A 57972-nucleotide genomic window follows, 5' to 3' on the forward strand; every position below is an offset into this window, starting at 1 on the left:
CATTTTTTCCAATTGATCCCGTAGTTGAAATGATCTAGGATAACCAATTTTGTTTCGGTCATAGTTTCTTCGTTACAAATCCGTTTTCGTTGATTCAAATTGCCATCTTCTTGGATCGAGTTCTTCTTTAAGACTATGAACTGTAAATACCTTGGTTTGTATTCAAAATCATACGGCATAATTGAAACATTAGTGAAACATATGAAGTTAAACATTTTTGTTACAACAAAATCATTTAATGACCATTTTTCTAAAAATACATATACTTTGGAAAACCAAGTTTTACCTTGTTAAATTAACATATAATTAAGTTATATTACAGGTCTTGAAGTATTTTAAAAGTTAAGTTAGAAGGATCTATTTAGTTTGCAAACAAGTTTGAAAACCTTCAAACTATGTTCTTGTTGTTAAACTTTTGTACCACAAAATAAGATAGCTATATATATATGAATCGAATAAGGTTATGAACATAGATTCTACCTCAAGTTCCTTGGATGAAGTTGCTGTAAAAGAGAAGTAAGAAGCTAGAATCAAAAGGGTGATAGAAGTGGATGAAAGATTGAAAGTAAGTTGGTGTTCTTGGAGGGTTTTCTTGAAGTGTTTTTGTATGGTTTTCTTATGGTGTTTTAGTATGGTTTTTGAAGCTAGATCTTCTTGGAAACTTTGCTGAATTGATTAAGGGTTTTAAGGCTTCAAAGTATGTGTGTGTTTTGGCTAGAAAGTTGAAGTAAAATGAATGAAGATGATGATACATATAAAGGCCATAAAAACGTGGCCATGAGGAGACAAGACAAGGTTTTCTCTTGTATTTTTGTATAATAATTCATGCATGCATCCAAATTCCAATTACCTTGCTCTAAGGGCAGTAACAAGGGTGGGTTAGGTGGTGATTTGATGTGTATTTACTATTAGTAAATACGTATAGAAGCTAGGTATGATACGAGTGCTTATACTCTAGATATACGTATAGAAATTTTGTGAAAAATGGAATGAGGATTCAAATATAGCTATCTTTTGTGAATACACTTATATGGTTTTATGTATTTAAGTTCTTAAAAGTGATTAAATACATTACTTATACGATATATGTATAACATTATAAGTCTTAAGTATTTATGTCAAATAACGTTACGTATAGTTATCGTTTTGAAAACTTAAGTTAGTAGTTTCAAAATATACTTATAACTTGTTGTTATTAATACAAAATGAGATATTAAAACATTTATTAATCATGTTAAATATGTATATATACATTTATATACACAAACGTATAATTATCATATATTGTATAGTTCGTGATATCATCGGTCAAACTAGACGGTCAAACGTTTTGTAAAACTCTTTTCGGAAATATAAGTCTCGACAATTTGGATTGCTTATCATGTTGGCAAGGTTTAATTTATGTAAATATTAATCTTATAAGTATAGTATGATCGAAAAAGTGCGGGTCGTTACAACTCTAAAGAAGCATTCCCCGAGGGAAGTGTATAAATGATCGTTCACGTCAATGCGGTTCAAGTCAAACGATAATGCCTTTAGGCACGAAAAGAGTAACGAATCATGATAACAAATAGTACGCAGCCGTAGTGATAAGCATTGAAGACGATACTCACATAGAGTAGTGATGGTAGTAAAAAGAAGGGGTAGATAGTAAGGAACACCGGTGCGACACTGATAGGAAGTTGAAACGGTGGCGAATAACAATCTGGGAGACAGAGTTCCCGAACAAGTGTGACTAATGATTTCGTTGTCATCCTTACGCGCATGAATCTCGAATTTACGTGTGTTACCAGGAAGTGGTAGAATACGGATTCGTATGATGAAAGTTTGGTACCATTATGGAGTTCACCTAAGAAAGATTCAAGTATATATGCACAAGTAGTCAAGTAAGTGCTATCTATACCAAATGCAAGTCAGGATGAAATGATTAACTATTCGGTTGTAGTCTAGATTCACTAATGTGTCCTAACGACTCTGTCAAACACACTAATGCACATCCTAGTTCCCTACAACCAATGCTCTGATACCATCTGTAGCGACCCGACAAAATCGTCATTGACGGCGCCGCTAACTTAGGTCCCGTTACGTGGTCGTAGTCCCTATATGAGACTCGTTGACCAAAATTATGTCGCATTCATTTGAAATGTATAAGACTTGCAAATTTTAGTTTACAAAACCGTTCGACGACAAGTTTAAGTTTACAAAAGTATAAAGTATAAATGAAATAACTTGCGACATAATTAGTTGAAAATCACGGTTTCTATAAATAGCGTAAGTATGTAGACAAAAGTTTAAATCCGAAGGTGCTATCACTAGCGTATGTATGTATGTATGCCTGACTCCAAGCAAGTATGAGTGTACGCGGAAGCATGTAACAAATAGCCACATATGAACCTGAGAAACATATAGAAAACTGTCAACGAAAAACGTTGGTGAAATCATAGATGTTTTAGTAAACGTTGTATTTGACCCCAAGATTTAATATAAGATGATTATCAAAATCATTTTCATTCCAAAGTTGTTATTTGTATCGCGGGCACCCAATTATCAAACTTAACTGTTTTGCACCCTTTGCGTAGTGTTAGAACATACAGTAGACCCGAAAATATATTTCATCTGCTAACGGTAGCGAACCGTCCGAATGAGGCTCGTCAAGCCCATGTGATCACATAATATAAGTTCACGTTTACACCCTGCAAGTGTAACTAATGATAATTGAATTGAGGCTTTTTGTTCAAACCCGTACGTGGAATGTTCGTTTCCGTACTTGTGTTCAAAGTGTAAAAGTATGTAGTATAAAACCGTATATGTTTCTCATCCCATGATTTAAAGTATAAAAGTTGTTGAAAGATGGGACTATGATCTCACCTCGAGTGCACGAGTATAAAAGTACTTCACAAAGTAAACGTGTGCATGAAAGTTGCTTAGCCTTGACCTAAACAAGTAAGTTGTATCAATTAACCAGTTACGACACAAGGTCGGGCGAAATGTGTTCAATTAGTCCTATGGCTCGTTACGACTCGATTAAATGTAGCATGTGAATCACGTTCTCAAGTTTCATGCAAGAATCAAGTATAAAAGAAGATTAGAACGATTGCATAAACGTTTGGTTAAGTTTAACTAAAAGTCAAACTCGGTCAAGTCAAAGTCAACGAAAAAGTCAACACGTTCGGGTCGGGTCCCGAACTATTTTTCTATGCTTAGAAGTCATATTTAAGCATGTTGGCCAAGTTACATGTTAATCGGAGGTGCGTAGCATAGTTGGAATTAAACGAAAAAGTGCAAAGTTGAACAGTCCCCAAACACGGCCATTGTCGCGCCGCGACATAGGAGGGCCGCGCCGCGACATTAGGCGTGGCCTGGTACCTGGGCTGTTTCAAAAGTTCAAGTCTTGATCCAAAATTCTTTTTAGCACAAAATACAAACCGTAAACACTTAGAATGCGTATCTTATATCGTTGGAAAGCTCTTTTGACAAAGAATACAACTAACTACTTTTCACCAAGCAAAAACATCAATTACAAAAACCGAAATCTCGTCAAGTGATCATTATAGGGTTATTTTCAAAGTTTCAACTTCATCAAATGCATCTTAAGTTTCGGGAATCCAATTCACACATATGATATGCCGTTTTGAAGGTAATGAAACATACATTACAACTAAACACTTACTAATAACATTTCATGGCATTCGAAACATCAAAAGCTCGTTTTAAGTCTATCAAACCCTAACCAAAATCCACAAAAATCAATATTCATGTTTTTGAAGTTTTCTTAATCAACCTACGCATCAAAACGAAGCTAGTGATACTAGTGACACAATTAAAACATGAACTTTAACAATTTAACAACATTAACTCATCCAAAATCAAAGATTAAGCAAACCCATTTTCAAATGTTCAAACTAGTGACTCAAAATAACAAATCGAGCAAACAAATCATATATTCATGTTATACACGAGCCATAGACACTAACTAACACCATTTCAAGTATATAAAATGAATTTAGAGAAATCTAGAGTTTTAGAAATGTTACCCAAATGAGATGAAATCGGTACCAAAATGTAGAGGATGAAAAGAGGATCACGAAAATGTAATATATTTTTTTATGTTTGCTTCTTGATTCGGGTTTAGATGACGATTCCTTGATGAAGATGAAAATGGGGTTTTGTTGTTAGAGAGAAAAGAGAGATGGGAGGTGAAGAGTGAATGAGTGGTGATGGTGGGGTTTGACTAGTTGACCTAGTCAACTAGTTAGGCCCCCTTGCAACTTTGGTCCCTCAAGTTTCAAAGCGGGTGCGGGAATTAACCAAACCAATATTTTAAAAACGCTCATGTAAACGAGTGATGTTATAATTAAATAACGAGAATATTATGAACGTTTGTCAACGGAATCTACGAATATAAATAACGAAAGATATTATTAAAAAAAAGATAGTGTTAAAAATAAATTTAACGGAAAAACGCGGGATGTAACATCAAGCCCTATGGATCCATATACTGTTATTCACGCCCACCAGTCCATATCCTATGTACTGGCAGCTACTAGTTACCAAAGCTAAGGGATTTTCGGTTCAAACTCAGTGTAGAATTAAGTATGTACTTGTATCCATTGCGTTTAAAATAAATTGCATGTATTCTCAGCTCAAAAATATATATTGCAAAAGCAATTAAAAAGGGAGAAATGAAACTCACCTTAGCAGCATATAAAGTTGTTCACCAAAATGTGACCGAAACTCGGATTACCAATTAATCGTAGATCTCAACCTAGAGAACATATGTTGGTCAATAAATGTCTATTAAGCTAGGTCAGGTCGTAGTGTATCATAATCCTAATGCTCGAGATCGACATATAATAGTTATCCAAAGTCTTTCAAAAGGTCAATTTTGACAATAGTTTAACAAAACGAGATGTGCCTTATATAAGGATTCATTTACTCGGTTGGTAATTTTTAAAAGTTCACTTTATCAGTCTCGTAAACAAGTTGTTTAAATCTTAATTGCAGATTCAAAAGCAATTTCAATTAACGTCAATCATAATTCAGTTGATCATATCTTTTAATCTGTTCATCGAAACTATTCGATATCTAAATGAAAAGTTATTGATTTTTCGCCAGCTTTCCAAAAACATGTATATCATATACCTTTTACCAGTAATATATGTATTTAATTAGTGATTCATTATAAACTGTTTAATGACGAAATTTAGCATACAAGTATTTATAAATATATATACTCGAGTACTAGACATGGATACATAATTAATATATAAAAGATAAAATATGAGTGCTTACGTATCAGTATTGAGATTCAATATTGTAGGAAAGTACGTAGACGTAACGGAGATGATAAACACTAGGTTTGATTCACAAATATAACCCCGAACATTACCCATAACCTCCTTGGCAATAACCCATAATTTCCTTAGCTCTATCCCGCTTGAAAACCATTTTGAAAGTGACACGCTCATAACCTCGTCGTAGTATTTTATGTATAATACTAATTAATAATAATAAGATTAATAATAATATTAACCTTAATAATAATAATAATAATAATAATAATAATAATAATAATAATAATAATAATATTAATAATAATAATAATAATAATAATAATAATAATAATAATAATAATAATAATAATAATAATAATAATAATAATAATAATAATAATAATAATAATAATAATAATAATAAATAAAATAAATACGGAGTAATATATGATTAGAGAAAGAAGTGTGTGAAAACTGAGCCTAAAGTCGAGCAATTTATAGAACCTTTTCTGAAAAAGTACCCCATGCGATCGCATGGAATTTGTGCTTCAAGGCCATGCGATCGCATGGCACCCTGGGACAGCTCACAAATTTTTAACTTCTTGTTTGTCGACATAATTTTATATTATATATATAATATATTTAATTTATATAATTAATTATATATTATATTAAATTCACATGCATAGTTGACTTGTAATTTTTGTTCTGATAAGTTGTACGTCATCACTCGACTTATGTCCCGGTTCCGGTTTTTCAAATGTCCTTTCGTACGCTGAGAAAACTTGCATTTTACGTTTCGTGTCACGTACCTTTGTCAAAATATAGCCTTAAATTATCCCTAAACTATACCACTCAAAGTATATCTTAAACTTTTGAGTATTTTGGTCATTTACTTCTATAAATCATCGTCTCGCTATTTGTTAATATATATATAATAACAATTCGTTTTTATGACCAAGTTAATATTATATTTTATCGTATTGTTAAATATATATTTTCAATATTAATAAACATGTTTTAAAATACATATCACAAGTTATTCATATATCTAATTCCAACCGTTAATATTCCTTATTATTGTATGTGTCCAAATTACGTTATTTAAACAAACACTTTACCATTTATTCCAAATACCGTTAAGAATGAATGATTTCCCAAATCAACGTGGACCTCACAACAGAGACCCGTAATAATATCATAATCCTTAAGGGACTCATTAAATATCTTTTAATTCAATCGTTTGGCACAATTTTTTAATTCCGTAGTTGAATATATCAATCAGATAATCAAACCAATAAGTTTAATGCACAGTATCATTTACTTAACATTTTGTTATGTTTTCAAGTTATAGTATATGTACCTATTTACATATAATTGTTCGTGAATCGTTGAGAACAATCGAAGGGTAATTGAATAATTCAAAATTTTGAGATTCAACTTCATATACTTTGCTTATCGTGTCGAAAACGTTAAAGATTAAGTTTAAATTTGGTCAGAAATTTCCGGGTCATCACAGTACCTCCCCGTTAAAGAAATTTCGTCCCGAAATTTGAGTGAGGACGTCATGGCTAACAATAAAAATGTTTTCATGATGAATATGAGTTGATAAATAGAATTTTTATTACCGTTGAATAATATGGATAAAACAATCCAATTACTCGAAGCATATGAGAGAAGTTATCGTAAAATAGTGAATTGAAGGAATAGAGATTCGCCTTAACTGTTGACGTAGTAACGATTGATTTTCGAAATTTAAGGAATAGAAAATCTTCATTATCTAAATAAGATTTGATTCTTCGGAATTTGCGGAAATTAGGATTTTCTTTGATTAAATGTGTAATCTGCCTCGATTGCTATGTCTGATATTTTGCTATAAATTAAACACTTCTGTTTCATTATTTTCACCACTCCTACATCTTCTTCTTCATTTCATTCTTCCAAAAGATTGTGAAATGCTTCATTCAGTTCTGATTCTTGATATACTCCTAACTTTCATATCTGTCATTCTTCTTTTTCATCTACCACCAGAGGAAGTTATTTTCTTCTACCATTACCTTAGGGTTATAGTGTTTTTCATTCTCCCATGTCTTTATATTGATATACGCATTGATATACACGGTTTGTAATTTCGGGGTTGTTATAGGGCTTTATATTTTCCATTATATTTCAGAGCTTCATGCTTTCGTTTTCTCTTCCCGACTTTAAGTCAAGCGAATAATGGTCCAGATTTCGTAGGTATGGATTTTGAAATGAACATAGTTAATGTTCTAAGAAGGGAATTGTAATGGCACGATCTTGATTTATCAAATTACCAGAATATCCGGAAAAGACCGAATCATCAAGAAATATATTTTCTTGATATATTTAGAGATTATATAGAATGAAAGAGTTATGTACCATGGTTCATGATGAGGGTGGGATCTGTAAACCTTTATCATGTTCCATTAGAAACTCAGCATGACTTACTGTAATATAATCACGTTGATCAAGTGTCATTATATTATACTAATTCATGCTTCAGTTCCCAACACTACTTCAAAACATTCATATTTTAAACTTGAAGGTTTCAGAATTTAGAAACTAAAATAGTTTATTTTATGATGTAATACAAATAGCGCGAAGAAATGAATGATTTCATATAAGAATAGTTATGAAGATATCTCCAGAAATATCGAGGATATTTATAATGAAAGATACGATGATATCTTAGAATTTCTAATATCAGAGGATGATGCGGAAAATCTATCTGTGAAGGTTTAGAATGAGGAGTAAGGTGTTTGCTAACGATTTTAGCAGACACTGAATCATTTGGATCCTTTGAAGGTAGATTTCGTCCTTGTGATTTATCCACAGCCTCCTTCATAGTTTGCTCAATCCGTTTTCCAGTTTCAAACCTTCTCTTTTTCTCAGCTTTACCACCATACTATTCTTTATCATCAAACTTTTGACTGTTAAGGTCATTTACAGTTTTTGCTGCTTCATCAGCATTGTTCCAATTTCAGAGAACTAGTTCATAGTTTGGGATATTTTTCAGAAACTTCACATTCGGAGTAAATAAGTCTAGGAGATAGACATTATATATTTATATATAACTGTTGGCGTAGAATTGCTGCGAAATTCGAAATACTGATTGCTAATTCCCGGTAGTTGGTATGGCAATTATCGTTAGAAGATGTAGATGAGTACATGATAGGGTTTCAATGAGTATAAGGATTTTTCGGAAGGTCAAGGATCAATGAAGTTGTTGGTAAATTTACTGCTAATGTGGTGGAACATAAAAGGTTCCCCAGTAACAAGAACGTATATATCAAGATTACAATAAGGCTTAATCTGAAATGTTGAAGTTGACTGGTTGGAAGTGTGGTAAAACTAGATACTTTGAAAAGGAATTGCAAGGTTATTTTTGGTAAAAACAATACCAAATGATCTTTCACAGTTTTGAAGTCAAAGTATAGCTTTGAAAGATGTAGAGATCTAAGAATGATTTCACCGGTTCAGAGTTATGACTTGTATTCTGATCCGTCAATATCAGAATATGTAATTGAATTTGTATGAAAACGATTATATATCGTTGTGAGCATTGTTAATAATTTTTGAATCAAAGTTGAAGAATGTACAGTGTAACATATTAATTGTGAACTTATATATTTCCCGAGTATTACCTACCTGTTAAAGATTTCACAAGTAATATTTTGTACAAAAGAATTTTTCATTACAGTCTTTATGAAAATATTTGTATGTATATTTTCTTCGGATGTAATTCGGATCATAGTAAGCTCATTTGATTTTTGGCTTGAATTAGAATGAATAATCTCTAAAACATTAGAGATTACATAATCTTCGCGGAGTATTTCACTAATGAAATCAATACTTCATTATTTATTATTTTTCCTTGGTGAAGGATGTTGATTGCTCGGGAAATTTTTGTGAACCTTACAAGGTACAGATGATATTTTCTGGAAAGTTTCGAGTACATCGAAAATGAAAATATAAAATCAATTATGTAATTGAATAGTACACTTGGTTTGTTCGGAATGAAATTTATTAATTTGAAACAGAGATTGTAGTTAACGATGGCTAAGTTGTTAACGAAAGATATAGCTTATATCATATTAGTAATATGAATTAACTGAGTAATATTTACCCTTTTTCAATTCATACATAATAGCTTAGTACGAAAAGATTTATGATGGTTTTAAAATTTATATATATATAAGATATACATATAAATTCTTTAGAGGAATTGAGTTATTACTTCATAACTCATTGATACAATATACTCGTTGTTGTCTCGTAATGATGTCCACGGTGCTTTTTTGAACTGGCAGAGCTTGTGATGTTAGAGGCGATGTTGACAGTACTGACTGTGCTGGTGAGGCTAAGGGTACTATTGATGTTGTTGGTAAAACAAGTCTAGCTTGTACCTTACGCACAATTCTTGTCAGGGTTTCTATTCTTCCTTCTATCATTTCTATTCATCTGATTTACGGTTAGAACTGGGATAAATAATCTCTAAGATTTTAGAGATTACCTAATCACCGTAGAATATTTCTTTCGATGAAGTTATGAATCAATACTTCATCATTTATTGTTGTTGGTACTCCTTGGTACCTATGGTGAGTATGATGTTGATATTCGAGGTACAGATTGTGATGTTGAGGCGTGTGATGGGGATGTTATTGTTGGTGGTGGTAATGATACTGTTGGTGTTGATGATGGTGGTACCGGTTATGCTGCTGGTGCTGTTGCTGGTGTTCGTAACCCTTGTACCATATTCTCCAAAGCCACTACCCGAGCACGAAGCTCGTTGACTTCTTCTACTACCCCCGGATGATTGGCGGTTCGGACAAGCGGATGAATAAGATTTACAATATTGGATATTACGTAGTCGTTGCGAGCTGTTCTGGAAATAAGGGTGAAAATGGTGTTACGAACGGGTTCGCCGGTAAGTGCTTCAGGTTCTTCACCAAGAGGTGAATGTGGTGGATGGAAGGGATCGCCTTCTTCCTGTCTCCACTGATTAAGTAGATTACAAACCCATCCCCAATTCATCCAGAATAGATGATGGCTAATTGGTTGATTCATTCCGGTTACGCTGCTTTCGGAGCTCGAGTGGAAATCCATATCGGAATAGCTGTCGGAATCTGAGGAATTCGAACTAGATGCGGAATTTATCTTACACGGTTTGGATAAAGGATTTTTGATATGAAATGATTTTTAGATATTGGATGATATTCTAATTACATAGAATACCTATATATAATACAAGGGATCCGTAAATTACGGAGGAACTTTCGAAAGCTGTCAGGCAAAGTTTACTGTAAAAGATATGCCAAGATATGAATTTTGTCTATACTCTATCTATGCAATCAATGCAATAAGACGCGGTTAGACTTAAGATGAGAGACAGGTAATTTCCGATAAGAAATGATAAGCAAAACTTTTGACATGCAGACACAGTCGAAGTCCAGACTTACGAATGCATCCTAACAACTATCAGTTAGACACACTAATGCAAGACCTGGTTCACTAGGACCAACGCTCTGATACCAACTGTGACTATTGCTCCAAATCCATATGGACGAACACGTCATTCATCGATTTCATTGCGAGGTATTTGACCTCTATATGATACATTTTGTAAACATTGCATTCTTTTGAAAAGGCACACCATAAATGAATATTTAAATCAAAGGTTTTCGACATCTGATGATTTCTACATATAGACAATCACCGTAAATAATAGTTTACAATAGTACTTCCATTGACAATGCAGTCAAAATAAGATACATGATGATGATTTGGTGAATGCAACGTTTCCTTGAAAAATATGCCATGTACGACACCATGCACATAGCTTGTCTAACATATAAGCAAACAGCGGAAGACTTCTAGGAAACCTGAGAATAAACATGCTAACAAGTATCAACACAAAGGTTGGTGAGTTCATAGTTTTAGTGTTTCGCATAATCTGTATATAAAAGTGGATCACAAGATTTCAGTTGTTTCATCCAGAATGTTTATCAAAAGTTTGTCAATAGATTCTACGTAACAGAGCACCATGGTGACTAAGCTTTAACGTTATAATGATAAATACCCCATTCGTTTTAATACACGCAAACCAACGTGTCCTAAACTCAAATAACACACGTCGGTTAAAAGGCTAGCGCTCTAGCTCGGACGGGGATGTCAAGCCCTATGGATCCATATACTGTTATTCGCGCCCACCAGTCCATATCCTATGTACTGGCAGCTACTAGTTACCAAAGATAAGGGATTTTCGGTTCAAACTCAGTGTAGAATTAAGTATGTACTTGTATCCATTGCGTTTAAAATAAATTGCATGTATTCTCAGCCCAAAAATATATATTGCAAAAGCAATTAAAAAGGGAGCAATGAAACTCACCTTAGCAGCATATAAAGTTGTTCACCAAAATGTGACCGAAACTCGAATTACCAATTAATCGTAGATCTCAACCTAGAGAACATATTTTGGTCAATAAATGTCTATTAAGTTAGGTCAGGTCATAGTATATCACAATCCTAATGCTCAAGATCGACATATAATAGTTATTCAAAGTCGTTTCAAAAAGTCAATTTTGACAATAGTTCAACAAAACGAGACGTGCCTTATATAAGGATTCATTTACTCGGTTGGTAATATTTAAAAGTTCACTTTATCAGTCTCGTAAACAAGTTGTTTAAATCTTAATTTCAGATTTAAAAGCAATTTCAATTAACGTCAATCATAATTCAGTTGATCATATCTTTTAATCTGTTCATCGAAACTATTCGATATCTAAATGAAAAGTTATTGATTTTTCGCCAGCTTTCCAAAAACATGTATATCATATACTTTTTACCAGTAATATATGTATTTAATTAGTGATTCATTATAAACCGTTTAACGACGAAATTTAGCATACAAGTATATATATAAATATATATACTTGAGCACTAGACATGGATACATAATTAATATATAAAAGATAAGATATGAGTGCTTACATATCAGTGTTGAGATTCAATATTGTAGGAAAGTACGTAGATGTAACGGAGATGATAAACACTAGGTTTGATTCACAAATATACCCCCGAACATTACCCATAACCTCCTTGGCAATAACCCATAATTTCCTTAGCTCTATCCAGCTTGAAAACCATTTTGAAAGTGACACGCTCATAATCTTGTCGTAGTATTTTATGTATAATACTAATTAATAATAATAAGATTAATAATAATATTAATCTTAATAATAATAATAATAATAATAATAATAATAATAATAATAAATAAAATAAATACGGAGTAATATATGATTAGAGAAAGAAGTGTGTGAAAACTGAGCCTAAAGTCGAGCAATTTATAGAACCTTTTCTGAAAAAGTACCCCATGCGATCGCATGGGATTTGTGCTTCAAGGCCATGAGACCGCATGGCACCCTGGGACAGCTCACAAATTTTTAACTTCTTGTTTGTCGACATAATTTTATATTATATATAATATATTTAATTTATATAATTAATTATATATTATATTAAATTCACATGCATAGTTGACTTGTAATTTTTGTTCTGATAAGTCGTACGTCATCACTCGACTTATGTCCTGGTTCCGGTTTTTCAAATGTCCTTTCGTACGCTGAGAAAACTTGTATTTTACGTTTCGTGTCACGTACCTTTGTCAAAATATAGCCTTAAATTCTCCCTAAACTATACCACTCAAAGAATATCTTAAACTTTCGAGTATTTTGGTCATTTACTTCTATAAATCATCGTATCGCTATTTGTTAATATATATATAATAACAATTCGTTTTTATGACCAAGTTAATATTTTATTTTATCGTATTGTTAAATATATATTTTCAATATTAATAAACACGTTTTAAAATACATATCGCAAGTTATTCATATATCTAATTCCAACAGTTAATATTCCTTATTATTGTATGTGTCCAAATTACGTTATTTAAACAAACACTTTACCATTTATTCCGAATACCGTTAAGAATGAATGATTTCCCAAATCAACGTGGACCTCACAGACCCGTAATAATATCATAATCCTTAAGGGACTCATTAAATATCTTTTAATTCAATCGTTTGGCACAATCTTTTAATTCCGTAGTTGAATATATCAATCAGATAATCAAACCAATAAGTTTAATGCACAGTATCATTTACTTAACATTTTGTTATGTTTTCAAGTTATAGTATATGTACCTATTTACATATAATTGTTCGCGAATCGTTGAGAACAATCTAAGGGTAATTGAATAATTCAAAATTTTGAGATTCAACTTCATAGACTTTGCTTATCGTGTCGAAAACGTTAAAGATTAAGTTTAAATTTGGTCAGAAATTTCCGGGTCATCACAATAATCAAGTTTATGAAGTTTTCTAAAACAACCTACACATCAAATTGAAGCTAGTGATACTAGTAACACAATTAAAACATGCACTTATAACATTTAACAACATTCAAGCAACCAAATCACCAAATCAAACATACCAAAATTCAAGTTCATGCTAGTTGCTTAAAATAAAGAGATCGGACATATAAACCACATATTCATGTTAGACTTGAGCCATAGACACTAATTAACACTTTTACAAGTAAAAATCATCAAGAACACAAAACCTAGTGATTTTAGAAAGTTACCCAAATGAGAAGTAATCGGTATGGACTCGAAGAGGAAGATGCAAGGATTCCAAATATGTAATTTGTTTTGATGTTTGATTGTTAGATTGAAAATGGATGATGAATCTTTGAATTGGTGTTTGAGAGAATATATTGAAAGTATTAAAGAAAATGGAAACTGAAATGGATAATGAAAGGAGGTGGTGGGTGTTGACTAGTCCATCTAGTCACACCTTTGATCAATTGGCGAAACTAGTCCCTCGAGTTCGGTTGCGGGTGTGTGAATTACCTAAACGAGATAATTTAGAAACGCGAATTAACGGAAGGTGTTATGATTATATAACGGACTTTAGAATAATTAAACGGTAAGTAAACGGAAAAAGGCGGGATGTTACATAATCAGCTTATCAATCACACGAGCTAGAAGATTCATTAATAATTTCGTAATAATTTTATAGAAACAACCAACTAATGAAATAGGGCGAAAATCTGTAACAACAACCGGGTTACTAACCTTCGGGATCAACGAAAAAAATGTTGAATTTGCACCACGTGGCAAAGAAGATGTCTCGAAAAAACTGCGTACATCACGACATATATCAGATTCTAGGATATCCCAAAATTGCTTGATGAAACAAAAAGAATACCCATCCGGACCCGGAGCCTTGGAACTACCACAATCCCAAACCGCACTCTTGATCTCCTCATTATCGAATGGTTGTTCCAGGTCATTAGCTTCAGTAGAGGTAAGAACATATTGAGGGTTAATATGACCAAAAGTAGCCCCTGACTTAACATCTTCGAATTTCGGTTTGAAAAATTCAAAAAACTTGTTTTTAATAACCACAGGATTAGTTACCCAATTACCGTCAAACATCAAACCTTGAATGTGCTTTTGTCCACGTTTATGTTTAAGCGAACAATGAAAGAATTTCGAGTTTTCATCACCCTCGACATCCCATTTAATGTTGGATTTTTGAAGTGCATAGAGTGCTTTAAACTTTAATAACTCATCTCTTTCATGAAACAGACCATTAGGAGTATCAATATCAGTAGTCGTGGCAGACCCTGAATCGATGATAATATCCAACTCATCAATTTTTTTGGCCACCTCCTGTAAACGAATTGCTTCCACCATGCGTGTACTGTGAATCCAACATTTGAGTTTACCTTTTAATAAACGTAATTTTGCAACTACATCCGACGTCGAGCTGACACACACCTCATGCCACAAACTACGTACCACGACGTCAAAATCACCTCTCGAAAACCAAGAATCAAAAATTTTAAAATACGTCGGACCGAAATCCACATTATCTTGGTAAAGTAAAACCGGAGAGTGATCCGAGTAACCTCTTGGAAGAACTACGCCTTTTAGATCCTCTACATCATTCAAAAAATTGTTAGTAATAAAAAACGATCGAGTTTATTAAACTTACTACCGGCCTTATTTCTCCAAGTGTACTGCAAACTACCGAGAGGTAATTCGTACAATGACATAGAATCAATAAAGTCATTAAACACTTGCGCATCCTGCATACAAAACTCAGTCCCGTTTCGTTCATCAACATATCGAACCGAATTTCAATCTCCAAATAAGATGTAGTTACCCGTATTCGAATTCATGAAACTAGAAATTTTATTCCAAAGATTAATCTTCTATTGAAGCGGTGGAGGTGCATAAACATTAACCATAAAAACTTCCAAATCAAAATGTAACCAACGACCTTTCACGATAACAAAATGATCATCACACCAAATATGAGACTTTACAAAGCTATTGGGATCCCATAAAGGAACGATCCCACCCGAAACACCACGTGATAACGTAACCGCATAATCAAACGTATGATTTCCCCAAATAGATTTCAACCGAGATAATTTCAATCTAGTCATCTTCGTTTCCTGTAACCCGAGGAATTGAATATTAGACGAAGAACAAAGTTCTCTGATCCACTGTCGCTTCAAAAAGACCTTAGACCCGTAACTATTGATGGATAATATATTCATTGAAAACCATTCAAGTCACCGACACTATCAGGTGTAACAACACATCCTTGTAGATCATAGCCAAGAATATTACCTACACCAACTATATCATTGAAAGTCGACTGTATTGTACCATCGGGATTCAATTTGATTTCCACAATATCAACTAAAGAAGGGGTTCTACAATTAACAGACACACCTGAAAATGAATTCTGTTTCACACCTTGACAATCATCAGTGAATCCGGGGGGAAAAGGTATACTAGTACCGTTTGAGGAACCCATTTTCTTAGAAGTAGATGACTGTCTAGAATGTGATTTCAAACCCTTTTCCTCAACAGTGGCCTGATCCTTAATATTTGAAGATTCATCATTTAGTTCGACACCATCAAATTCCTTTAAAGGATCCGAGTACGATTGACCACCTACAAAAGAATTATTATCTGAATTCTCACTGCTTATATCTTCGCCACATGAATTTCCAGAATGACAGTAAGTTGAATCGTTATCGTCCACAAAAAACGACCAAGTTCCCAACTCTTGTATACGAACGTCCACCTCTACACCATTAACAACAATCACCTCGTTAACAGATACAGTACTTTTCGAATGAGTAGCTATACAAACGCGACCCGTAGACATAGGTAGTTTATTGTGTTGCTCGAAAATTAAGAAACGGCCCGCTAACGTTGCAACTTTTTTGAATGCATTTGAACCCCATGCACACATAGGTAAACCAGTAATCTCGACCCAAACAATCCGTTCATCCACAATGAAATCATCAGAAACTTCTTTAGTACATGTAAAAAGGTTCAAAAGATTAGCATTAGCTTTGAAGGCCATACAACTTTTAGCAGACCGAAATTTCATCCACAACCAATATCCACCCACATATTGGACATCAACCTCAAGAAAACCTTCAGCTATAAATAAACGGCCAACAGAAGCTAAAGTATCAATCTCTTTTACTTTGGCCATTATAACACAATCACTGGTATTGATTGGAACTAAATCAACATTATCTAAGGTGAGTTTAGGCAACAAAAATTTTGGTGATTTAATACCAGAAAGCTTATCTGCATATGATGCCTCCTCCGTTACAAGATTATCGGTGACATTAAATTTAGGTTTAACAACGTAAATCTTAGACGTCGGTATCGCACTTCCTGACATTAAACTTTTGGTGTTTTCATATAATTGATTAGCGGAAGAGCCTGAAATGCCACCTCCAAACACTAAAGAGTTTGATATATTTAACTATGGTGTTGAAAACGTATGTAAAATTAAAGAAGGAGACCACCTGTTTGAGATATATGTTGTCGCATCTGGTGATTTAGATGGAGAAAAAGACGGAGACGAAGACGAAGAAGATCAATATGAAGAAGAAAAGCAAGATTTATTCTGGAATATGCCACCTCTATTGAGTCAGCAAGAGCAAGAGCCTGAATTTACGACTCAAACACCTACCACGTATAGGGTATCAGATTTAATTAAAGTTCGTCAAACTTTTTTGAACAAGGCCGAGTTCATAAACACTCTATTTACAAAATGTCTTGAAGAAAACTTCTAAATTAAGCCTGTAAAGACGGACTAATCTCGATACACCGCTAATTGTGTGTTGCCAAACTGTGAATGAAAAATTAGTGCTTACAAAATACGGAACACTGAAAACTTTATGGTAAAGAAATTGCATGACGTACATACATGCTCACGCACACTAATTATGAAAAACAATAAACATGCTACCAAAAAGGTGTTGGGTAGTATGCTTGTGGATTCTTTCAAGTCTGCAAACCGGGAATACAAAGCAAATGATATACGTGCGGATATAGGACACCGGTTCGGTGTCAGCATATCTTACAATCAAACATGGAGGGCAAAATGTCATACATTACAGATGCTTCGTGGCAGTGCTGAAGACTCGTTCCGAATGATTCCCCTTTACCTATATAACATTAGGATCCACAACCCGGGAAGCGTAAGTAATTTGGTCACCGACAAAGAAGATAGATTTTTGATGTGTTACTATTCCCTTGGCGTAGTTGTAAGTATCGATAATCTCTCTCAATTTTTAACTTATAATTGACCTTGTTATAATTGAACACTTTTGACCTGCTAAAATCTATGTAGGTTCGATCATTTGTTCAACATTGTCGACCGGTAATCATCGTCGATGGAGCACATTTGAAGGCAGGGTACTCGGGTACAAATTTAGTTGCCATTGCGATGGATGGCAATAATGGAATTCTGCCATTGGCTTATGGAATTGGTGGCGGCGAGACAAACGAGGTTTGGTCATGGTTCTTAGGCAACCTAAGAGATCATTTAATGAGTTGTGGTATGAGTGATCGTATTTCAGAGCTTACTTTTGTTTCTGATCGTGCTGCTTCAATAGCACATGGTGTTTCAACTGTGTTTCCTGAAGCGTTTCACTGTTTTTGCGCACGTCATTTGTTTGGAAGCATCAAAACTAAATCTAACAAATTCAAATATTTTGAATGGCATTATTGGAAAATGGTGAAAGCTTACCGTGGGTCGGATTTTGAGGATCATCTTAGTGTATTTCGAAGAAGATTGAGAGCGTCTTACAATTATTTAGAACAAGTTGGTTTCCACAAATGGTCCAGAAGTATAGCTGAACATGTTAGGTATTCATACCTTACTAGCAACAGTGTAGAGTCTGTTAACGCACTATCCAAACATGCTCGAAAACTACCTGTTTGCATGTTGTTTGAGTTTTTTCGCGCTTCAGTACAAGATTGGTATTTCAAACATCGCAACCAGTCGGTTAGTCTTACTTCAACGGTTACCCCATATGCTGAACGTAAACTAGGCAAGAGGACAAGAAAATCTAGAAGATGGCAAGCAATTCCATCGACAAACAATCTAATAGAAGTGCGAGATGGCAGAAAAAATGGAATGGTTAATCTCGACGATAAAGTATGTTCATGTGGGCAGTGGCAGTTATCGGGGATACCTTGCGGACATGTTATTGCAGCAGCACGACTTTTCGGAGTGGAGGATGTTACTAAATTTGTATCACACTGGTTCACAACTCAAACTTATATAAATACGTATTTGGAACACATCATTCCTTTACCCCATCGGTCAGAATGGTCGTATCCATCGCCCGGCGTTTTACAAATTGTAAACCCTCCCATTAAGGAGAAAAGAGCCCCTGGACGCCCTAAAAGTACAAAACGTATTCCGTCGAAGGGTGAAGATACTGAAAAAACCGTAAGAACTTGCACTCGTTGCAAAGAACCAGGTCATGGTAGGGATACGTGCACAGCTTCTTATGACCGAACAGGTGAATCAACTTCTAAAAGGGTAGTAAAAACATCGGCCTCAAAATCGAAGAAGGGTAAGGAGAAGGCCACAGATGCTGAAGCTTTTAAGGCATATTAGTCTCAGTTTTATGCAACGTGCAACTTAGGGAGCGATAATTAGTAACCCACTATCGCAAGTTTATGTCAATTTTATTTTTTATGTATTGTTGGATTTCGTTTGTTGTAATGTATTGTTGTATTCTAGGTACCTATTGTGTTATTTTATGTAATTTGTTTAACAGGACAGGACACGCACGGACGCAAATCATTATTTGCGTACGCAAGGCTATGCTTGCGTACGCAAGATTTTGCTTGCGTACGCAAGATGTTGCTTGCGTACGCAAGATAGACAAAGATCTACACACGCAAGGACGCAATATTTTGCTTGCGTACAAAAGACGGCCAAAAATATACACACGCAAGGACGCAAAGCTATGCTTGCGTACGCAAGCATAACCTTGCGTCCTTGCGTGTAAAGTCAAATAAAACTGTTGCAAATACAATTTGCCTATTTACACAAAATTTACATACAGGCCAGCAACCTACTAGCTACAATGTATCAATCAACCTGAATCTCTGATGGTGGAGTTGGTGGCGGCGGTTCTTGTGTATCAAAACGTGCACGGAAGAATGTCCTTGCCATTCTGTTTCTATACTGCTCTGCAACCTTTTTAGGATCTCCAAGGTTGTTAACCTCCTCCCTTCCATAAATAATCCTCTCCATGTGTATGCACACCCAAACCCCACAATCACCCTGACCACCAGTCTGCATTGGCACAATGGGACCAGGCTCAATCATCAACTCCACACTCTCTTTATTTTCATAGTATCTGACAATTTAGGAGTCTTGCATCTTGTTAAAATAGTCAATCGCCTTCAAGTACACTGGCAAGTTGTCACCCAAAATCTTGAAAACTGCGTCAAGTTTTTGTGAACTGACACATCCGGGTAAACTGTCGTACACAAAAACCTTCATTTCTTCTAACTTCAACTGAAGCAGCAGGAAATGTTCTTCGTCATAAAAATGTACTGGGATCAAGACCTGTAACAGACAGACAGACAGGATAAAACAAAACAACAGACGCAAGGACGCAAGATAATCCTTGCGAAGGACCCAAAATATACGCAAGGTCGCAAGGTTAACCTTGCGACCAGGAGACGCAAGGACGCAAGGGGAAATATGTGTCCGGTAACAATGACGCAAGGACGCAAGATAAACCTTGCGAAAACCCAAAACACACGCAAGGTCGCAAGGTTATCCTTGCGACTAGTAGACGCAAGGACGCAAGGATAAATTTGCGTCCAGTAACAAAGACGCAAGGACGCAAAACTGTCCTTGCGTCTATCCCAGAAACACAAATGCTGTATATATACTAGTGTTTACCTGATCACAGTCAGCCCAAGATGGATATAGGTCAACACTGCCGTCTCCAAGTCCAATTAAGTACATGTAATATGGAGGATTATGGCCAATAATTCCCTCTCCATCTGTTGTAGATTCCTCCTGTGTGCCCACCTCCTTCTGAGTATTGTCAAATAAGTGTTGAGTATTGTCAAAATAAGTTTTGAACCTCTCAAACATGTTCAGGAATTCCAGTGGCATAATAGTCCATCGAGAACTTGCTTTAAGCACCTCAGCTGGAAACTCAGGAGTGGCATAAACTTGACTGGCTCGGGGAAGAAATCTCTGATGATATCTCAAAAGAAATGTAGCCCAGCCGTCAATGTGCTATAAATATAACAAGTTAATATACAGTGTGACCTTAGTATAAAATAAATTGTATAAAAATATATAAAATTAACAAAAGAATAACAAACTTACAAACTTACCAAGTTATCCAAATAACCAGAATGTCTTAATCCCAGTAATCGAAGCCAAAAGTCTTGATTTATAAAAATGAATTGTTCATTTTGAAAGATGAACATGCAACGCGTCTCTTGCTTGCTCTCAATCATTGTCTTTGGATCTTTTGCTGAGCCTGCATGCTTTCTACCATCTCTCCAGGCATTAGGTGGCGGTGGTTGGAGAGTTCCTTGATCATTTATAAACCTGTCAATCATCCCCCAAATTTCTTCCTCAGTAGCCCAGTCTTGTTCCTTTCTTTTTCTCTTATTCACTTTAACAGACTGCTTATCAACACTTACCTACAATAATTCAACAAATAAGGTTAATTTAAATTAATACAAACAGACGCAAGGACGCAAACAATCTCTTGCGTGTGTGGAACCATCGAGACGCAAGGACGCAAGAACAGACTTGCGCCTATAAGAAAGCAGACGCAAGGACGCAAATGTTTGCTTGCGCTAGAAAAACTCACCTCGGCTGCTGCATCTGTGTCCATGGGTACCACATCCTGATTAATTTGTTGTTGTCCTTGATCTTCTTCAGTCCCTAACCGTACAACATTCATGCTTTCCACTTTCTCAACCACATCTTTTGACAACTGAGTAAAAAACAAATGATAATTTAGTAAACAGATATTCGCAAGGACGCAAACTCAACCTTGCGACACGCCGACGCAAGGACGCAAGAATACCCTTGCGTGCCTACTCGCCAGGACACAAGAACACCCTTGCGACACGCAAGGACGCAAGGTATGTCTTGCGTCCGAAACAGTCACAGAAAACACCATTATTTAGCCATTGTTTACTGCAATAATTTAACATACAACTTTTTTAATTTGCTGAAATGTACCTTCTCAATGGGTTTTCTGTACCCAGGTGTTGTGAATGGGGACCTTAATACACCAGTTGGCTTTCTTTCTCTGATTCCACGTCGAATGTGCATTGGAGAAGGCCTTTCAATCTCATTATTAGACAAAGATCGATTGAAACACGTATCATCATCCTAAACACAATAAAGAAGATAGATAGATAATAAATCAATGGGATAAATCAATATTCAATTAATACCAAAAATAATAAATAAATCAATTCAATTCACTCTACCTGATATTGTTGTTGTTGTTGTTGTTGCGATAAAAGTTTTTCGTGTTGCATAACAAGTTGTTTGCAATCAATTAACTCTTTCTCTTGTTTGTCCATCCGCTTTGTCAACAACTCTAACATACGATGTAAATTGTGTACATCGTGAGGGCCCTCTGTATGAACATCTTCTGTTGAATGCACACGGGGTGTCTGCTGGGACCCATCAACAACTGGATCAACTGGATCAACTTCATCTTCTTGCACCTCATCCTCGATCTCATCTTCTGGTACCTTTCCTCCTCGAAAGTACACGTCACTCTGAATCCACCATTGACAACTCTTTTCTGTTTCAGTTGGCTGCAGACCACGTAAAGGTCTCTTTTTCTTGGGACACTCATCCTACAATTAATTATTTAATTATCAAATAAGAATATTAGCAGAAACGAATAGGCAAAGACGCAAAGAAAAGCTTGCGTCATTGTACGCAAGGTCGCAAACAGCTCTTGCGACCACACGCAAGGACGCAAGCTCCACCTCTTGCGTCCACACGCAAAGACGCAAGAGACACTTTGCGTCCACTTAAAAAAACACACGCAAGGACTCAAGGCATGCCTTGCGCCCATTCCAGAACCTGTCTGTAACCAGATAACAGATAAACTATGCAACAATTTAGGATAGGCTAACATTTTTAAAATGTAACTAACCTGAATATCTAGGAGTTTAATGTATTCAGACATTTCAAATGACTCGGCAAATGAACGCTTCCAAAAAAGAGCCCTCGGTACTCCATTCTTGTCAGTCTTTTTTGCAAACGGTTTAATGGTACGACGGTAAGACTCGAGAATCCAAATCTGCAAATAAAAAAACAATTTATGTTGCATCTTAAATATTAACATTAAGCAATAAATATTCAACCATTTACCTTGAATGCCCACATAAATCTCGCCAAAGTGTACGCCTTTCCACTCTCTAATTGGCTTTCACGAATAACAAACCCTTCACTAACCGCTTCGTAAGTTGGCTCCCAAATACGAGACCCCCAAGGGTACTGATTAGCACGCGCTAACTCTTCGACTAGCCATAAAAACTTTTTATTCACAACATGGATCCCTTGTTTACCCATAAAACCTCTCTCTACAATCAAGATAATTGCTAATCGCACCACATCATCGTCACTAATACGGCTGTGATCAGATTTTAAAAGCATCTTTTCAACATCACTAATCAAAACATTTTGAGAATCTTTAAAACCCTTAAATAAACGTCGTCTAATAGGTGCGGTCTGGACGTCATAATTATTCGGGATGTAATGTGCCATGTCCGTCCGGCTACTAAACAAAAAACCCGTAACAAGACAAAATTCACGGCGACCAAATCTAATCGAAAAATTGTTCTGGAAATGAAATCATATATCCTCATGCTCATCGGGGTACTTAACATTATCTAGTCTATCCGGCCGCACACTCTTCCGTTGGAGCATGCAATGTACAAGCCCGGGATCATTACCAAAGTATTCTAGATCTAACCATGGACCGAAACACGTTTCTTTAAACTTTTTAATTTGATTCTCAGTCATGACCTTCTTCACATCCCCTATAACGCTCAACTTATTCTTCATCGTTAACTTTCCTTCCACAAATCCATGCATAAGTAACAATAAAATCAGCAGAAAGTAACAGGACGCAAGAACGCAAGATAAAACTTGCGTCCGTTTAATTGACCATCGCAAGGACGCAAAGACAAGCTTCTGGGAACACGCAAGGACGCAAAGATAACCTTGTGTCCACTAGCTTTGCGTACGCAAGCACGCAAACTAGGTCTTGCGTCTGGTCAATTTTCATAATTTTACGAGCAGTTAATGTATGTTTCACTCGAACATATAACCCAAAATACAGTTGCATGTCATAAAACAACGGTTGTACTTCGTTAAACACAAATACACCTCGAACAGACATTTCATCGAGCAGTTGGTGTGCACATTTATACAATTCGCATCGAAGCCAAAATAAACAGATAACACACACATAAACAACAAAGGTATCACTAACCTGGGTGCTCGCCATCGTTGCAAGGTTGATTCCTTGATTATTTGCTTGATTACTTCGTGAAAACCCGATTTATTTTGCGTGAAAACCCTAATACTTCGTGAAAACCCTTGTAGGCTAGTATAAGAAGTCACGGTGGTAGCAAGAGGGGTTAGGTGGTGGTGGAGATGATGAAGGAGGAGAATCCGGTAGTAGTAATGGAAGAGGGTTTGCGTTTGTGCTTGCGTTGTTGCGAATCGCCTGTGTGACTTTATTTGCGTGTTTGCGAAGTCGGATGAAAGTGTGGAGTGACAGGTTGAAAAATGTCATTTAACCGTAATTTTTTTAGAAAAGACGCAAATGCGCAAGGTCGCAAGGTACCTTGCGCCTTGCGAGGGCATTTTGTCAAAAAAAAAAAAAAAAAAATTTGGGATCTGTTGCAAGGGGACCAAAATATTTGAGCATTTTGGTGATAATCCCATTTACATATGTGACCCCATTGTATTTGAAGCCCATCAACATGTATCTCTTTCTGAAACCCAACAATGTGTTGTTGTATCTGAAGCTCAGCAGCCAACAATTATTTTTTGTTATGATATATATATATATATATATATATATATATATATATATATATATATATATATATATATATATACATATATATACATATATGTGGGAAGGATCAATGGGGAAGTAACCAATCGGGGGGAAGCGGGGTGAAACAAAATTTTTTTGTTTTTTTTTTTTTTTTGGAATTTTTTTTTCCGGCATCAAGATCACACGAAAATATGAACATTTAGAAGAGACACTTCGTGATGAATGTTATTATTTATGCGGGAAAACGATCGACAAAAATAACATTCAAGATAATATTGTTCGTGAAGAATATGAACGTTTTTTTTCTTCATGTTTTGTGAAGTAAAATTTAGCCCGATTTAGAGTTTAGGGTTTAGGGTTTGATGTTTTGGGTTTATTCCATAAACTCAAAACACCAAACCCTAAACCCTAAACCCTAAACTCTAAACCGTTCGTGTTAAAAACTCAATCTAAATCCTAAATCTAAATCTTAAATCTAAACCCTAAACCCTAAATTTCTAAACCCTAATATCTAAACCCCAATAGATAAAACTTCAACATACGCTCGAAAAACACGATAATTGTTATATATTACTTCTTCGAGCGTTTTTCCGCCAAAATAAAAACATTTATCACAAAGTGTCTCTACTAAATGTTCATATTTTCATCCCATCTATAATGTTCGTGAACAAAGTTTTTTCAAAAAACGAAAAAAGAAAAAAAAAAGTTTTTACTTCCCCAGCTTCCCCCCGATTGGTTACTTCCCCCTTGATCCTGCCCCTATATATATATATATATATATATATATATATATATATATATATATATATATATATATATATATATATATATATATATATATATATATATATATAGGGGCAGGATCAATGGGGAAGTAACCAATCGGGGGGAAGCAATTTTTTTTTTCGTTTTTTTGGAATTTTTTTTTTCCAGCATCAAGATCACACGAAAATATGAACATTTAGAAGAGACACTTCGTGATGAATGTTATTATTTAGGCGGGAAAACGATCGACAAAAATAACATTCAAGATAATATTGTTCGTGAAGAATATGAACGTTTTTTTTCATGTTTTGTGAAGTAAAATTTAGCCCGATTTAGAGTTTAGGGTTTAGGGTTTGGTGTTTTGGGTTTATTCCATAAACCCAAAACACCAAACCTTAAACCCTAAACTCTAAACCGTTCGTGTTAAAAACTCAATCTAAGTCTAAACCCTAAATCTAAACCCTAAACCCTAAATTTCTAAACCCTAATATCTAAACCCTTTAAACCCTAATATCTAAACCCCAATAGCTAAAACCTCAACATACGCTCAAAAAACACGATAATTGTTACTACCTCCGTCCCATATTAATAGTCCATCTTTCCTTTTTCGTTCGTCCCAAATTAATAGTCCACTTCCATAAATGGAAAAGAATAATTGGTTAAAGTATTTTTATACCCTTGCTTTATTTAGGTAGGATAAAAGTATATGTAAAAAGTAATGGGTAAAACTGGAAAATAGGAAAAAAGTAGACAAAAAGTACATGTGACAGTCACTTTTTCTTAGACTGTGTGCTTTTTGTCTGTGAACTATTAAATTGGGACGTAGGGAGTATATATTACTTCTTCGAGCGTTTTCCCGCCAAAATAAAAACATTTATCATAAAGTGTCTCTACTAAATGTTCATATTTTCATCCCATCTATAATGTTCGTGAACAAGGTTTTTTCAAAAAACGAAGGAAAAAAAAAGTTTTTGCTTCCCCCCGCTTCCCCTCGATTGGTTACTTCCCTCTTGATCCTACCAATATATATATATATATATATATATATATATATATATATATATATATATATATATATATATATATATATATATATATATGTTAACGCTGTTTGTTAGATGTAATTATACAATTATTGATAAACTCTAAATACGTTGTGACTTTTGAAGAGACACGTGTTTTTTATTGGTGAATTATATACTTGTAATATACTTCAATTTTATGCATACATTGAAAAATTAGTCAAGCTTGTGATCATTGAAGTTTATGTAATGAAAATTATTTACAAATTCTTATTTATCTTTTTGCAATGATGTTAGGGTTTATTAAATTTTAGGTTTTAAGCTATGACTTGTATCACTTGTAGTTCAATTTTGCGTATTAGTACAGGATATTTGTTGTTAATCATAAACTATCACTTAAAATTTTGTCACTTATTGTATTTTGATAATGTTATTTTGTGACCCCACTCAACCAGAATCAGGAGCCACTGTTCACCGGAGGTAAGAAATTGGACTATCAAAATGTGATGGTAGTGTTAGTATTACTTGTGCAAATATGTTTGATGAAAGATGTGAACATCGTTTCTCATGCTCTGGATCATGTGAAAAGAGGTGTATGTGATATTTGCAAATAATGTAGCCCAAAGCTAACCGTTCAAAAGAAGTATATGTGATATTTGCAGACAAAATAATGGGTCGATATGGCTTTGTGTCTGAAAGGTTTTTTTTTTTTTTAAGTGGGTTGACTATATTAAAGTGTGACTTACTTCAACCCTTTCATTTTATCTTGTGTTGGTGTTCAGTTTAACACTATAATTATATGCAATCTTTTTTTTTTCTTTTTTTTCCTTTTTTTTTGTGTGTAAGCGACGAAACTCTCCTATGAACGAGCACATGGACTCCCCCATAGAAGGTAAAACCTCGGGTAATCAAGCCCCCAAGCGCGAGACTTGGTACCGGGTGAATTGCGCATTATGTGCACCCTCTAGTCACACTCCCTTTTTGAACAATTTGGCGTAGCCAGGAATTAAACCCGGTGGTGTGCTTCATTGAGCAACTCAGTGGCCACTCAGGCAAGCCTGAATGGTTTATGCTAATAATGCAAGCTCTTATTGCATTATTTTTTAGTATGTATAAACGAGTGTATAAGCTAATAATCCGTACATTTTTGGTATAAAGGTTATAAGGTTTTATGAACTTTTTTAGCTAATCATGTTATACTTACTAGCTTAATGCCTGCGAATTCGCGAGGCTATTTTATGGGAGCAAATAAGTATTATTTAAATTGATAGCTGATGGGAAACATTATATTATTTGTGTGTTTTACAGTGACGGACACAATAATAGAATATTGATATTTAGTTTTTGAGCAAATTATAACAAATAAACCCATAAATGCAATTAAAAACATGAACTATATATTATTGTTAAACTTAGGTCTTGTTTCTCATAGGTTATTCCATGCTTCCAATCTCTTAATGTGTTGATGGTTTTGTTTTGTTACTATATTCCCTCTGTCTCATCTTAATAGTTCATGTTTGACTTTCACAGTGGACTATTAAGATGAGACGGAAGGAGTATATAAAAGAGATAGTCACATTTTAACTAAATAGTACAATTGCACGTGCAATGAGGCTTGTATACTGAGCACTCAAATCTTTTGATTTTCGACTTACCTTAAACCACTCTTATTCATGAAACCTGTCATGACAACTACATTGTTAATACTACAAATTTAAAAAGATAGAATTTTTCATTGTCTTCGGACTTGTATTCTTTGGCGTACTTCTTGGTGAGCTTGTTACGATATTTCATGCCCAAATCATATTGCTTCGGAGGAATGTCGGTAGAAATTGGTTGAGATAAAAGTCTTAACCCGTCAAACTTTATAACCGGCGAATTCGCGAGGTTACACATAAAAACTTTGGAAATGTGTCTAAATGATGGAACAAAACATGACAAGCATACTGATATTGGTCTTAATTAATTTATAAGTATGTGGACATGCCGTTCATTATATTTTAATATTATTGAAAATTTGACATAATGTGTTTCACGTTACATAGATTTATTATGATGCGCGTTCGTGTATAATCATTTAAGAAATATAGATGACCATTTTGTTGTGTATATATAGACGCGTTAGTTTATCTTTATTTTATAGCTATAGATGACCATTTTGTTGTATCTATAAACACGTCAGTCTACATTCATTTATATTTGTGACTGTGATCAGTTAAATATAATTTAAGTTAGACTAAAAAATGACACGTGATGGTAATATCTGGTGAGCATAATGAATTGCATTGTGATAGTTGTTGTTCTTGAACCGGGTAAAGATAATTAATGAGTAATATGACCCAATAAAATTGTCATAGCTCAAACAAACACTACTTCAATTGATCAGACTATTTGAAATCATAAATATAATTAACTTTATTACAAAGGTGATTGTTAATCGAGAGTAAAGAGATTTTCCAACAATAATTCATAATTAAACAAACATAAAAAGAGTGAATCCTATTAATAATGTAACACAACATAATTGATAACTTAGAGGTGGTAAATTCAACCCATTTAATTACAAATGATTCTATTCGAGTTATGTTTACCTCTAACGGATCTTAGTTGCCCAAAGTCCAAGTTTAATGAGTAGAACCTCCTAACACATTACATAAAAGTGTTAATCCTGTTTAATTCACTTTAATGATCATACAAGAATATGATGACTTCATTACCTCCAAATGAGGTAGCAACTGCAAGAGAACCTCACATTCCCTCTAGCATCCAAATGAGACAGTGTTCTCACACAAGGTTAGTAGTGGAGATCATAAGATAATGTGCACAACAAACCACATGAATCAAAAAAAAAATACTATCTAATATTAGCAATTAACCAACCATGACCTGCATGAAGAGAAGTCAACTAAACCATTAATTTTAAATATAAATATCAAATACGGAGTATTAAATTACATTTATACAAACAATAAGCATGAACGGTGCCCCGATTTCAATATTGTGAGTGCATAAAGAAATCATACACTTTACACAACGTTTGAATGAAAAAATACGATGCACATGATCCTCTGCTTGTTGATCTATCTGCAGAATCCAATCAGTATCAAATATAATCACAATATCAGTTGGTTGTAAATTGAGACCATTACCCCCTGCACATGTTTTTAAAAGAAACATGTGCTGAAGCAGCTAGAAGGGTCTTAGTTTATAACTATAACTGGATACTTGCATATAATAGCACACGAAGTCGATGGTTTCGCCTTGTCATTTAGTTAATAGGCACACTACGCCAATAATTTATCAAAAATGGCAAAGATGAAGAATAGTGAATCTTGACCCATTACAAATCAGTCAGATCATACTCAGTAAGGATAAAAGTAATTTGTATCAAGTTTATGCAGAAACTCACATGTAGCTAGTGTCATAAATCTCTACATGGTAGGTACATGGCAGGATCGTTGTTGAAGTCTAATTCCTAATTGAATCGTGAACCCTATTGCTTCGTCAAATCTCTACTCTCGATTTTATTTTTGGTAAAGTCTTTGCTCTCGATTTGCTGATATGAGATACAAGAATCTCATATACATCGTCAATTCTCTGAATCGCAAACCCTAATGCTTTTACAATAAATTCAACCAGCTAAATATTAATCATATAAATTAAGTTCATTTTGCTTTTTAATAAAAAAAAAAAACACAATAAAGACCATACACACTATATCACACAAATCACGCTTTTCTATCAAATAAACCCTATTATGACAAAATGTAAAATCTATCTTTTTTTTTCTAATAACTTTATAGATAGATTGAACACAATCAAGTGTTCATGTAGTCGTTATGTTGACAGCTTAAGACATCATAGTACTTTGTGTTACAACATTACACAAGAACTGCAACATAAGTAGTACTCCTTTTCTAAAAGGCAGATTCCAAAATAACCTATCTTTCAATGATTAAAAAATCACATGTTGCAAGTGATTAAATGATATGTTTAGTAATCACATAGATGGTAATCTCACACGATTACATAAAAGCACCAATGGGAAAAAAACACAAAGTATGTAACTTTCAAATGGAAATACCGAGGGAGAATTAGGTTTTACCTGACACCAAGTATTAAAGCCGCTTTTCGAATGGTCATCATTGGTTAAAACAGCCTTAGTAGAATCTTCGTGAGCTACTTGCCGGTTTTTATTGAAAGAATGCCATGCTTGAAGAAGTTGAAGCTTCTTTGGAAATTTTAGTAAGAACAACCATACTAATTAATGTGGAGACTGCAGAAAAATAAATCCAACAATTAGTAATTGTTGCAGCAATGTTTTTCATAATGGATAATAGGCCATGTTTTATTATAAACATGTTTTATCATATTAGGAGTCCATGGTTCATTATGTCAAGAAATGCAGCATATGTTATGGATATGTTTGGGTTAAAAGTAGTATGAACATGTTATGGTTGTTTTGTAAATTTGAACAATTCCAAACCTTTCCTTTTGATTTTTTTTTACAAAATTATTGATTCAATGCCTTCACATCCATATAAAATCTGAAAGATAACTTTTGTATTCAAGATACATAAACCCTAACCGTATTTAAGATGACAGAGGTAAAATTAAATATTAAACGTGCAATCCAATGTAAAATAACTCATACCTGGTCATTTACAACCCTAGCAACATAGCCATTCAAGCTGATTTGAATTTCAGCTAGTCAAAAACAATCAAAATATGATTAATCATTTATACCAACGAAACAAATGATAATACTTTATGTCAAATGAATCATATTTTGTTTCGATCACTATCATGTACATAAGTCCGAAACATAATACTGAGTACAAAATAAACGAACGCAATTTGCCTTGTACCTTAAATATTTGTTATGCCCTCTTAGTATTGATTTACATAGCCGATTAAATACAAAATGCAGAACCATCATTTAAAAATTAATCTAATAGTAAAAAACGGGATCAATAAGGATTAAGAGCAAATTAAATCAGAAGAACATGAATCAAAGAAGATGGATATTGGATCTCACCGTATTTTATTTTATATCGGGTTTGGAACTCCAGCGCGAACTCAAACGGATCGATCTGCATCTGACATCGAAGAACTGTAATTTAATTTCATACGGGATCGAAGGTTTGCGGGATACGGTTGATTGTAGTCACCACTGGAGTTGAATAATGGCATCGAAAAACTGACCCGTCTTGAATTTGTTTTTGACAATTTTAGGGAGAGAGATAGGGTTTTTTAGATGTGAATGAGATGATTTGCTGAACCCTAAACCCCCTAGAATTGGAAAAGAGCCGCCACTTTTTTGTGTGTAAAGGTAGTTTTGTAATCACACAATTTAAGGTTAGGATTATTAGGTCATAAGGAAAGATTAGAAAAAAATTAAAGGCGTAGATAATTGATGATTAATTTAATGGATGGTTAAGATTAGTTTGAACTTTTTAAAATGACCTATTTTAGCCTTTGTTATTATATATAAAATAGAAGATAGATAGATAGATAGATAGATTGTAATTGTAATACGGAGTATTTTTTTAGATTGTATATGTGATTGTATGTTTTGTTATAAGGTTTGTTAGTCCTAAACAACTTATTTTACTTTATAAGTTTTGCTTATCATACTCCTTTACTCATGTAAAAAATAATTAATCATTAAATTAATAAAGTTTAGTTGTATACATATGAATGACACGATTTAAAGTAATAAGGTTTTGGTCATGGTGATCTATTTACTCATGAATAACAAAATTTATTAATTTTTTTCTATCTCAAATGTGTTTAGTTTAAACTTTAGTAAAAAGAAATATGTATAATTTTCAAGTCACATGTTTTGAATCTGTGATTTCTTATTAGACGTTTTTTTTTTTTTTTTCTCATTATCTAGTGATACTTCCAAACATTATTTTCCTAAATAGCCTTGAATGTGAAATAATTAGGGGAGGTGAGAGATTATACAGAGGGTATTTTAGGTAATATCATCACCCATCTTTCTTTTCTTTTTTTAACGGCAAGCTTGCATCAGCGTATCATTTATTTCAACGACACTCATCATTTGCACACACACACACGCGTTCGGGAGGAAACCCGAATCGCATTACAGGAACCCGATCCTTTAACCATCCCGAGGGGCAGGCGGACCGGGTTTGAATCCTGAATGGATCCGGGAGAAAACCCCCCTGGGGTCAATCTGTATATCCATATTTCAGGCAGATTAATTAATAGGATGGGCAGAGCGAGGCTCAAACCCATGACCTAACCCGCAGCCCCAACACACAAGGTGAGGGGATGCCGTTGAAGCAATGTTTCGTTGGCATCACCCATCTTTCTTTGATAAATTTTTGTTATGTCTATTTTGTTAATCCGTGATTTCACACGTTACTAAACTACGATTTATAATATTTGTCTCTCTCATGTTAATACACATACAATTAAAGCTAGAAGCAGATGTAGGTGGTTGGTGACATATTGACAATTAATTACAACATGTCATGTTTTTTTTTCTTTGGCAGAAAAGGATTTCATTGTAAATCAATTCTCGCAAAGTAGTGAAAATTGAATAATACAGCAAGAACATAAGTTGGACTACATTGGGCTTTGTCCACATACTTATGCCCAAACAAACTAACCAAAAAACTAAAGCTGAGGCCTACTACAACAACAATTTTCAAATAAAGATGCCATCACCTTTATACATAAACATACACAAGTTCTCTGTTCTTCATTGGAGCAAAATCCACGGCTGCTCCAGTCACACATGTAATTGGAAATTCTCGCACACCCTTGCGTTGACTAGCCATTGGAACACCTTGTACTTTATATGCGAGATAACTCCGGCCCAACACATGTAGATGTCGTTAAACAAAACTTCATTTCTCGCATTCCGTATGAGCCATAATGTCGTCGGTCTCGAGTTCCATACAGCATGTCATGTGAGGAGGATTATGCAGATGTCTAAATAATGGGCGGACTGACAATTGATTTGACGTGATGTAATTTGAATTGTTGTTGACCATGGTAACCAGAGCGCACTAGATGGCGGATCCGTCTATGTGTTGTCGTACAAAATTGAGAATCGGTCTGCGAAGAATTCCTTGAAAGAGACAGTGAACGTTAATTTGAAAAAGGCGGGACCTCGAGGTTGAGTGGTCGGGTTCAATTTGTTTGTTAGTTTAATGTGATTCCTCTTTTTGTGTTGTATTCGATTTTGTTTGGTTAGTTTGTTTTTATAGTTTTCCGGGTCATTAGGAGGCTCGTTTCGTTTATAGATAGTTTCGTTTGGATAGTTGTTTTCTAGGTGCGAGCTTCCGTGTTTCCTAGTATTTTTGTATTCCTTTTTAAGGATGTTTTTCTTTGGGAAACGACGTCGTTTCTATATAATCATTTATTTTTTCGCCAAAAGAAAAAAAATGTCAAAATCGGAATAATATGATTGGATTTGCTATTATTCAATTTGTGTTATGGTTAATGTAGACTTGGGGTGTCTCAAATGACTTGATGAAATCAGTGTAGGCAGACTTCTAGCGTTGATTCTCGAAGTATAGGAACCAATGTATACTAGTGAAATGACCCGTGGAATCACGGGTTTGTTTAAACGAAACAGTTTAATGATATGTTTTAGGTACTAAGTGAATGTAAATGTTAAAGGTCATTTAGTTTAATGACCTGTGGAATCAAGAATTCCGGCTAAGAAACTTTTCGTTGTTTTTACAAACATATTAATTTACTTAACTTGGTCAGAAAAAATGAACAACATTTATTCTCCAACAACTATCTTCCAATTTTCATCACAATTACTATTTTACTTGTCATAAAAGTCTACATGACAATCTTTTATTGAGACATGTATTTCGCATACATATGTAACGTAATTAATCCCGTAAAAAGAACCTTTATTTAAATAATAATAATATAATAAAAGTAATTAATTGTAATTATAAATTATAAATAATAATAATAATAATAATAATAATAATAATAATAATAATAATAATAATAATAATGTTTGCTTAAAATTGACTACAAATATTAGCTTAATCATAATCCACTACGAATATTAAGTCAAACAAAATTAAATAAGTAGGGTAGAAAATTTTGAAGGTTACCATTGAACATCCAAAACATGAACCTTCTATGTCATAACATTTATCTTGATGAAAAACTAATGTAAATCACAATGGAATAAAGTCACATATCTTGAGAAAGAAAGGAGATATGGAAATGTTAGATGTAAAAAGATGAACGTGAATCGTATATTATGGTGAGGAAGAACCGTTGATGAGGAAGAGTCGTTGATGAGGAACAACTATTGATATGGTTGGGATTTATTGAAATTGAAAGAATTGATGGTCGTTTAGATTTCTTAGTGTTTTTACTATTTCATTTCGATTTAGACTTGTTAGAGAATTTTTAGTAAATTATTATATTTTAATTTTAAATTAATTATGATTAATGACATCATCTATATTTTTATATATGGAAAGTTTAAGCAAAATAAAGTGTTAAATTGTGAAATGATGACATCATCATTTTAGAGATTTAATAGAAGTTATAGATAGATAGATAACTCATATTACCCACATTATTATCAATATTTATTTTTATTTATATTTATATAAGACTCGATATAAATAAATATTCAGCAATCATACCTCACCATCGTGAGTAATATTAACATTTTTGTAAAAAGTAAATATCTTCTATAAATTCATATAAACCTCTAAAATGATGATATAATTATTTCACTAATTAACCCTAAATTTTGCATTTGATAATATCATTAAAAAAATAACTAAATAAATATACAACCAATATTGATCAAATAGAATATCATTATATTTTTCTTCTTTCACAAAAAACTGTTCTAGCAATTGAAATTCGTTACCAAATCAAGTTTGTATTATCTTTTTCGAATCTTTCTTTGATTATATGATATCATGTTAATGTAGTGACCCGAACTTTTCCATGTTTATATATATTAATTGAGATTGATATTTACATGATTAAATGTTTCCAACATGTTAAGCAATCAAACTTGTTAAGACTTGATTAATTGAAATATGTTTCATATAGACAATTGACCACCCAAGTTGACCGGCGATTCACGAACGTTAAAACTTGTAAAAACGACATGACGATATATATATATGGATATACATATGGTTAACATGACATTATGATAAGTAAGTATCTCCATAAGTATATTAACAATGAGTTATATACATATAAACAAGACTACTAACTTAAGGATTTCGAAACGAGACATATATGTAACGATTATCGTTGTAACGACATTTAAATGTATATATATCATATTAAGATATATTAATATATCATAATATCATGATAATATAATAATTTAACATCTCATTAGATATAATAAACAATGGGTTAACAACATTAATTGAGATCGTTAACTTAAAGGTTTCAAAACAACACTTACATGTAACGACTAACGATGACTTAACGACTCAGTTAAAATGTATATACATGTAGTGTATTTAGATGTATTAAAATACTTTTGGAAGACTTTAAGACATATATCAAAACACTCATACTTAACGAAAATGGTTACAGTTACTTTCCCATTCTTTTCTTTCATCAAGAATTCTAGTCGTATTCTTACCCGTATTATACACAGCTTCAAAACGTACTTACTATGGGTATATACCAATAGGAACTAGCATGGGATTCCACTCTTGATTATGTCATGTATGACTAATCAATTTTACTTCTACCATGAGCTAGTCAACTAACTAGAACTCCTTTTAACCCCACTCACCACTCACCAATTACCACTCATCATTCACTCCATTTCACTTCTAATTCTCTTTCTAATTCTCTCTCAACACACACACACTATTATGAACGTATTTTTCCAGTAGTTAATCATCATCTTCATCAAAAATCACTTCAAATCATCATAGGAAGAACACTTCAAGAACACTTCAAAAATCCCTTCAAGTTTACTAATTTACTTCCAAGCTTTCTAATCCATTCCAAGTAATCATCTAAGAGCAAGAAACCTTTGTTATATACAGTAGGTTATCTTTCTTATTCAAGGTAATATTCATATTCAAACTTTGATTCAATTTCTATAACTATAAACTATCTTAATTCGAGTAAAAATCTTACTTGAACTTGTTTTTGTGTCATGATCCTACTTCAAGAACTTTCAAGCCATCCAAGATCCTTTGAAGCTAGATCATTTCTTGTCACTTCCAGTAGGTTTACCTACTAAACTTGAGGTAGTAATGATGTTCATAACATCATTCGATTCATATATATAAAACTATCTTATTCGAAGGTTTAAACTCGTAATCACTAGAACATAGTTTAGTTAATTCTAAACTTGTTCGCAAATAAAAGTTAATCTTTCTAACTTGACTTTTAAAATCAACTAAACACATGTTCTATATCTATATGATATGCTAACTTAATGATTTAAAACCTGGAAACACGAAAAATACCGTAAAACCGGATTTACGCCGTCGTAGTAACACCGCGGGCTGTTTTGGGTTAGTTAATTAAAAACTATGATAAACTTTGATTTAAAAGTTGTTATTCTGGGAAAATGATTTTTATTATGAACATGAAACTATATCCAAAAATTATGGTTAAACTCAAAGTGGAAGTATGTTTTCTAAAATGGTCATCTAGACGTCGTTCTTTCGACTGAAATGACTACCTTTACAAAAACGACTTGTAACTTATTTTTCCGACTATAAACCTATACTTTTTCTGTTTATATTCATAAAATATAGTTCAATATGAAACCACAGCAATTTGATTCACTCAAAACGGATTTAAAATGAAGAAGTTATGGGTAAAACAAGATTGGATAATTTTTCTCATTTTAGCTACGTGAAAATTGGTAACAAATCTATTCCAACCATAACTTAATCAACTTGTATTGTATATTATGTAATCTTGAGATACCATAGACACGTATACAATGTTTCGACCTATCATGTCGACCCATCTATATATATTTCGGAACAACCATAGACACTCTATATGTGAATGTTGGAGTTAGCTATACAGGGTTGAGGTTGATTCCAAAATATATATAGTTTGAGTTGTGATCAATACTGAGATATGTATACACTGGGTCGTGGATTGATTCAAGATAATATTTATCGATTTATTTCTGTACATCTAACTGTGGACAACTAGTTGTAGGTTACTAACGAGGACAGCTGACTTAATAAACTTAAAACATCAAAATATATTAAAAGTGTTGTAAATATATTTTGAACATACTTTAATATATATGTATATATTGTTATAGGTTCGTGAATCAACAGTGGCCAAGTCTTACTTCTCGACGAAGTAAAAATCTGTGAAAGTGAGTTATAGTCCCACTTTTAAAATCTAATATTTTTGGGATGAGAATACATGCAGGTTTTATAAATGATTTACAAAATAGACACAAGTACGAGAAACTACATTTTATGGTTGAATTATCGAAATCGAATATGCCCCTTTTTATTAAGTATGGTAATCTAAGAATTAGGAAACAGACACCCCAATTGACGCGAATCCTAAAGATAGATCTATTGGGCCTAACAAACCTCATCCAAAGTATCGGATGCTTTAGTACTTCGAAATTTATATCATATCCGAAGGGTGTCCCGGAAAGATGGGGATATTTTTATATATGCAGCTTGTTAATGTTGGTTACTGATAATGCTAAAAACGAACATATATTTCATAGCATTATTTCTCAAGAAAGACAAGCTTTTAGTTGCAATTGTTCTATTTACAAGTGATATTCGTTTAAATAATAAAAGGTGAAGACAAAAGACAGATTCGACGAATTGAAGACGCAAACGACCAAAAAGCTCAAAAGTACAAAAGACAATCAAAAAGGTTCCAATTATTGATAAGAAACGTCTCGAAATTACAAGAGTACAAGATTCAAAACGCAAAATACAAGATATTAAATTGTACGCAAGGACGTTCGAAAATCCGGAACCGGGACCAGAGTCAACTCTTAACGCTCGACGCAACGGACTAAAAATTACAAGTTAACTATGTATATAAATATAATATAATATATAATTAATTATATTAATTATATATATATTATATATATATTATAAACCGTCGGTAAACAAAGAGCCAAACTCCTCTGAGCTGTAAAAGTAAACTCCGCGACTCGCGGAGTTTGAAGGCAAAATTGGCCGTGAGTCGCGGAGCCCCAAAATGAAAAACTGCCTATAAAGTCAACCGAATTCTGATCGCAAATATCCATCTTTTTTTCTCCTCATTCATACGATATATATATATATATATATATATATATATATATATATATATATATATATATATATATATATATATATATATATATATATATATATATATATATATATATATATATATAATTTATATTTTAATTTTAATTTTAATTATAATTCTAATAATAAGGGTATGTTAGCAAATGTTGTAAGGGTGTAAGTCGAAATTCTGTCCGTGTAACGCTACGCTATTTTTAATCATTGTAAGTTATGTTCAACCTTTTTACATTAATGTCTCGTAGCTAAGTTATTATTATGCTTATTTAAAACGAAGTAATCATGATGTTGGGCTAATTACTAAAATTGGGTAATTGGGCTTTGTACCATAATTGGGGTTTGGACAAAAGAACGACACTTGTGGAAATTAGGCTATGGGCTATTAATGGGCTTTATATTTGTTTAACTAAATGAAAGTTTGTTAATGTTAATATAAAGATTTACAATTGGGCGTCCCTATAAATTGCCATATACACTCGATCGGACACGATGGGCGGGGTATTTATATGTACGAATAATCGTTCATTTAACCGGACACGGGAATGGATTAATAGCCACTAGAATAATTAAAACAGGGGTGAAATTACATTCAAGGGTAATTGGTGTAATTGCTAACAAAGTAGTAAAACCTTGGTTTACACGCAGTTGATAACCTGGTGTATTCATTAAACAAAGTATTAAAACCTTGTTACAATTCGAATCCCCAATTAGTTGGAATATTTAACTTCGGGTATAAGAATAATTTGATGAGGACACTCGCACTTTATATTTATGACTGATGGACTGTTATGGACAAAAACCAGACGGACATATTGAATAATCCAGGACAAAGGACAATTAACCCATGGGCATAAAACTAAAATCAACACGTCAAACATCATGATTACGGAAGTTTAAATAAGCATAATTCTTTTATTTCATATTTAATTTCCTTTATTTTATATTTAATTGCACTTCTAATTATCGCATTTTTATTGTTATTTTATTTAATTGCACTTTTAATTATCGTACTCTTTAATTATCGCAAGTTTATTTTATCACACTTTTATTATTCGCAATTTCATTATCGTTATTTACTTTACGCTTTAATTTAAGTCTTGTATTTATTTTTAATATTTTACATTTGGTTTTAACTGCGACTAAAGTTTTAAAATCGACAAACCGGTCATTAAACGGTAAAAACCCCCCTTTATAATAATAATATTACTTATATATATATTTGTATTTTTATAAAAGTAAACTAATATAGCGTTAAGCTTTGTTTAAAGATTTCCCTGTGGAACGAACCGGACTTACTAAAAACTACACTACTGTACGATTAGGTACACTGCCTATAAGTGTTGTAGCAAGGTTTAAGTATATCCATTCTATAAATAAATAAATATCTTGTGTAAAATTGTATCGTATTTAATAGTTTTTCCTAGTAAAATATAAACTATTTCGTATACCTTAACTTTGACATCAAGTATTTTTGGCGCCGCTGCCGGGGAACCTCTTAAACGCCGGAAGCGCAACGCTAATAAAAAAAAAAAAAGATTTTTAGTTTACTTCTATTAAAAATTCGTTTTTGTAAAAATACGTTTTAATTATTCAAAAATATAAAAAGAAAAACAAAAATATAAGTATTTTTAAGATTTTGTTAAATATTTAAGTTTTATAAGTTTCTTTATTTTTATTTTAGTTTATAAAAATATAAGTTTTATTTAAATATCTTTTATTTATTTAAAAACAGAAAACAGAAAATAAAAAAAAATAAATAAAGAAAAACGCGTCGAATTTAATAAGCTGTCATCTGAATTTCTGAACCTCGCGACTCGCGGGGTTATCTGCATTAATTACCGCGACTCGCGGAGTGACTCTGACACGCGACAGAACCCTAATTCAGCATTAATTACGGGTTATTTAATAATTATCATTATTATTAACCCTAATTATTATTATTATTATAATTAATTTTATTTTAACTTTTACTTTTTATTTAATTTATGTATTTAGTATTAATTAGTTTTATTAAATTGTAAAATTAGTAGTTTTATTAAATAAATAATATAAAAATAATATTTTTATAAAAATTGTACTTTTTACAACTTTTTGTATATTTTTATATTTTGTCCCTTTTTAATCGTTTTAGCGTAATATTTGTATTTTTAGCTCATATTTAATTTTAAACTTAGTTTTTGCTATAGTTATTTTTACTCCTAGATTTTTAGGCTTTGCCGTAGAATTCCTTAAGTGCTTTTTCTTTAGACTAAGATTTAGGTGCTTTAGAATTTTGCGATGCCTTTTTAAGTTTTAGTTTCTCTTTAAGTTATTTCCATTTGGGATTTAGTTTTTCCTGTAAGCTTTAATATTTTTAGACACCTTTTACTATGTATCAATTATCATTCCAATTAGTAATTTCAATTTGCGATTATAATTTTAAGTTAGTTGTAGTAATAAGATTAGGTTAGTCAAGTATTGTCATAACCCGTCCTTAACCGTAAGAACGTGTTAGATAACGTATGATTTCATTGCGAGGTATTGACCTCTATATGCGACATTTTTAAAAGAAAAACTGCATATATTATACATTACAAACCATGATTCTTATTTTTTGATACAAGCTTTGGACGAAATAAAGATGATTATCGTTTAGCGATAATCTTCGACTTACAAACTTTACAAATGATGATAACAACACGATTTCTAGCATATTTTACAACACAAGTTCTTGGATATGCAGTCTTATTTTTGACACAAATATGCGTACGCAAGATCCTGCTCAAATTCAACATAATGCAGCGGAAACTTCTAATTATCACCTGAGAATAAACATGTTTAAAACGTCAACATAAAGTTGGTGAGATATAGGTTTAGTGCCGGCAGCAATATATATATAGACCACAAGATTTCGTATATAAACAGTTTAATAAAAATATTCTAAGTGGTTGAGCACTTGGTAACCATACTTAACAATTAATCACGTCGCATATTCCCTTTAATATGAAATCTTACTACACTGTACCAAGTGTAGTCACGAAGCGAAGTACTGTGCAACCGTTGAATACTGGTCGTCCAGTCCGGCTGGGGTTGTCAAGCCCGATAGATCTATCAACAGGATTCGCGTTTACAATACCGCTGTAAATATTAGTTACCAAGCTACAGGGAAGTATGCCAGTGGTACAACTCAACGTAGAATATATTTTTCAGTTACTTGTGTCCATAACGTAAAACATAAAATACATGTATTCTCATCCCGAAATATTTAGAGTTTAAAAGTGGGACTATATACTCACTTTCGTCTTGAAGATATATATATTTTGACTTGGTCTCCCGGTTGATATCACGAACCTATCCATATATAATATATCAATACCTTTTCTTTTTAAACAACGTCACATATATATTCTTGTTATACTTTTAATACTTTTTATAATTCCTTAGTCCGTAGTTAGCAGTTCGTTGTTAGTAATTCAATTTTAATGGTTCATATTTAGATGTTTAATAAACCCCCAACTAAATAAATAAAACCCCCAATGTATATGTATTGGTCGAGATTAATCTTGACCCACGGTACCGGTGTTGTCAAATGACGTGTTGCGTACATAAAGTACCGGTGTTGTCAAATGACGTGTTGCGTACAAACATGGGATCTTATGATTAATCTTCTCGTGTTGTTTACGGGTGATCCTGAACCATATAAAATTGAATTATGAGTACATATATATAAAATATCATGTTATCTTAAAAAGATGTGATTTATTTTAATTTTCTCCAATTAATCCCGAAGTTAAACTAGTCTTGGATAGCCAATTTTGTTTCGGTCATAGTTTCTTCGTTACAACTCCGTTTTCGTTGATTCAACTTGCCATCTCCTTGGATCGAGTTCCTCTTTAAGACTATGAACTGTAAATATCTTAGTTTGTATTCAAAATCACACGGCATAGGTGAAACTTTAGTGAAACTTATGAAGTTAAACCTTTTCCTTTATGTAGGCAACCTTAAATGATTATTTTTCTAAAAATACTTATACTTTGAATTAAATCATGAAATTTTTATGTGTTACCATATTCATAGTAAAAATCATTTTTCCAGAACATAAACCTTCAATTCAAAGTTTAAGATGGTTTTTAATTATCCAACCCAAAACAGCCCCCGGTTACACTCCGACGTCGTAAAAACAGTTTTTAAGGTGTTCTTTGAAAAACCAAGTTATACCTTGTTAAATTAGCATATATTTAAGTTATATTACAGGTCTTGAAGTATTTTAAAAGTTAAGTTAGAAGGATCTATTTAGTTTGCAAACAAGTTTGAAAACATTCAAACTATGTTCTTGTTGTTAAAATTGTATACCACAAAATATGATAGCTATATATATATGAATCGAATAAGGTTATGAACATAGATACTACCTCAAGTTCCTTGGACAAGGTTTCTGTAAAAGAGGAGTAAGAACCTAGAACCAAAAGGGTGATGAAATTGGATGAAAGATTGGAAGTAAGTTTGTGTTCTTGGAAGGATTTCTTGAAGTGTTTTTGTAAGGTTTTCTTATGAGATTTAAGTGTTGTTTTTGAAGCTAAATGATGGAGAAAATGCTTGGAGATGATCAAGTATGAAGTTAAGAGTATTTTGAGAGAGAAATGGAAGTGTAAGTATGAGAAAATGGGGTGAAGAAATGGTGTGCATGCATAAAAACGTTTTTAGGTTATAAAGGAAAAAAAAGATACCTAACTTTGTTTTCTTGCTAAATAATTCATGCTACTTGACAAATGGTTGGTTCCACATGTTTCTTAATCATTTAAGGCTGCTAAGGAGCAGATTTTTATTGGTATATACCAATAGTAAATACATCTAGAAGCTGCGTATGATACGAGTACATATACTCTAGATATACGTATAGAAATTTTGTGAAAAATGGAATGAGGATTCAAATATAGCTATCTTTTGTGAATACACTTATATGGTTTTATGTATTTAAGTTCTTAAAAGTGATTAAATTCATTACTTATACGATATATGTATAAACATTATAGGTCATAAGTATTTAAGTCAAATAACGTTGCGTATGGTTATCGTTTTGAAAACTTAAGTTAGTAGTTTCAAAATATACATATAACTTATTGTTATTAACACAAAATGAGATATTAAAACATTCTTAGATCATGTTAAATATGTATATATACATATATATACACAAACGTATAATTATCATATGTTATATAGTTCGTGATATCATCGGTCAAACTAGACGGTCAAACGTTGTGTAAAACTCTTTTCAAAAACATAAATCTCAACAATTTGGATTGCTTATCATGTTGGTAAGGTTTAATTTATGTAAATATTAATCTTACAAGTATAGAATGATCGAAAAAGTGCGGGTCATTACAAGTATTTTTAAGTTTTATAAGTTTCTTTTATTTTTTTCGTCACCTTTTATTTTTCAACCATTTTTCTTTTTCGACCTTTTGCGACGAACTCTTTTTCTCTCTTATTTCTCGCCATTCTAGTTTTTAGGACTTAGAATTTTTTCTACTTCTTATCTAAATTTTCTTAAAATTACGAAAATTTATTTTAAGTGGTTAAATTGATAGACATCAAAATTTTCTGGTTCGTAGTAATAGTTGGATTTGTACGTGGACCGGGTTATTGGAGCCAAACAGTCCTCAATTATATTGAGACCAAACGAATCCTGCCCCTCTGCTGCATCTTTTGGCTATTCGAAACATGGGCAAAATCAGAAAAGTCTATTGATTGGATAACTTATATAATTTTTCTTTCCTTTTTAAAAACTAATAGGATATTCAGTGAATGCACCGAGCAAGACGTTCACCACCTTTTGTACGTTCACCACCTGTAACTCGATCAAGACATTTAGCAAATATAACCGCCGTTGATTTTTCTTTAGAATCGTCATCCAGTCGACCAAGTACTTCAGTTCAAATTTCCGATAATCCATTTTTTGAACCCGACCTCACAATTGAGAATCCGGAGAATATTCAGGAACGGTTCGTAGATCCTGAACCACTAAACTTTCCTCCGGAGCCACCAATCATTCAAACAGAGATTGTTGAGGAACGAACCATTAAATCAGAATCATCTAGTGATACCGATTCAACAAATTCAATTATGGAGAATCTGGAACCTTTAAGTATGGAAGACCGAATGAGAGCTAAACGCACTGGCCAAGGTCACGCAATTACTCATCCAGACATTAATGCGCCAGATTATGAAATCAAAGGACAAATTCTACACATGGTGACTAATCAATGCCAATTTAGTGGTACGCCGAAGGAAGATCCAAATGAACATCTACGTACCTTTAATAGGATCTGCACACTATTTAAAATCCGAGAAGTGGAGGATGAACAGATATATCTCATGTTATTTCCCTGGACTATAAAGGGAGAAGCCAAAGATTGGTTGGAATCGTTACCTGAAGGGGCGATTGATACATGGGATGTTTTAGTTGACAAATTTCTTAAACAATTCTTTCCTGCATCTAAAGCCGTAAGACTTCAAGCAGAAATTGTTACGTTTACACAGAAGCCAAATGAAACTCTATATGAGGCGTGGACAAGATATGGAAAGTTATTAAGAGGATGTCCGCAACATGGTTTAGACACCTGTCAAATAGTACAAATATTCTACCAAGGATGCGACATCACTACAAGGAAAGACATAGATATAGCAGCTGGTGGTTCTATTATGAAGAAAACCGAAACTGATGCTTACAAAATTATTGATAACACTGCTTCCCACTCACATGAGTGGCACCAAGAAAAAGATATCATTAGATCATCTAAAGCAGCTAGAGCCGATTCTAGCCATGACTTAGATTCCATTTCCGCAAAGATAGATGCTGTGGAGAGACGAATGGAAAAGATGACTAAAGATATTCACTCAATACGAATTAGTTGTGAGCAGTGTGGAGGACCACATTTGACAAAAGATTGTCTCAGTATTGAATTAACAATGGAACAAAGAGAGAATATTTCATACATAAACCAAAGGCCTGGAAATAATTATCAGAATAATTATCAACCGCCAAGACCGATTTACAATCAAAACCAGAATTATAACCGAAATATTCCATACAACAACCAACAAGGTCCTAGCAATCAACAAGTATCCAATAATAATTACAATCAGCAAAGACCAAATTTTCAAAACAAACCACCACAACAAACCGATGATAAAAATCCGAATTTAGAAGATATGATGACGAAGCTAGTTGAAACTCAAACGCAGTTTTTCACCACTCAGAAACAAACCAATGAACAAAATGCTCAAGCATTTAGAAATCAACAAGCTTCTATTCAAAATCTGGAACAAGAAGTGAGTAACCTAGCAAGGTTAATAGGTGAAAGAAAACCGGGAAGTCTACCTAGTGATACAAACGCAAATCCCCGGAATGAAACAGCTAAAGCCATTACCACAAGAAGTGGTACAACACTTAAACCACCTGAAATACCTGTAACTTCTGATGAAGCCATTCCTACTCCACAAGAACCACAACCTGATCAAGATAAGGAAAAAGAACCGGTAGTTGAGAAGGTTAATGAAGATAACACAGCTAAGGCTAAACCTTATGTTAAACCATATCAACCACCACTTCCTTATCCGAGTAAAATGAAGAAAGAAAAACTTGAAGCCGAGCAATCCAAATTCTTGGATATGTTTAAACAGATAAATGTAAATCTTCCTTTTATTGATGTGATTTCAGGAATGCCTAGATATGCTAAATTCTTGAAAGATCTAATCTCAAATAGAAAGAAAATGGAAGAACTCTCGGCTGTTACTATGAAAGCTAATTGTTCAGCAGTGCTGTTGAATAAGATACCAGAAAAATTATCTGATCCAGGAAGTTTCACAATTCCATGTTTTCTGGGTAGTCTTAGTTCAATAGAAGCATTAGCAGATTTAGGTGCTAGTATAAATCTAATGCCGTATTCACTATACACTAAACTAGACCTTGGAGAATTAAAACCAACCAGAATAAGCATACAACTAGCCGATAGATCAATAAAATATCCTAGAGGGATAATGGAGAACATGCTAGTTAAAGTTGGTACTTTAGTATTCCCAGTAGATTTTGTTGTTTTGGACATGGAAGAAGATTCTCAAGTTCCTCTCATATTAGGAAGACCATTCTTAAACACGGCTAAAGCAATGATAGACGTGTTCGGTAAGAAACTGACCCTAAGTATAGAGGATGAGAGTGTTACCTTTTTAGTTGATAGAGCAATGCAACAACCACAATCTGCAGATGATACATGTTATTATATTCAAACTATAGATGCACATGCAGAATTATTAAAAGAATTTCCAGAATTACAAGGAACAGGAGAATGTTCTTTAGGAGAAGGTAATGAACCAATTGATGAAGCTGAAATGTTAGCTACACTTATAGCTAATGGATATGAACCAACAACAGAAGAAATTCAAATGCTAAAAGAAGAAGACAGATATCGATACAAATCATCGATAGAAGAACCTCCGAAATTAGAGTTAAAGCCACTTCCAAACCATTTGGAATATGCTTATTTACATGGTGAATCTGAATTACCTGTAATAATATCGTCTTCTCTTACTGAAAATGAGAAATCACAACTCATTTCTGTGTTGAAAGCTCATAAACCAGCCATTGCATGGAAGATTCATGATATTAAAGGAATAAGTCCTTCGTATTGCACACATAAAATCCTTATGGAAGAAGGTCATAAAACGTATGTGCAACGCCAACGAAGACTAAATCCTAATATGCAAGATGTAGTTAAGAAAGAGATTATTAAACTGCTAGATGCAGGTTTAATTTATCCAATCTCTGATAGTCCATGGGTAAGCCCAGTTCAATGCGTGCCTAAGAAGGGTGGCATGACTGTCATTACAAATGAGAAAAATGAGCGTATTCCTACTAGGACTGTAACAGGATGGCGTGTGTGTATTGATTATAGAAAATTAAATGACGCCACCAGAAAAGATCACTTTCCCTTACCTTTCATAGATCAAATGTTGGAAAGATTAGCCGGAAATAGTTACTATTGTTTTCTAGATGGATTTTCCGGATATTTTCAAATTCCAATAGCACCCGAAGATCAAGAGAAAACCACATTCACGTGCCCTTATGGTACTTTTGCTTACAAACGCATGCCATTTGGACTTTGCAACGCCCCTGCAACCTTTCAAAGGTGCATGATGACGATTTTTCACGACATGATAGAAGAATGCATGGAAGTTTTCATGGATGACTTTTCAGTCTTCGGTGATACATTTGAATCATGTCTAGTTAATCTGGAACGAATGCTAATTAGATGCGAAAAATCAAATTTAGTTCTTAATTGGGAGAAATGCCATTTCATGGTTAAAGAAGGCATCGTTCTTGGACATAAAATTTCAAAAGAAGGAATTGAAGTGGATAGAGCTAAAGTAGATGTAATTGCTAAACTTCCACATCCCACCAATGTTAGAGGAGTTAGGAGTTTTCTAGGGCATGCCGGTTTTTACCGACGTTTCATAAAAGATTTTTCTAAGATTGCCACTCCTATGAATAAACTCCTAGAAAAGGATGCGCCATTCATCTTTTCAGATGAGTGTATCAAATCTTTTAATATTCTTAAAGAGAAACTCACTAATGCACCGATCATGATAACGTCAAATTGGAATCTACCATTTGAACTCATGTGCGATGCAAGTGATTTTGCAATGGGAGCCGTTTTAGGACAAAGGATTGAAAAACGATTTCAACCTATATATTATGCTAGTAAGACGTTACAAGGAGCACAAACGAACTATACAACTACTGAAAAAGAACTCCTTGCTATTGTCTTTGCTTTTGACAAATTTCGATCATATCTCGTTCTAGCAAAAACGGTGGTCTATACCGACCATTCTGCTCTTAGATACCTATTTTCAAAACAAGATGCTAAACCAAGATTAATCCGTTGGATCTTACTCTTACAAGAGTTTGATATTGAAATCCGAGATAAAAGAGGAGCAGAAAATCTCGCCGCTGATCATCTTTCTCGTCTTGAAAATCCTGAGTTAGAAGTTCTAAATGAATCGGCCATACAAGACAACTTTCCTGATGAATATCTATTGAAGATAGATTATAATGAAATCCCATGGTTTGCAGACTATGCAAACTACTTAGTTTGTGGATTCCTTGAAAAAGGATTATCGTACCAAAGACGAAAGAAATTCTTCAGTGATATAAAACACTATTTCTGGGAAGATCCACATCTGTTTAAAAGTTGTCCCGATGGAATAATACGCCGATGTGTATTTGGAGATGAAGCTAGTAAAATATTAAACCATTGTCACACAGGACCAACAGGAGGGCATTATGGGCCTCAACTAACAGCAAGAAAAGTTTATGAAGCTGGATTCTATTGGCCTACAATTTACAAAGACGCACACCTTCTTTGCAAATCCTGTGATGCATGTCAAAGGGCCGGAAAAATAAGTCAACGTGATGAAATGCCACAAAATGTCATCCAAGTATGTGAAGTATTTGACATTTGGGGTATTGACTTTATGGGTCCATTTTCAAAATCTCATAATAATCTATATATACTTGTAGCCATTGATTATGTATCTAAATGGGCGGAAGCACAAGCTCTCCCAACTAACGATGCACGAGTTATTGTCAACTTTTTAAAACGTCTTTTTGTAAGGTTTGGAACACCGAAAGCTTTAATAAGTGATCGGGGTACTCATTTCTGTAATAATCAACTTGAGAAAGTTCTTAAAAGATATGGAGTAACTCATAAAATCTCCACCGCATATCATCCACAAACAAGTGGACAAGTTGAAAATACCAACCGAGCTTTAAAACGTATTCTAGAGAAAACCGTAGGATCAAATCCGAAGGAATGGTCCATTAAATTGGAGGATGCACTCTGGGCTTTTAGAACAGCCTACAAAACTCCTATTGGAACCACACCTTTTAGACTTGTTTATGGAAAAGCATGTCATCTTCCAGTAGAAATTGAACACAAAGCATTTTGGGCTTTGAAGACATGTAATCTTGATTTACATGAAGCCGGACGTCTACGATTAAGTCAACTAAACGAATTAGAAGAATTAAGACATGAAGCATACGAAAATTCGTTAATCTATAAAGAAAAAACGAAGAAATGGCATGATAAAAGAATCAGAAGTTCAAAAGAATTTAAAGAAGGAGACAGAGTTCTTCTTTTCAATTCACGATTCAAGCTATTTCCTGGAAAATTGAAATCAAGATGGTCTGGACCATTCATAATCAAAAGAGTTTTCCCATACGGAACGATAGAATTGATAAATTCAAATGGGATTGAATTTAAAGTTAATGGTCACAGAGTTAAACATTACATACATGGTCCGATGGAAGTCGACAACGAAGCTAATCACAATTTCGACACTACAGCTAACTAAGTGTGGGGAGAATCAAGTCTTTAAAGGATAATATGTATTTCTGTTAGAGTTAGATTGTCTGTTTTCGTGTAGTTCTCGAAAATGGAACCCGAATGATCTTTCCCTAGCAGACCCTAAAGAACTAGTCTTCTCCCCCCATTCTGAATTTTTATTTTTTTTAGGTTTTTACGAAATGAAGACTGCCTGTGAACTAAACCATGGTCTAATGCTACACGCTTTGATCACTAAAAGAAATAATGACATACTACCGAGTGAACTAGTATCAGTAATCAGAGAAAGAATGGACGGAGTTAGAAAAGAATCCAGATGCGAAGATAATAAGTTACAATTTGGTAAAGGAAAATCAAAATCCGCAGCGAAAAGAAGAGCACGACACCTAGAACGATGTCACAAATGCGGAAAATGGTCACATGGAGGTAAATGTTCAAATAATCAAACCTATTCAAATACCGAATTTGTTACTTTATGCAGAGACGGACCGTTCATATGTTTAGAAGAAAAGACACTGAATGCTCGAGGTTACGCCTATGTAGCCATGGAAAATCAATTAAACCGACTATCTTATGAATGGGATAGATCATATAACTAAGAAATCTATTCCACAGGTACGTCTGTACAGTTTTTATTTTTATTTTTATTTTTAACCTTTTGATAATAAACGCTAATTTGTTCGCTAAAAAGTATTAAATTGGTATTAAATAAAATTAGGTTTGGCGACCGAAATTATTGATATCATTCAAAAATTTATTACATCACTGCGAAATTTAACGTTTATTCTTAAGGTATAAATATCTTTAATCAATCAACCCAAAATATTTCAAAAATTCGTCATGAGTTAAATTAGGTCTTGGAACCGAAATTACTTTACCGAAAAGAGGGGCGCATATTTTTGATAATATTTGATTGATTAAAGTGGGATAAAAAGACAAAAAGATTTTTAATTTTATTTTTTTTACCATGTTTTTAAAATTAATATTTAAATCTTAAATTAATATTGTAAACTTTGTAAAACAATATTTTTAAAATTGTAAATATTTGAAAAATTAAAATTAAGTTTGGTGTGAATTTTTTAATTTTTAAAAAAAAATATAAATTTTTAATTTTATGCATTTCAAATTTTAAGTTTGGTGTGAATTTTTAATATAAATTTTGAATTTTATATTTAAGTTGTGTGAATTTAAAAACAAAAATTTACTTTATCTCATTAAGTTAAAAATATGATTTTTAAAATTCGTCGTAAGTTGAAGACTAGGTCTTTGAACCGAAATTGCTTTACCCAAGGGAGGGACGAGAACTTTTATTATCATTATTTTTAATCTTATTGATTTAAAGTATGCCAAAAACATTAAAAAACCCAAAAATCTTAGCTTTTAAAACAATCGCTACAAAAAGACAAATTTTAAAATTTTGTCGAAGGACGGACTATGACATCGATCCGAAACGACCTCGTCCTAAATAACAAAGGAAACAAAATTTTAAAATTAATTAATTAATTGTTTTAATAAGTTATTATATAAAAAAAAAATACCAAACTCCGCGACTCGCGGAGTTTGAAGGGTATTTCACCGCGAGTCGCGGAGGAGTCGGATTACAGAAAAAAAATAAAGAGCTGCAACAGCTCAGTTTCACTCCCCACAGCAGAAAATAAACTGCGAAAACCCACGAAAATACCCGAAAAAAAACCCCCAAAATCACAATTTTTAACCGTTAATCACCAAATCTTTTGCTAAAATCATGTTGAGAAGGATGCTATCTAAGAATTACTCAAGAAAAACGCTAAATTTCTACACCTAAACACCATTTAATTCGAAATTTGATGTTCTTGAGCAATTTTTTTTCCAATTTGATTTTGATGCTTTTTAGTGTAATTAGGCTTAAATTGTTTATGTATTATGCTTGTATAACCTAGATTGATGCTGTTTAACATGATTAGAAGCCTTAAACTTCAAATTTTGAATAATCTAGGGTTTGTGTTCTTGAGCAAATTTGGGGCTTTTTGATATAAACAGGTTATGGCCGATTTTTGTCATGAATTGTTGCTAAATTAAGTAGTGTAACATGTCTAGGTAGTTAAATGATCCAAACTTTGAGCCTAAACATGATTTTGAGAATTAAAGTGGACTTTTTCAAGTCTAAAATTCATGAACTTGATTTTTAAAAGATAATGCCATTTGAGACTTGTTCAATTGCTAGTAATGATTATTTTGACATGTTATTTGAGTTGAATGATTATGAACTAGGCGAACATTTTCGTATATGCTTATTTGAAAAAGTGTAGATTTGATGAAAATATGAAAATGAGCTTAAGTTTGATATAAATTGATAATGTCATTGTAATTATTTTGATTGATTATTTTGCTGACACTAATGCATATTTGGATGCACAAAATTTGTATTTTTATGTGTTTTGCAGACTGAAAGGGGTGAATCTTCATCCCAAGCCCGCAATGCTCCTGCTGAGAATTTGGAACAACAGGAGGTGGATAACTACTACAAGCAGGATATACCTCATCCAGTCATGACCTTTTCTGATATACACTTGGAAGAATTGCACCCGAACCTGAGATTTGACAGACTTTGGATAGATTATCCAAAATATCAAAGGGGTTTGCATACTCTTCATTCTAAGGTTGTTGAGGTACCAAGGGTCATAGAATGGGGACCCTTAGAAGCTGTAGAATTGGCCGGGCCAATTAGGGAATTACTTGTACAGAGGTATGGTAATTCTTCTTTTAATGACTGGGTACGTTTATTCACCATACGTAGACCTGTATATAAAGTATGGTGTGAAGAATTGTTATGTAGTATAGAGTTGAATGATCGGGTAGCTAGTTTAACCGATCGTTCTTTTATTAGATTTTTGTTAGGCGGTTCGATGCGCCACATGTCTTTACTAGACATGGCTCAGGCTTTACGTATATATACGCCTGAGGAGTTAGCGTCTGCCGATTGTAGAGGATTGATACTAAACGGTAGAAAGATAGATGAAAATTTTGATACACATGGTGTGTGGAGTCAAATGACAAGCCATCACCGTTTCAAAGGGGGAAATTACTCTTATTTGGATATAGATAGAGCCGAATTAAGAGTGATTCATAGGTTTTTAGCCAATTCGATTACACAAAGGGGTAAGAACAAGGAAAAAGTAAATGAACAGGATTTGTTTTACCATATGTGTATTCGAGACCCACAAAGCGCTGTAAGTATACCATATTGTGTGGGTTATTATTTATCAGCTATGGTTCGGGGGATGCGACCGCATAGCATAATAGGAGGTGGTATTTTTATTACTTTGATTGGTGAATATCTCGGTGTGGATATAAGTCGGGGGGAATTATTAGTAGAAGAACCGGAACCCCGCGATACTATAGGTTTAAATGTATACCATGGTGCGAAAGTTTTGAAGAGGCGAAATAACGCCGCAGTACGATACCATGGTAGACATCCACAGGTGGAGAGAAACCAGCAGCAAGGTAATGTAGGAGGGGGGAATGAAATGCAAGAAATGCAAAGGTTTATAGCTTCTCAGGAATACGAAAATGCTAGACAGAGAGCATTTGAAGATTGGCAAGTTCATCAGAACCAAATCATAGCTCATTGCCAATATATAGGTAGAAACTATATTCCTACACCGAAACCCATCTTCCCTCCTTGGTCTATAGAGATGCAGCCACCATATCCTACGTATGACCCTGCCGAAGCATTCTATAGCACCTATGGTTATGCCTGGAACCCCTATTGGTACCAATATCATCCTTAGTTCACTTATTATTTTTTTTTTATTTTATTTTGTAATTTGTAATTATTGATACGTTTAATACTTTTGTTAATATTGTAATCATTTTTATAATTATCTAACTTTTATTCTTAGATTTTAATAATTTTTGAATGTGGGGTAATATACCAAACTTCAAAAATATGTATATATGTTTGCAGTTTATCTTATGTACACAACAGGGTAAAACAACGTATTTTCAAAGACTGACATTAAGTTCAGCAAAAGCAACTAATTTTGACGACAAGATGCAAAATATATGTGAAATAACAACAAGACAGAATGAACAAATGATGTGCACCATTTATCATTCAGCAAACAAACGCCAATATATTTGGAAACTTTGGTAAAAATTTAATCATTTTCACACAAATCACCCTCAATAATTTAAATTGTTACTGATTTCTTGCAAATGAGGGCATTGCAAGATCTTAAGTGTGGGAAGGGGTTAAATTCTTTCGGATTTTAAAATTTTTATCTTAAACACTTGGTTACCATTAAAAATACTAGTAAAGCAGTAGTTGTATTAGAATCTAGTGCTCTCTGATAAAAAAGAACAGCCCTAGTCTTATATACTGACTACCCAATTCTAGTAAAATTTTTCAAAATTTTCAATTAAATGAATTCAAAATCATGTTTATACATATTTATGAACGATAAAACTAGGTTTTAACACCGAAATTATTGTTACCTCGGAAAGGACATAAATTGAGAAACAAACTAAAATGTTAAAATTCATTTAAAATGGAATAGAGGACGATAAAAAGGAAAATAAAAGCCAAGTGTGGGAAAATTTACCAAGTTATCTTAAACATATGTCACATATATCTGTAACAAATAACTGAAAATACTTTTGCTTTGGACTAAACTAAACTGTTTTACCCGATGAAAGAAAAGAAGAGATGGATCTACACGATGAATCAATTCCATCATTAAAAGGAAGTAAAGTCTTCCAAAAAAGACACGCGCTTCTTGATTTAGGTCAAGAAGTTGTCGTCCAGACCAGCTGTAGGTTGACGAAAAATCTAGAAAAGTCATCACTAAAATCGGTTGGAAATCCACGGACCTCAGCATAAAACAGGGTCGCCAAGTGGTCAGATTTATCCTAACCATGAGAAGGATTTATCTCGTACAATGGGGGGCACCATGCAAATTAGCTGGATAAGACTAATGAATCAGATCCCCAGAAAGGATGATCTCCTTAAAGATTAAAAATCAGCTTTTAAGATTGATATTACTCAATCCTAGAGATTGACCTTAAAGATTGAGAATTCAAACTCATGGAATTCAATGATATCTAAACTCGAGCTTGAACGAGAAAATATTTTGATCAAAATTATAAACCGATTTGTTTTCTGAAAACCCTATTTTCAATGCGTTCATTACCATTGAACGTAAAATCCTAGGAATTCACCTGGAATTCATTAGGTCGCCTGAACTAAATCGGGTGTCAACCGTAAGAACGGTGGTTGCATAGTGGTCAAAGACAGGACCTTGTGCCATACCGAAAAATTATAAGGGTGAGCTTTACTATTGCTCCTACCAAGGATAGTAATTGCGTCCGACACGTTATAGACCATAATTAAAAGCATGTCAGGGGACATTGCCTTAACAGTTGCTTGTTCAACGCTTTCCTTTACAACCGGACGGTAGTTTACCGAAAGGTAATATACGGGACAAGTAAACTGGACGTATTGCTTTCCAAATACAAGGTTAGCAAGTGGGTGACACAAAACCATAAGTTTTGAGCTAAAATTTTCAAATCTGAAACCCACCAAACCCACAAAAATATTTTGCAAACACCGGTAAAGGGTTATTCCGGAAAACTTATCTAGGGTAAAAACTAGATTTAATTTTCAAAAGATCAAATGTTTTCATAAAGATCCAATTTCCTTAATGGATCTAAATTTTTATAGTCATGTGGGACTGTAAACCATATCGTTACTACCATTGTTTATACCGCCGTATAGAAATCACTGATGTACAAAGTGTAAAGAATAAAGAAGTGATTCTAGTATTTCAAGACGATATTGCTTGAGGACAAGCAACGCTCAAGTGTGGGAATATTTGATAATGCTAAAAACGAACATATATTTCATAGCATTATTTCTCAAGAAAGACAAGCTTTTAGTTGCAATTGTTCTATTTACAAGTGGTATTGTAAACCATTATGTAATGGTCGTGTTTAAACAGTATATTTTAGATTATCATTATTTGATAATCTACGTAAAGCTTTTTAAACCTTTATTTATGAAATAAAGGTTATGGTTTGTTTTAAAAATGAATGCAGACTTTGAAAAACGTCTCATATAGAGGTCAAAACCTCGCAACGAAATCAATTAATATGGAACGTTTTTAATCAATAAGAACGGGACATTTCAGTTGGTATCCGAGCGTTGGTCTTAGAGAACCAGAAAATTTGCATTAGTGTGTCTTATCGAGTTTGTTAGGATGTATTAGTGAGTCTGGACTTCGACCGTGTTTTCTTTAAAAATGATTGCTTAACATTTTTGTTGGAAACTATATATTATTAATATGTATATATTAAGTGATATATTAATCTCTTAACATGTTTGATATTGTGTGATAGATGTCTACCTCTAGCACAAATCCCATTGACTCACCTAATAATAACGAAGAGTCGAATATATATTGGACTGATTCACAAGTTCCCGAAGAGGAACCGGAAGAAGAATCAGAACCAGAAGAAGAATCAGAACCGGAGGAGGAAATAGAACCGGTGGGGGAAATAATAAAACGGTTAAGTAAAAGAAAATCCTCAACCAACCGACCAAGGTTAATTATGGTCAATGGTGTTTCCACCCAGGAAGGAAAATATTGGGAGGATTATCAATTCTCCGATGAATCGGATTCCGACGAGAATTCCAATGATGTTATAGAAATTACCCCAACTGAATTTAAAAAAGCAAAAGAAAATAATAAGGGAAATGGAATAAAAATAGAGAAATCTAATTCCAACCCCGATGAACTTTATATGTATCGTCAACCCCCGAAGTCCTTAAGTTGTAACAATGACCCGGGAACCTCAAAACCACCAGGTTTTTCTAAACCGTTGTGGAAAACGACAGCTAGTATTAGGGGAACATCATATATCCCTAGAAACTTGGCAAAACGAACCAAAACCGAAGAAGAAGAAACGAGCGAGTCGGAATAAGATAGTTGTATTCGTGTGGTGTAATATATGTAATATAGTGTGCTTATGCTTTATGATATATGTAAAAATTGCTTGTATTAATAAGTATTTTTTTTTTTGAATCTAACTCTTGTCTATTTTACAGTTTAAAAACACAAAATGGATAGACAACCCAATATTTTAAGAGACCTACCCGGAGACATGATTGATGAAATCTTGTCTAGAGTCGGTCAGAATTCCTCGGCACAACTATTTAAAGCGATATCAGTTTGTAAGACATTCGAAGAACGTTCCAAGAATGTCTTGGTTTATAAGAGACTTTTGTTTGAAAGATGGGGGATATCACATTGGGAAACCCATAAGTTACGATGTGTTTACTTTGACGCATATATTGCGGGGAACTCAAATGCTATTTTACGCAACGGGTTAAGAAATTATTTTGACTCAATGTATCCGAATATAGGACTTCATGATTTAGAAAAAGCGCTAACATGCAACATAAAGAAGCATGCTACGCTTACGGGTTAGTAATGTTCGCTTCTCACCAAAGTGAGAAAAAGAACATCGGGCTACAACTATTAAACAAAACGTTCCCACAAGTGACAGAGTCGGTAATTGGGGTAAGAAATGAGGTTTTTAGGTTATTACGAGACTGTTGGTCATTACGTAACCCTCGTTCCTTTGACGACGTTACAACACGCTATCTTATCAATGGCCATAACGGTTATGTTCCACAAGACCAAGGATGGGAAGTAGTCCTAGTAAA

The 57972-nt window shown here is 33.5% G+C and overlaps 3 protein-coding genes and 1 long non-coding RNA gene across 6 annotated transcripts; 1 reads left to right on the forward strand and 3 right to left on the reverse strand.

Annotated features, from left to right (window-relative positions):
• Positions 1-14310: 14310 nt before the first annotated feature.
• Positions 14311-15929, reverse strand: LOC139843159 (uncharacterized). Its single transcript, XM_071833228.1, has 3 exons — positions 15612-15929; positions 15395-15452; positions 14311-15302 (listed from the first exon to the last, which is right to left on the reverse strand). The coding sequence occupies exons 1-3, from the start codon at positions 15927-15929 to the stop codon at positions 14311-14313; spliced, it is 1368 nt and encodes a 455-aa protein (XP_071689329.1).
• Positions 15930-17126: 1197 nt separating this feature from the next.
• Positions 17127-19315, forward strand: LOC139843160 (uncharacterized). The gene is made up of 5 exons (XM_071833229.1): positions 17127-17169; positions 17245-17384; positions 18038-18140; positions 18267-18466; positions 18692-19315. Exons 1-5 carry the CDS (start codon positions 17127-17129, stop codon positions 19313-19315), a joined length of 1110 nt encoding a protein of 369 aa, XP_071689330.1.
• Positions 19316-22176: 2861 nt separating this feature from the next.
• On the reverse strand, positions 22177-24242 carry LOC139843162 (uncharacterized). The gene is made up of 2 exons (XM_071833230.1): positions 24213-24242; positions 22177-22563 (listed from the first exon to the last, which is right to left on the reverse strand). Exons 1-2 carry the CDS (start codon positions 24225-24227, stop codon positions 22177-22179), a joined length of 402 nt encoding a protein of 133 aa, XP_071689331.1. The 5' UTR covers positions 24228-24242.
• A 4836-nt stretch (positions 24243-29078) lies between these two features.
• LOC139904305 (uncharacterized) lies at positions 29079-31820 on the reverse strand. 3 transcript variants are annotated; one of them, XR_011778728.1, is made up of 6 exons: positions 31614-31820; positions 31444-31526; positions 31230-31282; positions 30681-30851; positions 29293-30192; positions 29079-29216 (listed from the first exon to the last, which is right to left on the reverse strand). It is a non-coding gene; the product is annotated as an uncharacterized lncRNA (long non-coding RNA). The 3 variants fall into 3 exon arrangements; XR_011778729.1 differs by having other exon boundaries at positions 29160-29659; positions 29985-30192; XR_011778727.1 differs by having other exon boundaries at positions 29160-30192.
• Between the last annotated feature and the right edge of the window lie 26152 nt (positions 31821-57972).

Source organism: Rutidosis leptorrhynchoides, chromosome 4 (assembly GCF_046630445.1).
Source record: "Rutidosis leptorrhynchoides isolate AG116_Rl617_1_P2 chromosome 4, CSIRO_AGI_Rlap_v1, whole genome shotgun sequence".
Lineage (NCBI taxonomy): Eukaryota > Viridiplantae > Streptophyta > Magnoliopsida > Asterales > Asteraceae > Rutidosis > Rutidosis leptorrhynchoides.

What these genes read in the sequence shown, in the direction of transcription:
- LOC139843159 (XM_071833228.1), bottom strand. Translation starts at nt 15,929, where the DNA reads ATGAATATATTATCCATCAATAGTTACGGGTCTAAGGTCTTTTTGAAG. An exon ending in TTGATTTGGAAGTTTTTATG is followed by an intron (nt 15,453 to 15,611) that starts GTTAATGTTTAT and finishes TTTTGTATGCAG; the next exon opens with GATGCGCAAGTGTTTAATGA. An exon ending in ATTGTACGAATTACCTCTCG is followed by an intron (nt 15,303 to 15,394) that starts GTAGTTTGCAGT and finishes TGAATGATGTAG; the next exon opens with AGGATCTAAAAGGCGTAGTT.
- LOC139843160 (XM_071833229.1), top strand. Translation starts at nt 17,127, where the DNA reads ATGCCACCTCCAAACACTAAAGAGTTTGATATATTTAACTATG. An exon ending in GTTTGATATATTTAACTATG is followed by an intron (nt 17,170 to 17,244) that starts GTGTTGAAAACG and finishes CTGGTGATTTAG; the next exon opens with ATGGAGAAAAAGACGGAGAC. An exon ending in AAACACCTACCACGTATAGG is followed by an intron (nt 17,385 to 18,037) that starts GTATCAGATTTA and finishes AAATCTATGTAG; the next exon opens with GTTCGATCATTTGTTCAACA.